The 72,089-nt window shown below is 47.0% G+C and overlaps 2 protein-coding genes across 2 annotated transcripts in view; both read left to right on the top strand.

Annotated features, from left to right (window-relative positions):
• The window catches only part of LOC149336022 (peroxidase-like), a 24,924-nt gene extending 19,447 nt beyond the window's left edge, over positions 1 to 5,477 (top strand). Inside the window, exons 11-12 of the mRNA XM_089554060.1 lie at positions 674 to 843; positions 5,368 to 5,477. Coding sequence (XP_089410186.1) covers positions 674 to 843; positions 5,368 to 5,477 — 280 coding nt within the window. The remainder of the gene's footprint in view (positions 1 to 673; positions 844 to 5,367) is intronic.
• A 24,804-nt stretch (positions 5,478 to 30,281) lies between these two features.
• LOC149336021 (salivary peroxidase/catechol oxidase-like) lies at positions 30,282 to 66,104 on the top strand. Its single transcript, XM_089552527.1, has 15 exons — positions 30,282 to 33,247; positions 39,974 to 40,140; positions 41,001 to 41,148; positions 42,568 to 42,800; positions 46,612 to 46,806; positions 47,547 to 47,681; positions 49,071 to 49,172; positions 50,525 to 50,635; positions 52,560 to 52,695; positions 53,497 to 53,706; positions 54,840 to 54,977; positions 56,310 to 56,534; positions 59,909 to 60,078; positions 62,000 to 62,105; positions 65,988 to 66,104. The coding sequence occupies exons 2-15, from the start codon at positions 39,999 to 40,001 to the stop codon at positions 66,061 to 66,063; spliced, it is 2,127 nt and encodes a 708-aa protein (XP_089408653.1). The 5' UTR covers positions 30,282 to 33,247; positions 39,974 to 39,998; the 3' UTR covers positions 66,064 to 66,104.
• Positions 66,105 to 72,089: the final 5,985 nt, after the last annotated feature.

The raw sequence follows: 72,089 nt of genomic DNA, 5'->3' as shown, positions 1-72,089 counted from the left end.
GATAAGGTTTGGGAATTACTTGCGCTTTCAATGATTTAAAAATATATACAGGGTGTCCCAGCTAAACGTAACCACGGTTGTAAAAAAGAGGATTTTTTCTAGCCCAGTGAGACCAATTGAAGGTTGTTGACAGTCGCGTGTCCTAGTCTGCGGTAGTTTTTCATTATACAAAAGTAATTAATTAGCAGAGATTAATTAGCTAACTTTTTAATTATTGCCTTCAGAAAGAAAGTGTTAATGCAGGAGTTGTAGATCCCTAGAAAAATAACCGCTTGGCGTGTTTGCGACCAAGTACACTACACCTTTTATTTGCCTGAAAAGAAAGCCCGCGAAATACAAAAAGAAGCACATGACAGGGAAGCAGTTTCAGCGGCCCCAGATGACCGGAATAATTATACAGTCAGCTAATTATTATCTGCTAATTAATTACTTTTGTATAATGAAAAACTACCGCAGACTAGGACACGCGACTGTCAACAACCCTCAGTTGATCTCACTGGGCTAGGAAACATCCTCTTTTTTAGAAGCTTGGTTACGTATAGCTGGGACACCCTGTATATACATGTGCAGGACCGAGTCTTAAACGCATATTCCTACGTTTCAAGGTAGTAAACAAGGTAAAATAATCAGTTAACAGTGTTCTCTTCATTTATTCACAACACACTTCACGAAGAGACGTCAACGACATCGACTTGTTCACGGGCGGCCTTTCTGAGAAACCCATTGAAAACGCCGAGATGGGAAAGACCTTCGCCTGCCTCATCAGTGACGTCTTCCACAGACTCAAATTCGGAGACAGATTCTACTACGAACACGCAAACCAATCCGGCAGCTTTACTCCAGGTACGCTTTTTTTCTGTAGAGCCGTGAAGATCGAATAGAGCATTCAAGCAGACAAATAACACTTGAATGCAGCAGATCAATGCCAAGGAAACTCTAAAGAGGCGTGATCTATACGTAGCACAGTAAAAGTTTGCTTTTTTACAAATTAAGTATACAGCAATTGTACGTTGCACCTCATATCTACTGGAAAAGGCTTCGCAAGCTACAACCAGTACACAGTACTTTGCAGGGTCCCGTGATCGCATTACCTTTATCTTTAGGACCTGTAGGTGCAATTTTTGTTACCATATTTTCTGAGATGTGCCGTATAGTAACACTGCAGTTCCTTAAAAATAGCGCTGTTAACTGAGAACATTTGGGATGCACTAGCAAGACATAGCCCTCATAGCCTGAGTCGCTTTGGGACGCTAAACACCCATAAACCTAAACTTAAACCTAAATCTTGCGCAAGATTCTGCATCATGAGTGGGTGTTTCAGAAAACTAGGTGCGTCATGTCCAATGTCCGCTCGCTTTACTTCGGCAGCTGCAAGAATTCCTAAACGAGAAAACTACTTAAGTCGTATGTGCAAGTATAAATCTGAAAGTGCAGGCCAACGCAAATACCTCTTGTTTCCATTCAGTTATTGCCATCGCTGAAGGTGTATTTTTTCATGCAGCTTAACATCGCAGGAGAAAGATTGACAAGTTGATGCTTGCCAAATATGGCGACAACGTCACACAAACTTCATCGCGCTCCCTACGCGTTACATCGTAGTTGTTTTTTTTTATATCTTCAATTTCTCACAGAAACGCACAAAAAATTTAGCGGGTCTCTGAGGAGCTTCGAACTGTTATGTGAGGATGTTCGTTTGAGCTGGTATTATATTAGCAGAGAAGCCCTTGCCATTGCAATGGCGGTGCATAAGAAGAGTGAATAACAAGTTAGAAATGGCAAAGGTCATCATCATGTGGGCTAATGACAGCATGAGAGTAGACGTGGAGGGCAGACAGCAGGCTGGCTCGAAACACAAAGCTTTCTTCCGCACAGAACGGCGTTCAGGCCCACACTGCTTGCGTCGGTCTCTATAACAGTTTCGGAGCTTTCGTCGAAATTAACAAGCAGAGTTGGGACTGTAAGCAATGTTCAAGATCTTTGAACGCTTCAAGAATGCGGAGCTTCCCATCTGAATGCCACACCAGACTTCGTTGGCAGCGTCAAGGGATAGATGATGTGCGATAAGTTGTTCAGCTCAACTCAGATCGCGGGTAATATGTGCACAACCCTTGAATTCTTCGCACAGTTCTTTCGTCGGGCGGGCGCGGAAAAAGTGATACCAGCTGTTTTCAGTGGGTACTTGCGTACTGCACCTTTTTTTTTTACAATGTAGACTAGAAACACCAGCTGTTTTTAAGGCGGAAGCCTTTAATGTCTCATCGTTGTAAGCAGCAGTTGTCGACAGAAAATGTCACGCTTTTCAATTGGTGGAAACTGTCGTGACGTCACAGTGCGCGAATTTCAAACGGGGCCAATTGCACTTTGGCTAGTAACCATACAACCAATTGAAGGGATCGTATAGTGATGCTCCAAGTAAGTGGGATTGAGCTTAGTTAATTGCTTAATTACCCAATTAGCCTAATTAGATTTACTAGTCCGGCCATATAAATACATAAAAGCGATTAAGAAATTGGTCGAGCTCAGGAATCGAACCCCGGTCTTCGGCGTGAGAGACGAGCACGCTATCCACTCCGCCATGCCAGCACGATGGTTTGGAATGAACAAAGGCGCGTCTAGTGAATACGGAGTCTTCACTCACTCTCATCCTCCTCCATTCCCTTCCGGCGAGGTTTAGGTGTCCACCGACAAATGAGAGACAGATACATTTCCTGTCCTCAAAAACCATTTTACCGACGAGCGAGGCGTAGAACCGAATGGGCGATGGCGTTCTATCGACTCCTTGGCAGCGTTGCAAGACGCTGTCGCGTTCCGCTCTTAGGGGCGAAGCTTAACATCTTAACCACACATCAGTGACCACAAATTAGGTCAAAAAAGTGCCCCCCTGAATTTTGACGGGAGTCCACCGAGATATGTGAGACAGTTACTGCGTAATTTCCTTTCCTCAAATACAATTTTCATTTTCTTCATAACGGCTCCTCTTTATCAATCTTCTTTCACTCCCACCTCCCTTCCTCTACGGTGCGGTTCAGGTGTCCACCGAGATGACAGAGAATTACTGCGCCATTTCCTTTCCTCAAAAAGCGTTGCGTTCAAAGGGCAAGGCATCGCGCCGAACGGGTGGTGGCGTTCCGTGGACTCCCTGGCAGCGCTATAGCGCTGTCGCGTTCCACTCCTAAAGGCGAAGCTTAAGCGTCATTAATTAGCGGTTAATTAGTATTAAGGCATTAATCAGTAATTACAATTAATTAGTGATTTGCCATCACTTAGTAATTAGTACTCAAATATATGTGACGCCACCAGTGCCACAGAAACAGCGAAGGTGGTGCGGAAAACGCTTCCGCCTCTACCCACTATAGACAGTCAAAGTGCCCCCTGAATTTTTAAGCGAGGTACGACTTCTCTGTCTTCGAGATTAGCCCTGATGATTTGAGCGGCCGAAGTTTGAAGCGCATAGAACGATATCAAATAAGTATACGAGACCGATCTGCCACAATAAACTTACCAATACCGCATTGAGCAGGAATGTCGCTGGCACAGAACAAAGTCGATTGAAGTTACACTTAACTGGAATATAATTTCCGGTACGCTGAATGCGATTTTCTCTCAATCTCTCTTATCGAATTGAGTTTTCCCGCAGTCGTGCTTGAGATACATAGAGAAGCACTTGGCTTCGCAGAATCGGTCAAGGATTTCGTCGATATGTGGTAGAGAGTAGTTGATCTATCTTCGTTACGCTGTTAAGTCCTTGGTAATCGACGCACAACCGAAGCGTACGGTCCTTCTACCTGACGAAGACAACAAGCGACACCCAGAGGCCCTTTGAAGGCTTAATGACATCATCACAAATAATTTTGTCCTGTTGTGTCCTGATGGCTTCACCTTCTCACGCCGATACTCGAGGGGGCTTTGGCGAGTTGGTCGCTCATATTCGTCAGTGATGATTCAATGCCTCGAGAATGTTTTTGGTTGCACCTTTGATGAGGATGAAAATCAGTAGTCGAAACATTTAAGTGAGCTCTGGATCAGGTATGCACTGTGCTGCAGTGCTGAATTAATTTCCAATGTTGGCACCAGGGTTTGGGTCAGGGGTATCGTTCATTTCGAGTCTAGGAGAGCGAATGTATTTCCTGTCTCGGCAATTCCTTCCCAGAAGGTGATGGCCATGCTCTTGTTGAGCTGTCGGCTTTCAATGTCTAAAGTTGGTCACCAGCACTTTGATTTGTCCAATATGTAGACTGGAAACGCCTCTTGCTATGGCGATACTTCACTTGAGTATCAATTCAGTGTTCCTTTCGTCAGTGTCTTCAGTGCCTCAGTCAAGATCAGCGCCTACGAAGAAGTTCCATGGTGCTTGAAAGCGGTAAGACACTAAATTTATCTTCAAGGACACTTAGACCGACGGGATAGGTGCGGCTGGTCTTGGAGGGTATGGCTTCGTCCGCTGAAACCATGATGAGTTTAAGTAGGTCAATGACCACTTGATGCTCAGTAAAAACATCCATGCCCAAGGTCAGGCTTCGCAGGAACACTGCCTTCTGCAGAGCTATGAAGCTAGTGGGGATAGTATGTCCGTTGGCAGCTACATTTTCGGCGCACCATACCAGCAACGTAATAAGGTGCGCATTTGCGGACTGTCCCTTTCTGGGGTCGCTTTCTTAACCTCAGTGGCGAACGGTACGCTGATGACTGAGCACTCGGCCCCATTGCCCACTATGGCAGTTACTGCGCGGCCGTCGACTGTGCATTCAAGGACGGTTTTTCATGTCAGGTTGCTCTTGGAGCCACGTCATGGCTTCATCGGGTGTTGTGATTGCGGTTAGGGTTTGTTGTCATTTTGCTTACAGGAGCGGTCTTCTTTAAGTTGCGTTGCATCATCGTTGACGTCATCATAGATTTGGGCCCTGTCTGCTTTCAAACTCTAGGCGAAAGGCATTCACTAGAACCCACACGTCGCTCTAATGTGTGTGCGGCGACATACACGCAAATACATCCCACACCCCTACAGAATTTTACCAAACATCCCGACTGACATCAGCATTTTGCATCACCGCACTTGTTGCTGAAGTTCGCATTAACACAACCGGTAAACGTCCGGGAATTTAATAATTTGCTGGCTACCGTTCTGACAGAAAAGTTCGATTTCTGTAAAAGTACGACCTCATATTTGGCTTCAGCTTAGCTGCTGCTTACGGACGATGTTCGCCACAGTACGCAGAAATTGGAGCTAATAAAATTTCACGTTAAAAGAAGCCGGAAACTTTTCACTTAGGACGTAGACTGTACGTATTATTGAACATAAACTGACAGGTAGAGCACCTCGCTTGCTTATCTTTGTAACTCTGTTTTTCTTTCTTTTCCATGCTATAGGTCAACTAGCATCGATTAGAACCAGCACACTGGCTTCAGTCTTCTGCAAGAACATTGGAGACCTGCAATGCATTCAAGAGAACGTTTTTCTTAGCCGACAGAACCCGTAAGTAAAGAGGTTCACTTTATGGCCGCTTTGAAAGCAGTTGGGCTTGTTGGGCTTATGATGAATATGAACTTACATTCTATAGAAGAGCAAAAGGTGTCTTCTTCATTCACAAATACAACTTTGAGGCTACGCACAACCCAACGCCTCTATGATTTCAGTGTCAGCCTGTCGAGCCGGCTTCGACGAATGGTGCCCTCCCTTTCTACCACTCTCCATTTCCTACGCCTTTGTACCTGTTCCGTACGTGCAGTTGGAGGGACCGAGCGCACAATACCTGGCAGTTGACCACATAAAATAGGCGAGCAAAAATGTTTACCGTTTCTTTTCGTGAGTCGGGGCTTGACAGAATCGCCCTGTAGTCATTCCAGCTGTTCGCGCTCTTACCTAAACGACCGCACCGCACCCAATTAGTGGCGGCATACAACTTCGAGTGAACCAACCGAGATGTTTAAAGGTATCCCATCGTGAAGGGAGTGGTGTGGCTGGCATTAAAATACAGGAAGCATTCAGCAGTCTACTCTCGAGGTGTCTCTCTGTTGCTCGCCTATAAGCGGTCGACGGCAGGCTTGAGCTGGGGATTCTCGACTGCAACCGGCACTTTACACAGTATGCGCTTTGTACGTTCGTGGTTATAGGGTGATCCTACAGATAACATTTATATTGCTGGTCGAATATCGCCAGCTCTTCTGTAGCTTCCCTCTTTAGCGCCGCTGGCTTTCAGTAACGCCTTGAGAGGTGTGTACGCTTCTGAGGTTGCCTTGGCATCAAACCAGCCCTCGACGCTGAACAGCTGTCGAGCGGCAGCCTGACAATCATACCGAGAGAAGACAACTTTTTTTAACCAAATGAGAGAATGGAAGCTCGGAATGAGGGGTTCCTGCTGCGCGTCCTACAAAATGGATCTCCCGATTACGACATTGTGTAATTCAGCTAACGGCTAAAAGGGTGCTCAACTGGAGCGCAACGAGCGTCATCGCTGAAAAACGGCACCGTCTTCGAAATTGTTCTGCGTACCTTGGGACTTTCTCTTGGACTTATAAACAAACCTTTCAAAGTTCTAGCGGCAGTCGATGAGATTTTTTTTTACACTTAGGCACGTTTCGGCGACAGTTTTCATCAGCCTGATTTTAGCATCTTATTCACAAAGCACACCTCTTGTTTCTTTTTATTTTTTTAGCCCTGCGTTATTCTGTGGCACGCTCAAGAGCTTGGTTGCAATGAAGCATAATCAGGGAAGTTCCAAACGATGCAGCCTCATGAACAGTTAAATTTTTATTGTCTGGTCGTTAAATTATTAGGCCCAAACACTTTTTTAGTAGCCAACAACGCTTGCAAATGACAGGAGAACGCGTTAATTCTCAAGAGACAAATTATGGCACCGACATTAGGTGCTTATTAATGTCTTTTAAGGCGGAAGCCTTTAATGTCTCATCGTTGTAAGCAGTAGTTGTCGACAGAAAATGTCACACGTTTCAATTGGTGGAAATGGTCGTGACGTCACAGTGCGCGAATTTCAAACGGGGCCAATTGTGCTTTGGCTAGTAACCATGCAACCAATTGAAGGGATCGTATAGTGATGCTCCAAGTAAGTGGGACTGAGCTTGGTTAATTGCTTAATTACTTAATTAACCTAATTAGATTTACTAGTCAGGCCATATAAATAAATAAAACCGATTAAGAAATTGGTCGAGCTCAGGAATCGAACCCCGGTCTTCGGCGTGGGAGACGATCATGCTATCCACTCCGCCATGCCAGCTCGATGGTTTGGAATGAACAAAGGCGCGTCTAGTGAATACGGTGTCTTCGCTCACTGCCATCCTCCTCCCTTCCCTTCTGGCGAGGTTTAGGTGTCCACCGAGATATGAGAGACAGATACATTTCCTTTCCTCAAAAACCAATTTACCGACGAGGGAGGCGTAGAACCGAATGGGCGATGGCGTTCTATGGACTCCCAGGCAGCGTTGCAAGACGCTGTCGCGTTCCACTCTTAGAGGCGAAGCTCAACATCTTAACCACACATCAGTGACCGCACTTTAGGTAAAAAAAGTTCACCCCCCCCCCTAAATTTTGACGGGTGTCCACCGAGATATGTGAGACAGTTACTGCGTAATTTCCTTTCCTCAATTACAATTTTAAGGCGGAAGCCTTTAATGTCTCATCGTTGTAAGCAGTAGTTGTCGACAGAAAATGTCACGCTTTTCAATTGGTGGAAATGGTCGTGACGTCACAGTGCGCGAATTTCAAACGGGGCCAATTGTGCTTTGGCTAGTAACCATGGAAGAAGAGGAAGAGGACGGAGCTGTGCTGACGTGTCTCGCATGGGCTCCCGCCTCGAAGCCACTTTTCGGCAGAAAGAGTCAGCCTTCGGGCTCGAATATTTTGGACGACATATCCGGGCCATTGTCCAGTGCCTGCTGAAGCCGGATTTTACCAATCTACGGACACCTAGGCATATTGCCGGCTGACTACCGGCCTAGCCATCGAGCTCGACCTAGCTCGTCACCTCTCCGCCGGGAACTGAGCTCCCAGGGACCTGCAAAGATGGAGTACGCCGTGGAAGGCGAGAAGATATCAGCGTCGGAGCTCGAGGACGGAAAATGGGAAACCATTCTTCGGTACCGCGACCGACAACGAGGTCTGAAGAATAAAGGGCCCGCATCAACCGACGACCAGCCTGCGCAGGGGCACGGCCAAGGCAAGTCTAATTCCAATTTTCCATCGCGAAAGAACGGGAAAAAGCTACTTGCACTCAGCAAGAAAGCACTTCTCCCGCGCTTACCGACCGATGATTACAAAATCGTCTGCCGACCACAAGGTTGGAATCTGAGGGACTTTGCGCCTGGACTACTACTCTTCTGCGCCTGCGAGGTGTCCAGGCTGCCGTATGATACGGTGAAGAATGAAGACATTATCAGAGTCAATACGGCCAACAACACCTTCACGCAATGCACGCCCGATCGTCAACGGGCGACTGCATACGCCAAGATTGAAAAACTGAACCTCCAAGGTCAAACCTACAACGTTACGTCGTACGTGGCGGCGCCCGAAGACTCGGTAAAAGGGGTCATTTACAACGCCTACGCGGGAGACTCGCCCGAAGCGGTTCGCCAAGGCTTCGGAAACAGAAACGAAGGAATAGAAGTTGTGGATGCCCGAAGGATCGGACAGTCCAGAACAATACAAATCACCTTTTTTGGAAAGAAGCTACCCAGCCAAGTAATCTATCAGTGCGGCGTCTTTCGGGTCCACCCCTTCAGGGAGCAACATGAAGTATGCTACAACTGCAGGAGGGTAGGACACCGGGCCGACGTCTGCTACAAACCTACAACGAACCTTTGCCGCCGCTGCGGAGAAAATCACTCGCCTCCACCTGAGGGAGAACAGCCAACCTGCCAACCCGTCTGCATCGTCTGCAACGGGGGCCACAACACAGGCAGCCGGAACTGCAAATTCCGGCTGATCAACAGGAACAAACAAGGAACGCCCCATGTCAACCAGGCACCCAAGCAAGGGGACAACGACTCATTACTACACGGACACCAGTCTAGGCCCAGGAAGAAGGAACAGGGTGCTACCGGAAAAGGAGGCAGCCACAGCCGGAACAACTCCAGCTCCTTCCCGCCCCTGGGGAACCCAGCAGGGAACGACAAGCGAAGCTCGAGCCGCGGGCGCAGCGATAGCCGCTCCAACAAAAAGGTGAGCTGGCCAGCAGAGGCCTCCCAATCTATTGACGCTCGAGAGAAGGAGTTTCAGATACAACTACAATCCCGAGACAGAGAAATTGCCAGCCTTAAAAAAGAGTTGGCTGACATTAAACGCCTGTTACAAGCGCATCAGGTACAGAATGCCACTGCGGCTAGAACGCCACCCACCGCGTCCCAGGCTTCGACCAATATTGCGATGGAAACAGACGCCATTTGCCACACTCCCTCCACCGCGTCCCAGTCTTCGGCCCATAACGCGACGGACACAGACGCCAGAATAGCAACTAAAAGACCGCTTCCTACAAAAGAAGGCGAGGAATCCAAACGAAAGGCCGAGGCTTCGGAAGCCGACACCCCGCAGCCATCGAAAGCGCCTACCAAACTCAGGGCAGACATCAATACTCTGTCAGAGAGAACTAGCGCTATATCAACAGAACAAGCAACCTTCCAAGGCCTCGTTACTACCAAATTTGCTGAGATAGATATTCGCTTTGCAACACTAGAGGGACAGGTATCCCAAATAGCCACGTGTATGCAGCAAATAATGGATAGGCTTACAACTATCGAGGCCCGCCTACCCCCCATCTTGGATCTGTCCACGACGCCACAACCATCTATAACCCAACATGGCACCACGCCAAAAATTTGAAATTTGGCAATGGAACTGCAGAGGCTTCCGCCGCAAGCGGGCCCACTTGCAGCTCCACATCCAACAAGCACTGTCTGTTACAACCCCAGACGTGATTGCATTGCAAGAAGCTAGCGGCAGGGCTACACTGCCAGGCTATAAAGCATATCTGCCACCTCATTATGATACTAGTAACGCAGCCGGCTCCTTCACAGCCACTCTGGTGCATAGAAATATCACCGCAATTCAACATTTTATAAATGATTCGGAAGAAGATTACACCCTACTTGAAATAGTACCAAGGCAAAAAGGAGACTCAAATCTCTTCATCCTTAATGTATACTACCCGCCCAGAAACAAAGGCAATGGACTCCCACACTTGTTGATAAACACAGTAAAGCTGGCTGCTAGGGCTCAACTAATAATTGTGGGAGACTTCAACGCTCAACACCCAGCATGGGGATATACCAAAGCAACTCCTAAAGGGAACCTGCTCTGGCAAATCATACAGTCACTAGGGCTCACAACGCTAAACAACCCGAGCGACCACACACGCATGGGTAACAGTGTATGTGTCGACACATCTCCAGACTTATCCCTCTCTAAAAACGTCAAGGACGCAAAGTGGGTCAACACCGGGCAAAACCTTGGTAGTGATCACTTCATCCTTAGCATCACCTTCCCCACGACAAAACTTAAAAACAAAGCAAAAGAAATACGAACCACAGATTGGGACAAGTTCAGGCAACTTCGCGACAAAACAGCTCCAAAGGAGATCTCTAACCTTAGCGACTGGGTTATCTCCCTGAATGAGGATGTCAGCTCCACTAGCGTTGTGGTGCCAGTTGAGAAGGAGGAGCAGATTGCAGACTCAAAACTGTTACACCTGTGGCAGGCACAAAAAGGCCTCCAAAAACGTTGGAAGAAGCAAAAACACAACAAGCGACTACGCAAAAAGATCGCTGAAATCGAGAGGCGAATCGAGGAACATACACTTACTCTCCAAACACAACAATGGAACCAAATATGTGAAAGCGTCAATGGACAGCTCGGAAATAAGAAGACATGGCATCTTCTAAGACACCTGCTCGACCCAGAACAAACACGTCCCGTGCAACAAAGTCAACTGTACAGACTCATACATAAATATGAGGGTACAACTGAAGACCTAATCAAAGAGCTAGCAGAACGTTATCTAAACACGGATGATGGTACTACACAACCAGACTACCGGGGGACTCCTAATCCAAATTTAGACGCAGACATCACAGACGCAGAGGTCTGGTACGCAATTGGAAAACTGCGGACAACATCTGCGGCAGGACCAGACAAAGTAACAAATAAGACTCTCAGGAACTTAGACGCAACGTCGATCGCGGCGGTTACAGACCTTATGAACAAATACTGGCATGCAGGCAACATACCACCAGAGTGGAAACACGCGAAAATCACTTTTATTCCTAAAGCGGGTAAGAAACTCAGCACTGAGAATCTACGCCCAATTTCATTAACATCATGCCTAGGCAAACTCATGGAACATGTCATCCTCAATAGGCTCCAAAACTATGCGGAGGACATGAACCTCCTACCTGAAACAATGTTAGGATTCAGGGCCCAACTATCTACCCAGGACATACTCTTGCAGCTTAACAAGGACATAATTGAAGCTGACCAGGGAACAGGAACGAAAGCAATATTGGGTTTAGACCTTGTTAAAGCTTTCGACAACGTCACCCACAAAGCCATTTTGACAAACTTGTCAGAAATCAACCCCGGAGAAAGGACGTACAACTACATCCGATCCTTCCTCACTAACAGAACAGCAGTGATAACGGTCGGAACAATAGAGTCCGCCCCAATCACACTAGGAAGTAAAGGAACGCCACAGGGCTCCGTCCTGTCCCCTTTCCTTTTTAACCTCTCCCTCATCAAAATTCCCCCCAAACTGGCACAAATACCAGACCTACATCACACGTTCTATGCAGATGACATCACACTTTGGGTAACCAAAGGATGCGAAGGCTACATAGAAGACACACTCCAAGCAGCAGTGGACATCATTGAGGCATGCGCATGGGAATCCGGCCTCACTTGTTCTGAGCAAAAATCTGAACTTTTAGTGATCCGTCGTAAACAAAGAGGTAGGCGTACCACGACAACCCCCCAGCAAATAAACGTCTATGTTAATGGACGATCTGTCAAAGAGGTACAGACCATGAGAATACTGGGGTTGTATTTACAAACAAATGGAAAGAATACTGACACACTCACTAAGCTAAAACGCACGGTAGAAGCGACGGCGCGATTAATCCGCCGCATAGCTAACCGCAGACAAGGGGTGAGGGAAAGAGATTTATGCCGACTAGTGCAGGCCTTTGCGCTAAGCAGGATACTCTATGCCACCCCTTATCTCAAATTTTCGAAAGCAGAAAAGGACAAATTGGATAGTATGATACGGCAGGCCTATAAGGCTGCGTTAGGACTCCCACTAAATGCCTCAACTGAAAGGCTTATGAGGTTAGGAATACATAACACCTACAATGAACTGAAAGAAGCCCATTTAATGGCTCAAACAGCGCGATTAGCCAATTCCAGAACTGGCAGGAGTATTCTTACCAGGCTCGGAATTAACTTTCAACCTACGAATAACGATGCTAAAGTAGACTTACCCCGCGACTATAGGACGGCCCTACTAATCAAACCACTCCCCAAAAACATGCACCCCTTACACCATGAGGGTAGAAGACAAGCAAGAGCCAAAGCCTTACATAACAAATACAGACAGTGCGCTGGAACACTTTATGTAGATGCAGCAGAATACAAAAATACCAATGCCTTTGCAATTGTGGTTGTGAACGAGAATGGTGACCACATCGTCTCGGCGACAATCAAAACGAAATCCTCTGAAACGGCAGAAGAGGCGGCTATAGCCCTCGCCCTAGCGCATACCCAAGGAAGCATCATCTTCAGCGATTCCAAACTGGGTATCAATAATTTCGCTAAAGGGCGAATTACAAACACCTCCCTTAGAATCCTTAACGCAACCAAATTCTCACCAAATTATTCCGAATTGATATGGGTCCCAGCCCATTCGGGGAATCCGGGGAACGAGGCAGCCCACAATAAAGCCCGAGGTTTCGTCGACCGGGCAGTGGATGAGTCTGGCTCCCTGAATTTCACGAAGGACTCCATGATCACATATCATGATCTCACCAATCATTTTAAACTAGAGAGGAGAATTTTCCCCCCTCCAGACAAAAGACTTAGTAAAGAACAAGAGGTTACGTGGCGTCGTCTACAGACGAGATCGATACGCACCCCATCACTCCTCGCGCGCATTTATCCAGATCTTTACAACCCAAACTGCAAACACTGTGGCCAACGTGCTACCTACGATCACATCCTGTGGGACTGCAAAATAGAGCCACCTCCGGGTGATCTAGTTACAGCTCCTTCTCTCGAGCGGTGGGAGACCGTGCTGGCTAGCTCTGACCCCAGAACGCAAGTTTTGGCGGTGGAGTGGGCTGACAAAGTCGTCGAGGGCTATGTACTCTCGACCACTTAACGCGACCTCTTGCCAAGCTCTTCCCGGCGAATAAAATGTTTTACAATCAATCAATAGTAACCATGCAACCAATTGAAGGGATCGTATAGTGATGCTCCAAGTAAGTGGGACTGAGCTTGGTTAATTGCTTAATTACTTAATTAACCTAATTAGATTTACTAGTCAGGCCATATAAATAAATAAAACCGATTAAGAAATTGGTCGAGCTCAGGAATCGAACCCCGGTCTTCGGCGTGGGAGACGATCATGCTATCCACTCCGCCATGCCAGCTCGATGGTTTGGAATGAACAAAGGCGCGTCTAGTGAATACGGTGTCTTCGCTCACTGCCATCCTCCTCCCTTCCCTTCTGGCGAGGTTTAGGTGTCCACCGAGATATGAGAGACAGATACATTTCCTTTCCTCAAAAACCAATTTACCGACGAGGGAGGCGTAGAACCGAATGGGCGATGGCGTTCTATGGACTCCCAGGCAGCGTTGCAAGACGCTGTCGCGTTCCACTCTTAGAGGCGAAGCTCAACATCTTAACCACACATCAGTGACCGCACTTTAGGTAAAAAAAGTTCACCCCCCCCCCCTAAATTTTGACGGGTGTCCACCGAGATATGTGAGACAGTTACTGCGTAATTTCCTTTCCTCAATTACAATTTTCATTTTCTTCATTACGGGCCATCTTTGTCTTTCTTCTTTCATTCCCATTTCCTCCCTTCCTCTACGGTGCGGTTCAGGTGTCCACCCAGATGACAGAATTACTGCGCCATTTCCTTTCCTCAAAAAGCGTTGCAAACGGCAAGGCATCGCGCCGAACGTGTGCTGGCGTTCCGTGGACTCCGTGGCAGTGCTACAACACGCTGTCGCGTTCCACTCCTAAAGGCGAAGCTTAAGCGTCATTAATTAGAATTTAATTAGTATTCAGGCATTAGTCAGTAATTAACCATTAATTAGTGATTTGTCATCACTAAGTAATTAGTACTCAATTACATGTGACGCCACCAGTGCCACAGAAGCAGTCAAAGTGGTGCGGAAAACGCTTTCGCCTCTACGCACTTTAGAGAGTCAAAGCGACCCTGAATTTTTTTTACTGTTGTGTCTTATTACATAGCTTACAGATATTTTCATAAGCTGAGATTTCTTCGTAAATGAACTGCATTAAAACCAGCGGAATCATCGCAATTTTTAAACTTATTTAGCGCAAAAATATGACGGAAGAAAGACCAATACAGAGATAATTCATAAAGTATAATGTTCCTCAAGGAAGCCTCTGTCGAAGTTCATTTCCGACAACACCAGGAACACTGTTCCTTATTCGAAGGACATTGTCTCGCACGGACTGTGTTGCCTTATCAAAGCTTTGTCCCTGCTTCTCCACGCAAGTGTTTAAGTTTTATAATTGAGATAACAAGGCTCAGTTTCTACAAAGGACGTAATCGTCGAAGGATATAAATTCCCCACAAATAACCTTTTTATCTTTTATCGCAATTTATCCTCCGGCATGCCACTTTTCCCACATGTAACCTGATGCCACGTCTCCGTATTCAATATTAGAAATGTTTAGCGATATGCGTTACTTCATGCCTCTGTCGTCACCGCTACCTTCGGGAGCTATCAGATAACACAGCATGCGCATTACGGCACTGAAAACCATAAAAATGTGAATCGCCTAATACTACTTTTGGTACTAAAATGGAGGCAGTGAAAGCCATTAATAGTCCGTAGAAAATTTGTGTAGCTGATTGGTTTGGTTTATGGGGTTTAACGTCCCAAAGCGACTAAGGCTATGAGAGACGCCGTAGTGGAGGGCTCCGGAAATTTCGACCACCTGGGGTTCTTTAACGTGCACTGACATCGCACAGTACACGGGCCTCTAGAATTTCTCCTCCAAAGAAATTCTAGCCGCCGCGGCCGGGATCGAACCCGCGTCTTTTGGGTCAGCAGCCGAGCACCATAACCGCTGAGCCACCGCGGCGGCTTTGTGTAGCTGAGTAACACGTTCTTATACCCAACATGAGTCCTCTGGAAAAGTGTTCAAATCATCTGTTAATTTGGAGTCTATGAAGTCGTAATGCGTATTGTTTGTCATGGGGTCGGTTTGTTAAGATTTCATTTACATTTTCGGAAACGGGATCTGCGTAATTGTACATAAGAAAAATTTACTTACAGGGACACAAAAATTGTGGAATGCTCGACAATAGAAGACGTCAACTTGACGCTTTGGAAGGAAGATCCACCAAAAAACAAAGAAGAACCGTCTTCTCAAGCGGCGACTTCCTAAATATGCACATACGTTTGAACCTTCTACTTAGATATAATAAAAAGAAATCAGCGATGAACGCACAAAAAAGGGTAAATGTATACTATTGACGTTACCAAATCTGGTACCAAACTTCCAGAAAGAAAAATTAGAGGACCCTTAAGCTCCGCTCTTAAGGCTATAGGACAGCATTAATCGGTCCCGTCAGCGGCCCCCCTTGACCACGCAGATTTGACAGTATTTCCTCCTTCACATTAAGTATGTTAAAAACCATGTGACATACGCAAAAAACCACGCCTTAACCAGGCCATACGAACACGCCTGTGTGGCATAGCGAATCTGATTCGCAACCCAAAGGTAAGAGGGTCCGATGCCCGACCCCAGTTTTCTTTTCAGCACACTTCATTTAAACTATACAGGGTGTTCCACCTAAATGTTACACAATTTTTAAAAATAGGATTTCTTAGTTAGAAGAGTGAGTTCTTCGACATAGCATTGTCAACAGTAAAATAACTCAGAATACAGCTAAGGTGTGTTCACCCGCAGGCTGGTTAACTAATACTGAATAGTTAACTTTCAAACTATTACCGCTGGGCTCCTTAATTAATGAGACGTAGGTAGCCCATCGTAACGCCCATATCAGTTTTTAGGATTTCGAAAACACTTTTATCCTCGGCGCTGTGACCCAACAAATTTTACCTACATCGCTCCAAAGTACATTTGGTTTGAGAAGCTCGCAGGCAAAGCAACTTCTCCAGTGCACCTTGCTCGTCAAGATAGCCAGAATTTCTTGGGCCGCCGCTCCAAGGGTAGTCGCGTTTTCGAAATTCTAAAAACAGATATGAACGTCACGTTGCGGTCGGCTACACGCCTCCTTTCTATCATTACGGAGCTTAACAGTGATAGTTAAAAAGTTAATTATTCAATATTTGATAAAGAACCTGCCAGTTAGCACGACTTAGCTGTATTCTGATGTAGCTCACCGCTAGCAATGCTATGACGAAAAAATCGCTCTTCTCTTTTAACTCAGAAAGCCTATTTTTAAAGATTGTGTAAAGTCTTAGGTAAAACACCCTGTATACCTACATGTTCTAATGAAATTTAAGTCGCGTTGCGACCTTGTAATAATCAGTTTTCTAATGTTTAATAACTATTAGCATCTGCCGCTGACCATGTGACGTATCTACCTTTTCGACCAATTCAAATTTTCGCTCACAACGCCAACAACTACTACAACAGCGAAGCGGGATTTTCAGGTGACCGTGACCCCACCGCTGTCGCGGTACTATTGACCTGTGGCACTTAAGCGTCTACCGAAAAACCGATGCCGAATCTGTGCCCTGCACCAGCTAAGATATTGCTAATGGTGCTAACGGTGCAGATGACGCACTCGTGACGTCACAGACGCCATGACTGCGACCAGCACACAGCTTCCAAAGGGCACGCCGGAAAAAGTCTCTATAATTGGATGGGATATACGCGAAACTTTTTGCCGCACCCTGGCTCGCCACCATAGAAGCAACTATGACCTCATTGCAAACTCGTGCTTCGGAAAGGGAAGCTCACCTCACACCACAACGGCCTCTGAAAAGTGTCATAATGCTCAAAGAAAGATATTTCTCATCTCCTAGAAAAATCCCTTTACACCAAGTCAATGGCTCAGATTTCCTTTGGGTGCGCTGAGCTTCGAATTGTTGGTGTGCTTGTGGAATAACGTGTTATAGTTTTTTCGAAAGAAGGCGTCTTTGCTTGGAGATTTTTTTTCGCCTCGATTTCTCTTTTTTGTTTACTCTTGTTTCGTTGCTGTACCGTCTGCCATTTAAAGGAGTATAGACGCCTAATTTTGGTGGCATGTTTTCTTCTCTGTAATGATGCGAAAAACACTGCTATGCATGAATCACCATCTGGTATTCGCCTACGGCCGCTGAATAATTTATGATCAAATTTTTCTGTCGTGATGTCAACAGTCCAACGATGGCTGTGACGTCAAAGAGTGGTTTTATCTCGCGTGAGGCATGGAAAAAAATCGATATAATCGCTGATTCATCGTTTTAATTCACTGCGGTGCTAAAGCCTGCCTTGCTCAAGAGCCCGAACGACAACGAATGTTTATAGAAGCAGTGACTATATTGCAGTTTTTTCATGCCTCATGTGACCTAAAACCCTTCTTTGACGCCACAGGCATCGTTCGGCTGTTGAAACCGAAACAGTACGAGTAAGAAACGCGATTATAGATTATAGTAATAGGAGAATACCACGTGGTAATCAATGTAAAATAATGCCTTACGCATCATTACAATAAAAAAACACGCACCAAAAAGTTAGGTGCCTATACTCCTTTAAAGAGGCACTACAAGGGAATATTAAATCAGGCTTTACTGATAGGTTAGGGTCACGTGATGGCAAATATAAGTAAACAATAGACCTTTCCACAAATCGCAGCGCCGCGCCATCCCCTAGCGGATCCGCGCAAAGCATGATGGGAGAAAGGAGCGATCGCCGCCCGCGTCGTCTGCTGTCAAGCGTGTTGCTGTGTTGTGCCGCCGTGTTCAGGCGTTGTGCGTCTTCTCGTGCACGTTGTTGGTGTCTCTTAGCAAAATGTTGCAGCGCACTGCTGTGGTGGTTATCTGTTAATCTTTCTGCAATTATGTGGGGATTTTTTTAGACATTCGACATGCAGAGGAGAATCGCGGTGGCGGTCAAAGGTGCTGTGTGCCCGGCTGTAGTAACAACACGAGAAAGGACATCAACGTTTCATACCACGTATTCCCCAAGGACAAGAAGCTGAAGCTAGAATGGGTGCGCAGGGTAAATCGGCAAGGTTCGCAAGGGCGATTTACCCTGTGGAAGCCTTCGAAACACCGCAAAATATGTGGTACGCATTTCAACACTACCGGGCGCAAGCGGTACATGGATCGTCTTCCCACGATCTTTCCACACCGAGTATATGCGGAACGGACGCCTGCTGTGATTACGGGTAAGACTATCGCTTCGAGAGAAGACGGTTGTCTGCTGCTAGTGCTTACCCAACTTTCCCCTTTCATCGTATATAACATGCATATGAGCGCGATCTTGCGCAACATCACATCACACGCCTAAGCGGCGTCTGAAGCGTTGGCGGCAAAACTTCGACCTCCTCTCGCGCGGACACTTATTCGCGTCGGAAAAGGCATACTATTGCATTCCGAATAAATGGCAGCAACGTTGCACGCACATACAGGTGATGCTAAAGTTGAAACAACACGAGCCCGAACGCTCAGTGCAAGACCAAGCTGCCTGATTCTTGCAAACAGCAGCAGCAAATAAAAACACATCTGGAAGCTATAACACGCCCCAAACGAAAAGAGCACACAAATTTCGGGCAGCTGGGGAGCAGCGGGACGCAGAGCAATGGGCATGCACATGCGAATCTCCAACTTCGGCTGGTGACCGGGGCAGAGGACGTCGCGACTAGGTACGGCCAGGACGCCACAACCGGCAGCCTGAAGGCCGCCTGCGATGCTGCTGCATAATTTTCGTCTTTTTTAGGCTTTTATGAATAAAGTTATTCACCACCACCATGGGCACATGAGCGGCGAGGGCCCTGCGTATACATCCATTGGGAGAACGCCGGTCTTTGCGTCTGCTGGTGCTCGGCTGGTGATCCGTGGCCGCGGAACGCAACATCCGACTGTGTAATGCTTACTGTGTCAACCAACTGTGTCATGTTTAGCAAATAGCTCTTGTTCTGTCTAAGGGAGTGTTTGAAGTTTATATATTACAGCAATGAACATTTACCGCGTCAGCATGAAATTTCCCCAGGAGTGCGCCGATGAGGACAACTGCACTCATATTGTTGTTTACATCGCTGCGTACGAACAGCTAGTGCTCGTTTTCATGAGATAAAACGCAATCGGCGCTTTAGTTCTATTAAACAGCCTGTTTTCTTTTTTACCGGCTGTAGCCGCGCTTGTTTACGCAGTGCGATAATGTGTGGGAAGCGATGATGCGATCGCACGCCTGAGAAACACTTGACAGCCAGGTTGTTGACATCGCGCGCAAGACCGGCGCTTCTCGTTTCTTGTTCCGGCTTCCTCCGACGTGACCAGTACTTTATTTTAAGCTACTTTATCCAGAAGTATGTTTGGCGACCGTTCGCTTTAACTGAAACGGACTAACTTGTTATACACAAGCTAGCGACGGCGACGACTGTTGCTGGCCGTAAAGCACGGCTCGGCAGTCTGGGTCACACCGGCGTTTCCCGTTGATCATATGCGTGCCCTGCGATGTATGCAATAGTTAATTTAAGGTCACTGTTGCCAAAACTACACTCGGTGACCATTTTCATTCGCTAAAGCTAGTGATTCGCTCATCGCAACCGCCGCAATCACAGACCATACCCTACGAAGGCCTAGTCGTCGCGGAAGGGAAGGGAGTCGTCGTCGACGGAAATTAATTTGGCAAGCGCTTATCGCTGGTGACTGTTCAGGTGTGCACATGTGAAATATGGCCGTTCGTTTCGCTCATTTAGAAGCGCGAACATATTTGCACCGCCGCCCCATCACCGTGCTTTCGATCAGCCGCCGACAAGGCTGACCGTCCGCCGATCGGATTTGTCGGTGTCGTTGGCCTGAAAAACGTATCCCACTGCAATCATATTATAGTAAACTAGATATTTCACCATAATCACATGCTGCTGTTGACCGTGATAGTGTCGTTGTCGGAGCAGTGTGACCACCGTCGTCGTCGTCGTTGTACGCTGAAAACGAGCTGAGGCTTTCCAATGCGTTTGGAAGGTTTCGTGTAGCACCGCGCGCGTCCGTCGAGTCCGAATGTCATTCCAGTTCTCGAATATCATTCGACTCATATGTCATTCGAACGTTCCCGTGTAGCACAGGTATAAGAAACAGCGACGGCGACGACATGGCAGAGAAAGGCTTTCCGGTGATCAGGCGCAGTCGGAGAGACGGACGAAAAGACGCGAGCGCGGCGCCGCGGGCGCCGCGGCGCTCCGTTTTCCCAGAGTGCTTTGCGCGCCCGCTTGGTGGCGCGGAGGAATTTGTGAAAAGGTCTATTTACGTAAGAGCGAAGTGCACATAGCGCCGCCACTCGGCCGATTTCTGCAACCGCGGTTGGTGGCGTCCCTACTTCGCTTTCTCATGGAACACTCTTTTGCCGTCAGTGGGAAGCTAGCGTCGAAATACAAGGAAAGAGGAGGGAGCGGAATGAGACAATGAGGAGGGAGCGAAGTAGGCGGTTGAGCTTGGCGAGAATGGCTCTACCAGTCGTTCTGCGGTGCGGCTTTCAAAGCCTAAATAATCGCACGCAGTTTTCTCGATTAAGCAATCTGAAAAAAAAAGGGCAGAGCCTTTACAAGGCAAGCCATGTGTACAACAAGCGCGAGTGTCATGGTGTGGTCGCGCACATATTCGGTAAGTGCGCATACCACAGAAAAAGTTGAATGCGCCAAGCTACGATGTGGACCTGGGAGTAAGTGCATCTTCATTCCTTCAAGTAACCGTTGTAATACACAAAACGGATTTTAAATGCCGTATTACTGCCTGCATGCAGTTGGAAGCATCAATTATAAATGCAGCAAAATGCTCCTGCAAAGCCGGCTTGGAGGGCCGATGCAAGCATGCTGCGGCGCTCGCATTCGTCGTTGATAAAGAAACGGCGTCGTGCATGAGTGCCAGTTGAAGTTGGAGGGCGCCTTCTATGAAGATGCCCGAAATGAAAGAGGCTGTACTCATGGGAAAAAGCGCAGCTGGCATTTTAATCAGTCAGCGTTTCGCAATCAAAAGTGATATGTTGTATTTAAGTGTGTATGCAAAATACGGCGCCAAACTGGGGAAAATATGAATCTGTTAGAAGTGTCCGAAGAGTTTGCGTAGCCGTTAGGGCAGCCAACAACCCAACACGTGTGTCTAGACTTCGTTTCAGCAGGCATAATCACGCACAACGCATCCCAAATTAAGAGCTCCGAAGCAAACTCCACAGAAACCAACAACAGACTGTGCACTCCAATGCGCCGTTTGGCGCTGGCCCATTCCGGCGACGAGGGAAGTGCCGAGAGGCGGCGCTACCGGTCCAGTTGAACACCTCATAATCAAATGTGATGGTATCCATCCGGATGTCGATGCAGGCACAGTCACTCTTTCTGAGGCCCTAGGGTTTAAAGATAACAATGGTCATGTAAATAAATCTGCAGTGGAAGTCAGCAAAAAGCGATTGGAAGATTGGTGGCTGAAAAGCAGAGATGTGGCATAAGGTTAGAATAGTAGGAAACCGTAGGCAAAGGTGATGGAGAATCTTAATGTGAATTGCCAACACAGTAAACAAAAAATATAATAAATAAAGAAAAGCTGAGCATGGTGGCAATTGCCACCACCCCGTTTCAAAGGGGGCGCTCCTATCCATCCATCCATCCATCCATCCGGTCCTTATAAAGAACAGCAGTGAAGCATCTACCTCTGAATGCAACCGCAGCGGCCGAAGCCGGCCTCAGATCTGGCACAAGGTGCATTAGCACCGTGGAAGCGCGAATGAAAACGAAAAAAAAGCCACTAAAAAAAATCGGAAGCATCACCTGCCTGCCACGCGTTTCAAACACTCTGGGGCAGCAGCGTGCCACTGCGCAGTCGTGGCAGCTGCTGAAGTTCTAAGTACGCAGGCTTTACGCGGCGCTCACGCGCCAACATCTGCTTATTTCGGAGCACTGTCGTTAAACAGCGCCACAGCGATTACGGGCGAATGCATGTGGTAGTGCGATAGGTCGGGCCTAGCTGCGGAAGGCTTGCCTATGTGCTCTGGGCATTTGTTTCCCAGGAGCGCAACTAGGTGGCTCTGAACGCGGTTTTCACGGTGGTTGCGTGCTGCGTTTTGTTATGCCCGCACCTGTCTCTCAGAGTTATTTTTTTTTTTGGCAAACCAAAGGAGAATCCAGGCACGCGTAAAGAATTGAAAAATAAACGGAAGAAGTGAAAACGAACCAGCAGGTAGCGAAAATTGAAACCAACAACCTAGAAAACGTATGCTGAACGTGTGCATAATAGCAAGTTTCGTCAAGCAATTCATATCTCCGAGCTGCTTGATATGAAGAGGCGTTAAAAGGGCACGTCGCTTCACTTGAGCTGTTCCCGCTGGTGTGAACTGCCGCATACAATGGAAACAATTTAGAGCGACACCACTGCTTCGTTAGGTCTAACCGGCTCATAGTTGTGTGAAGCTTGACCTTGAGGTACGTTGTCTTGGCCAAACCATAAATAAATATTTCCGCGACTGCGATTCGAACCCGCGGCGCGAACAGAACAGCTTCGCTAGCCAGCACAAGAGAACTAAGCTCTATCAACTCCCATCAACCAACCAAATTTCTGTACAGACTTAGCTGTGGTCTTTGCTTATTCACACGTGAAAATATATACACAGTCGATCGAACTGGCATAGTCTCGAAGGGTTGTGGAAATTTTCTCGCAGTATGCGGAATTCGAATTAACGGGTATCTTTCTAATATCCGTATGTCTTCTTCTTTTGCCCTCATAACCCGGGCCATTAGAAAAATAAAAGAATTTGATCAAAACAGGGAAAACAGAAGTACGGCCACACTATTGTCACTTTCACTGCGCTCATGGTAGAAACGAGGGGCGAACACAGCTCCCTGTTGCCAGGAGCTGCCTGCACCGTTTGAAGCCTCCGAAGCAGGTTATTTATTGCTTTGACTGTCGCCGCCCTCGTCAGCTCTGATTCGGGAATGTTGAAAAATTGGTTTTTGAGGAAAAGAAATCTCATTATCTGTCTCACATCTAGGTGGACATCTGAACCGCGCCGTAAGGAAAGGGATAAAGGAGAGAGTGAGAGAAGAAAGGAAGAAAGAGGTACCGTAGTGCAGGGCTCCGGAACAATTTCGACCACCAGGGGATCTTTAACGTTCACTAACTTCGCGCAGCACACGGGCGCCTTGTTGCGTTCCTCCTCCATCGAAAAGTGGCCGCCGCGGCCGGTTCGATCCAGAAAACTCTGGCTCAGTAGCCGAAAGCTCTAACTACTGAGCCACTGAGCCACCGCCGTGGTGGCTCAGTGGTTAGCGCTTTCGGCTACTGAGTCATCACGGCGGGTAAGGGAATGTTCGCCTGATGCGAGTGCTCGCCTCTCTCCCCGCGCCTCTTAGCAATGTGCGTAACCGGACACCGCAGTACCCTTGGTTGATTTAACCATAGAAGCGCCTCTGTGTGCTTTCCTGACTCGTCATAACTCCGAAGATTGCCTCTAACACTTCGGCGGCTCAAGTCGTCCGTCCTTGCATAAAGCGGCTTAAAAGATCTATCTGCACGTTCACTCATCAATACACGTATGTTCGCAGGCAGCGACCGAACAAGAGATGATCTCTTCTTTTTCACTGTCTTCTTTCACTCCCTCCTTCCTCTCTTCTCTCATGGCGCGGTTGAGGGCCCTCCGAGAAGTGAAAGTTACTGCGTTCTTCGTTTCCTGAAAAAACGATTTCATCATTGACTGCCTTTCTTTGACTGGTCCGTTACCTTCCTGCCCTCCTGCCCTTTGTGTGTGTCCAGTTCCAATTGTACAAAGTGAGGAGCTGCATTCTTTAACCTCACAGTAAGCTTTACTATGCGAGATTAGTCGGTCATTCTGTGGAACGTTGCATCTGGTTTGTGCAGCCCAACGTGATTATGAGAAACCAAGCGTAAAATAAATTAAAAATCCCCTCTGTCCCTTGGTTTCTGTGGCTGCTGGCTTCTCTCTCTCTCTCTCTCTCTCTCTCTCTATATATATATATATATATATATATATATATATATATATATATATATATATATATAGCACAATAAGATAAACGTACTTGGTTGCTAGTTTAAATAAGATGCGAAATTGAGAAACGCTTCTTTTAAGTAAACGTTTATTAGGAGTCGACGTTTCGGACAGAGCCTGTCCTTTTTCAAGACTGAAGTTACATGGTTCTTGCTTCTCTTCTTAAAGGGTCTTCATCTGTACAGGAACACCTGTACAGATGAAGACCCTTTAAGAAGAGAAGCAAGAACCATGTAACTTCAGTCTTGAAAAAGGACAGGCTCTGTCCGAAACGTCGACTCCTAATAAACGTTTACTTAAAAGAAGCGTTTCTCAATTTCGCATCTTATTTAAACTAGCAACCAAGTACGTTTATCTTATTGTGCTATATATATATATATATATATATATATATATATATATATATATATATATATATATATATATATCAAAAATTATTTCTTGGCAGCTGATTGATTAATATAAGATAAAGTCACCAGAAATCGAAAAACATAACAAGATTTAATTCACGACGTTTCGGCTGGAGGACCAGCCTTTTTCGAGTGTATTACAGTATTCGAAACAAGCAGCTTTTATAGCATCCGCGAGGTACAGGAAAAAGTGTAAAACACAAATACAAAACAATGATGAGGGGAGAGGTTTTAAAAAAAAAGTTGGTTACAACTTGAAAAGGCGGCAGGTGTTCGGAAGGGGGTGACGACAGAAAAGTCGATGACAAGCGTGAAGCTCTACAGGGCACAGCTGCCACAGGGTTGTGAAAAAAAAACCTTTACTGCACAAGACTTTACAAAATGGCACTCATCACGCATTGCGGCGACAAGCGCGAAGCGCCTGGCAGCCGCACAGCGAAAAGGCAACATTTAAGGCGAAAGTTCTAGGCATGGAGTTCCGCAGGAATGTCAAAAAAACACCTACGATAAAAAAAGAAGAAGAAAAAACGCTACTACACAAGAATATGAAAAATCCCACTCAGAGAAGGGTTGTGGCATCACAACACGATACAAGATAGCTCATTAGGAAAAACACAGGTTTCTAACGAATCCTTACACAACCACTCAATACACAACAAAAGAAAAAGACGCAAGGCTAACAACAAACACACACACACAACACCAGAAACGAACTGCAGTCAGTGGCAAGTACAATGTACCGTGGTAAGACAAATGTAATTCTTCACTGCGCGTGAGTGCGCGCAGAAGAGAAATGCGGGACAATGCAGTACAAGGCATGACAATACAATACAAAAATACTTAAAAACAAAAAAAAAATATAGAAAAGGGGAAAAAAACTAAATACGTGACAATGCATGTGACATGAAAAAAAGAAGAAAGCAATGCTTGCTGTGCTTTCTGACGCCCGTTCTGTCAGTCTCTGCCATCAACATATCATAGATAATTATTTGGTACTCTAGGGGTGTAAGCATGATAGCCGGCCTACTGTTCCGTTGATGCCGCTTGAGAATGTGTTAAATTTGTGAATCAGGTATGATTCACAGCTCTCGCGCTCATAATGCGTTTTGAACCCCGATTGAAGTACAATAGCTTTAAAGTTATCGAATGGATGCCCAAGGTTGTTTATGTGTTTTGAAAGTGGGAGATTTGGCTGCGTCCGCACATGTGATATATATATATATATATATATATATATATATATATATATATATATATATATATATATATATATATATATATATATATATATATATATCCAGGCCGCGAGTATCACGTAATTCCGACCGCAAACATCGCTAGAAGAGTCAAGACTAACCAACCGGAAAGCAGCCGGTCAGTCGCACGAACGGCAGGCATGCTCATTCACGAAGGCCTATCCACATTCTATGCAGTACTTCACCCTAGCCGAGCAGCTGAGTTCTGTGCCCATTTGATGCCACAAACTGGTCTGTTCACCATTGGGTGCCCTCATTACTGTGTAGGGACGAAGGTGGAAAACTGAGAAAAAGGCGGCTCTAACTATTCCATAGGACTAAATTGCTGAGTTTTCGAAAGATGCTGATGGCTTAAGGGAAACAAATGTGAAAACTTTCCGCAGGTATGGTCAGGTTGAATTCCTCATTATTAGCACGTGCATAAAGAGACCGGAAATGGTCGGAGTGGGTGGGGGAACAAACGCGGGTTAATGACATCCTAGTCGAAATCAAGAGGAAGAAGTGGGCTTGGGCAGAGCATGTAATGCGAAGGCAAGATAACCGCTGGTCATTAAGAGTAACGAAGTGGATTCCAAGAGAAGGCAAGCGTAGCAGGGGGCGGCAGAAAGTTAGGAGGGTGGATGAGATTAAGAAGTTTGCTGGGATACGGTGGCCGCAACTTGCAAAGGACAGGGTTAATTGGAGAAACATGGGAGCGGACTTTGCCCTGCAGTGAGCGTAGTCAGGCTGATGATGATGATGATGATGAAAGAGGAATATTACGGTAGCTGCTATTCGTGATGACAATGACACGAAGCAGCAAAACGCAACGTCAAAAAACTCATAACGATCCACTTAGACCTGTCAACGAGAGTGTGTTCGCGATAGGACAGTGCACAATACGAAGCCCGAAAAAAAAAAGACAGCTGCGAGAAAGGCAATGCTTCTAAAACTGTCCTTCAGCATGCTCCACTCTAAAGTATGTCAGAGGACTAATTCTGTTCGCAACCTTAGTCTAAATGCCCGCAAAATTAGAACAATGTTCATTTTTAGACTCGTACTTTCTGGTTGCTCCATCTTCGCCAATGTTTACAACACGTGCAACCAAAACAAGAAAAGGTAAAAGAGAGGTTGTCCGTGAACCTACAAACTGTGCGTCAGGAGACGACTTTGCGAAAGTTTTCTTTTTTCCTGCTCTACGTATGTGCACAGCAAGAGGCTGCGCTGGCATAAAGACTAGAAAGTGCACTGCCGCTCTCCTCGAAAATGCAATGAAGACAGGACAAAAGAAAAGTCATTAGGTTTTCGCTGAAGCTTTGGCGTACGTAGTCTGATGCCACTAAAGCGCTGTCTAGCAAGTATAATAAGTTTATAGCCATATTCAGAATGCTAATATTGATAGTGACGACCACTTTTCCTTTCAATTAATTTGATGGGCTCAAGTTTTGTCCAACAACAGCAGAGCTATAGAGGAAAATTTGCAAGTATGCATATTAGCAGTCAAAAGAATATGGGACGGAATATTAGTGTAAAAAGCGTAATTCCGTCGCCGTCTTTGCCCACACCCGAATAAATGAATGAAACTTAATTCCGATTTTTATAGTTACAGTGAATATTGAATCGTTTAGTATCAAGCCAAAAGAAACATGAGCTTAAGGGGGAGTGTGTACGGCTTGACACCACGCCGTCGTTGATGCAGTTGGAAGACGCGCCCCATAGTGGTTCTGAGCATAACGATACGAATTCCTTCACCACCACTTTTTATTCTCTAATCCTTTAGTTTCCGACAACGCAATGTCCTCAGTTAAACTTTCTGCGGATGAATGCATGATACGTACGAGATTGTAGACTGCGACATACCCTGAAACACTGCGATATACCTATTCTATTTACAAAAGAAGTGAAAAAACAACATAAAACACTTTAATGCCGTCGAGTTACTGTAAGCCGATAGTAAATGTGTAGCTCACTGATGCGCTACGTGCCAAATGGTCCGAAAAACATCTCTGTGCAGACCAATGGGTTTTCCAAGCAGCAAGGCCTCATTTCCAGCCACTTACATCAACAATGCTTCGTTACAGGAAGGGTCACATCCTACAAATGAGTCGGTGTTTTCCAGGCGAACTTATCCTAGAACCAGCATATCGCGCATATTGCTGGAGACGTTCTCGACTATCTAAAAAGAAACGCGTCTGATTCAGCCACGTTTGTCAAACTTCCTCTCCATAAACCACTAGTTTGCTCGAAACACAATATGCAATATGCATTGAGTGCTATGAAAGTGTTTATAATAAACAAATAAATAACCACGTACCACGAAATGCACGTTGTTTGACGAGTGACAAGAAGGAGACAGTGGTATGGCGTGCTCTTTCCAGTATATACACTATGCATTTTCCGGAAACACGCAGAACTGTCTACCACATTCACTTTTAACAGGAAATTAATTATTCCAACGGTTCTTGGCATGTAAAAACAATACCGCCGTTTATTTTGCGCGAATCTAAGGAACTCCTGACGTTTTCAATTCACACCTCTATCCTTTATTGCGTAACTTCCACAATAGCTCCCAAAGAATGAAGAATGTAGCTTTTTGATCACCTCATTGTCGCTTAAAGGTGCACTGAAGAGGAATCTGAACTCGTCTTTTTTCCGCGGGAACTCGATCTACACGTTCCTAGCACTCTTAGAAACTGCGACTTATTTCCCTGTGTGACATATTTTCCTAATTAAATCGAATTAACGTCCGGCTCCTGCCTTTTTTTTTAATTCTCCCTCGTACGGTGGGCAGAGTCGACCAACGCGTGGAGTGCCCTTCAGCCAGCTCCGTGGAGGCTTTGCTTTCGCTTCATTTTGTTTTTTAGGTTTCCGTGAATAAATAGTTTCATTTGCAGAAAATATAACCGCAAAATAAGCCCGCAGAAATAAAAATACGCGCGGACTATTTGCTTCTACGGATTACTACGTATTACTCCGCCGATGGCAGAGCGGCAAGCCGCCACGGGACTGGGGGAAAGGCACTCCCCGCGTTGGTCGACTCCGCCTACCGTACGAGGAAGAATTCAAAAAAAAAAAAAGGCGGGAGCCGGACGTTAATTCGATTTAGTTAGGGAAATCGGCCACACAGGGCAATAGATCGAAGTTTCTAAGAATGCTCGGAACGTGTAGATTGAGTTCCCGCGGCAAAAAGGCGAGTTCAGATTCCTCTTCAGTGCACCTTTAACTTTTTTTGCCCCTAACTTCCGCACTTTTCGACGCACTGAGCAGTGACGTGACGTCACGAAACAAAGAAGGATCCAGAGCCTAATTATCACGCACAATAGGCAAAACGTAAGCGTCTAACGCTTGAAATTCTTTAAAAGAAGGCATGGAGAAGGAAATGAGGGGAGGCTAACCAGAGGAAGGCGTTCTGATACCCTACACGGGAGGAAGGGGAAGAGGGTACTAAAAAGGAGGACGAAAAGACTTCATGGTTTAAAACTAATAGCGCCTACTAACAATGTAAGAACTTCGCACGTGACTAAGTCATTGTTCTGAAATTTATGGTTCCATCGCAAATTTCATTTGGCATATCTTGAGAGCACGTCTGAATACTGCTTAAAAGAATCCCGAGCAAATGTGTGGCAATCGCACCTCTCAGAAAGAACTGAAAGAACTCTTCACCGCATATCTGGAGAGCACATCTCAGTGTCATTTCTAACTCTCAGTATTATCTCAGAAAACAGTAATTCAAAATCATATATTAAAAGCATCTGCTAAGACTCAGCTGTAGTTGTTATTCTCAGAATACTGGGAATGGGGATCTGCAAACTCATTATGTTACATATTTAAGGAGTTCTTGCCGTCCGACCACGAAATACGTTCATGCATAGGTTGGGAGCGCCAGCATCTGCTGGTGGCGTTTGCTGCGCATGAGAAGGAGGTGTGCTTTATTCGTTAAACCATGCATGGTTATTAGGAGTAACCAGTGTCTGAAGTTTATTTCCACGAGATCCTGTCTTTAAAAAAATTCACACAAATTATCCTGGCTGCGGAACCCATTGCAGCAATTTTCTACATTACGAAAAGTACTCCTACTTAACATGGCGGTCGGGCATCGAGTAAAAATCATTGTATATGCTTGCTATGAATGTCTGTGAAGACTGAACATGAGCAGGAACCAACTGTCGGCCGTGTTTACGTGGACGTCGCGTAACAATTGTTTAGGAACAATATGAGCGCTTCAGATTTGGTTGCTTTAGGCGAGCGCATGGGCTTGTGCGGCGCGGAGTTACGAGCGTGGGTGGAGGACGAGCTTCGTAAGGCACGGGAAGAGAGAGCCGCTGAGCGTGAAGCTGCGAAGCAGAAATTGGAATTAGAGGCACGGAATTTAGAGGCTGAGCGTGAAGCTGCGAAGCAGAAATTGGAATTAGAGGCACGGAATTTAGAGGCTGAGCGTGAAGCTGCGAAGCAGAAATTGGATTTAGAGGCACGGAATTTAGAGACGGAGCGAGAGGCTGCGAAGGAACGCTTGGAGTTAGAGGCGCGGAACTTGCAGCTACAAATAAGGCTCATGGAGGGTGGCGCAAATCCTCCGAGTGACCGTGGAGAGCGTAGCGTCTCATCGACCAGCTCCATTAACCCGCACAGCCTCATACCACAGTTCAATGAAGCGCGGGATGACCTCGATGCCTACTTAAAGAGATTTGAGCATGTGGCCACGGGGCAGGGTTGGCCAAAAGAAAAGTGGGCAACGGCGTTGAGCTTGTGCCTTGGTGGCGAAGCACTTAGGGTCTTCGGTCGGCTCTCGCCTGAGGATTCCGTGGATTATGACAAAGCGAAGCTTGCCTTGCTTCAGAGGTTTAGGTTCACCGCGGAAGGTTACCGAGAGAAGTTTCGCCAGAGCAAGCCCCAGGATGGAGAAACGGCCTCGCAATATGCTGCCAGGTTGTTTAGCTTCTTTGATCGTTGGGTCGAGATGCGGGGTGAAGGCCGCACTTTTGAGGTGGTTCGCGAGATGGTCGTGAGCGAACAATTTCTGAACAACTGTCATTCTCGTTTAGCCCTTTTCTTACGTGAGCGGGAGGGCAAGACAGTTTCCAAGCTGGCGGAGCCTGCCGATCATTTTCTCGAAGCACAGCGGCAAAATAACTTGTTGTTCTTCAAAGAACAGGGGGAGCATACGATGAATAAAGCCAAGGACGAGGTTTCAGGTTCACAATCTCGCCTGCGGTGTTTTCTTTGCGAGAAGACTGGGCACAAGGCGGCGGATTGTCGGACGAAGCCAAAGCAATCGTATTGCACCTGGTGCCGCGAGGTAGGACATGATGCCCAGTCGTGCAAAGCTAAGAGGCCAGGAGACCGTGAGGAGTCCGCCTGTTGCATGACACCTCGTTATTCACATCCCGATAGCACTGCAGTGGTAACGCGCGTAGAGGGCCAGTTGGGGGAGATGGTCTGTCCTTCCAACCCGGTGGAAACTGCTATGCCCGTGGCGCACGGTGAGGTGTTCGGCCAGCATGGTTCGGTATTACGGGATACGGGCAGCACCGGTATTGTTGTGCGTGAGTCTCTTGTACCGCCAGCGGCACTAACAGGGAAAAAGGCTACATTATTCTTGGCCAATGGGACCCGTGTAGAAGTTCCGGAAGCGGAGGTGGTGATTTCTTCTCCATACTTCTCGGGTAAGGCCATCGCGCGCTGCTTGTCTACACCCTTATACGACATTATAATAGGCAATGTCCCCGGGGCTAAACCTCCATTCCCGGTTGACCCGCCAGTTCTCACTGATCAGGCAGTTTCCCTTGCCATGACGGGTGCGGTCGATGTTCCTTCCCTTATGGTGACAGCAAAGGTTTCAGAGAGTAGTAAAAGCCCCACTCTGAACACACTCCACTTGTCACGGCCGGAGTTTCGCCTCAAACAGGAAGAAGACCCGACCTTAGAGGTGTGTCGCAGGAAGTTGGGGCAAATATTTCATGGCAAGGGACAGACCGCCCACTCCTTTGATACTGATGACGGTGTTCTCTTCCGGACATACCAAGTGTGTCCCGGCCAGGTCGTTGAGCAAGCGGTGGTACCGAAGGGCTTACGCACGCAAGTTCTTAAGTTGGCGCATAAGAGTGCATTATCCGGCCATCATGGAATACGGCAAACAATAGCTAGGGTGCTCACTGAGTTTTACTGGCCCGGTGTACAGGCTGACATTAAGAGTTATGTCAGATCGTGTGACATGTGTCAGCAGACTGTGTCGAAGGCAAGGGAGAACAGAGTGAATAACATCATAGGACGGGAACATGTAAAATCATGGTGGAAACCGAGGTCGGTTTGGAGAAAACGGTTTCACAAAGGAAAACGGAAGTACTAGCCGAAAAAGTTATCGCGACGGTGATGTGATTTGATGTGAACAATGGAATACGGAAGAATGTAGCCCACACCTATTGTTGGAATTGTTTTTGTTTGTTCATGTTTGTCTTTGAGTGTCGGCTATCTACTTTTTATGCTTTCCGTGCTTCTTCGCCCTCTATGAACGCGTTACGTTGACTTTCCATGTACTCTCTGTGCGGTGTGTGCGAAAGTCTGTGAACGCTTCGAACATTGACGACCGTCGTATTGTGTGTGGTGTGTAGTGTGCGCGCTGTGGTGCGGTGTTCTGTGTTGCGATCGTCGAACGCGTCTGGTGTCGCTCTCCTGAAGTCGAGTTCTTTCCCTTGGAAAAAACTTCCGAAGAGGGGGCCTTCTGTAAGGAGATAGCGCCACCCAGCGGCGTTCGTGAGGAGAAGACAAAGCACGAGGAGCGCGTGCGGAGGGGAACGCGGGGCAGGTCGAAGAGGATTACGTGGCAGAGAAGAGAAGAGCGCGGTGGGCGACGGACGTGGACGAGTTCTGCTGGCTCCCCGAGTTCCGGGCTTGGGCCTTAGCCGCAGACGTCCGGGCCACCAGACCTGGACATCCATCGTCGAGAGCCTCAACCACCAGGCCCAGGCGCCACTCTTCTCCGTCCATCCGTCAGCTGCTCCACACAGGCCGCCTCTGGCGCCTACGTGACCTTTTTCCGGGATACCAGACCTGGGAACCGTGCCGGGAGCCCACGAACGCTGACGCTGCGGTAGCGTTTCATCGACGTTGGAACGCCAAGAGACTCCTTGACTGCCCGACACCCAGCCAGTCCTCCCCGCTCGTTGCTCGAATAAGACAAGTAGTGTGAACTTTCCTCTTTGACTCTTTTTCCTGCATTTATCATAAGCACTTTGTTCTGTTCCCCCGTGTGTTTTTCCCGTGTATTGTTGCGTTGTTCTCTTGTTCCTTTCCTTTCTTCTCTTTCTTTAGTTGAGTAACATCCTGTGCTCGAATCGTTATGAGCATGTGGATAGTTCAACGAAAGACGCATCGGCCCCACAGACTTGCGGGCCACGGCAGCTACGCAATGAATTACGTAGCAGCCAGCTCGTTTCCACATTCTATAAAATCCGCAACTCTTAGAAAAACCTTGGAATTAACAAAATACTCGTAGTCTGGCGGGGAGTCTATACATCAGGGCTCTCCCTGAGGTTCGTGACATTCTACTATTATCGCACGGAGGGCATTTGTAGTGTGCAAGCATCGAGACAAAACAGCGGGCACAGTGGTGTTTATTATACTGCCCTTTTTTTTTTTCACTCTGTCATGTTTGAGACGTATATGACGGTGCATGATACGTATATACGACATATAGCAGATGCGTTGACATGTATGAAAACCAACTAATTCGCATTCGCACCCTTAGTTTGCATGCACTCCGTTTACAAGAGGTGCTCGGTGTTCAGCGTTCGTTCACACCACGAACGCGAGCCCATGCGAACTGCCCACAGCCGTGTCCTCAAAAAGGCATAGCTTAGCCGTCTCATTTGAATGGTTCTTCTAGGCTTACGCACCTAACGGTATTTGCTCTCTACACTTTCGGTATCATTACGTGTGCACTAATCCTACGCCCCATCGTGGCCCATACAGAAAGTAGATTGAGGTTGAAAGTAACCTCGCCCGCTCCACTAAAGTACCGCGGGTAATACAATGGATCAACCCCAGCAATTAGCCTTTTTCGCCTTAGTTTTCTCTGTTTCCCTTTAATCACACGCTGCCCAACAAATAAACCTTCGCCTGTACTTCTGTGCACTCTAGGTGCGGACGGAAAGTTTTCGCTTTATTTGCAACCGCATGAATGTGAACCAGCCGAACTTTTTTGGAGCGAAACCTTCACTACGGGGCCTCGGGCTTTTTTCGCGGCGCTTGCGGTTTTCTCCTTCAAGCAATTTAGAGGTCAAAGCCCAGTAGAGCCAGGGTATGTTGCTATGATGCTACACCAAGGTGGCCCATAAGGTCATAGGTCAGGTCAAGGTCAAGTCAAGGTCAAACAAAAGTTGCTGGTGGTTTAGCTATATGGTTATATGAGTGAGAACTTTATGACCTTATGGGCCACCATGGGGACGCCTACACTTGCTTTGGCATTCTCTGTCAACCAAGTAGCCACCAAGTCTCACTACTCCGCCGACCATCGGTGTGTCTTCGTATGAATATCCAAAAGCAATGAATAAATGTGTCTCCCCTGAGCCAAACTATGAGTCTCGTCATTGCTTCAACCACAAGCAGCCCTGTTAGCGTAGCCGAATGAAGCTTTCGCTTACGCACCAGGTTTAACTCAATATAAACCACCAGCAATTTTTTTAAGTCCGCGCAACTGAAAATTTTAATGCCTCTGCTTTAATGAAGAGGCACCGTTTAGCTTCTGTAGCTTATCCTCGTTATTCATGTCAAGTAGAACGCATAGGCCGCCCATGACCCCACGCTGCATGGGCACGGTTCACGACGCAAGGCGACCAGCTGCGGCCGTCCTCGCCCATTATACGACTGGGGGCCATCTGAAATTGTATTTTCCTTCTGTTTTGCTTAATGATCGAATACCCGCAGCCCTCGGTCCAGCTGCCGCGCATTTATAAGCGCCAGCGCATCGGTTGCGTCGGAGCTTCCGTTTGTAACCCACCGCGGAGCGAGTCATGCAACCCCGGTGAGTGAACTGAGTTCGACTGAAACGCTGACAACCGCCGTCGTATTAAGAGAAAATTATCGCGTCCTCCCTTCAAATGAAAAGCGCGTGCGAATATAGTTCTTAGGTAAGCCAAGCGGATGGACATAGGCAAGACATGTAATGCGTAAATTATATGACCGATGTCCTTTTCGGGTAGAGCTGAACGGATTCCCAGAGAAGGGTATCATAGCAAGATAGTAGGAGGAGGCGGGAAGTCAGAAGAGAGGATTAGATTAGGACATTCACTAATGTGGGGTGCCGCCACAGTGGCTCAGTGGTTATGGCGCTCGGCTGCTGACCCGAAAGACGCGGTTTGGATCCCAGGCGCGGTGATCGAATTTCGATGGGGGCGAAATTCTAGAGGCCCGTGTACTGTGCGATGTCAGTGCACGTCAAAGAATCACAGGTGGTAGAAATTTCCGGAGCCCTTCACTACGGCGTCCCTCATAGCCTGAGCCGCTTTGGGACGTTAAACCTCTATAAACCAAACTAAACCAAATTAATGTGCGGTGGTCCGGGCTTACACAGACCAGGGATACATGGAAGTCAATGTGAGAGGTATTTGCCTTGCAAAGGACGTAGCCTGGCTGACGATGATGACCATGATTACAAGCAACCTTAATCTAAGACAAAGGTAACCGTGTGACATGAATGCGACTGGCTCCAAGGTACGTTTCTGCAGTGGGTGAGGTTCGTTTGCAGAGTTAGCGCAAACGATAATCGGAAAGTTGTCTGCTACCGCTACTTCTGGCTCCGACTTTCTCCCCCTGTTCGCTTGCTTAACGGCAGTCACGGTATTAATATGTCTTATTCTACTAATTTATTTGTACTGCAACATCGATGACTGCACTGCATCATCACAAAGCCAACGCCACGTTTAGAAACGGTGCGAGGCTTTCTATGCAGTGGGATGTGTTGAGACGTGCTGTGCGCGCACTGGTAAGTATGGGTCGTGTGCTAGCCCTTTGGCAGCCTTTACACACAGTCAGGAAAATACACGTATCGTCTGCTAAACTGGGCAGATTTCAGCTAATCGTAGGGAGGTGAAAAAGAAACATATATAATGAGCCAGTGTTAAACTAGTTCAAGCGCACGTGAAACCGATTGCCATGCATACGGAGAACAGGCAGGCTTCACTAGTAGATTTTAACTACTTTTCGTTATTGTCAATTTCTGCACTCAGGACAAGTTCATATGCAGCAGGCGCTGAACTTACGATGATAATGTACAATAAGCGATGTCGCAACGCAGATAAATGAATGTATAAATGTTGCACGCATACATGACGACTGCAAATGCAAAAGGCATTGCGTGGGAGAAAATTGGAACCGGAAGTATCTGGCAGACGATCTTTGTACTATTATTTGCGTTCACTTCGGAAACGCACCTCACCGATTACATGGTCTCTGATCTGAAGCGCAAAAGGGTCCATTAATTCTTGTCAGCGCGGTACTATGACCGATATTCACCAGCGGAAAGGAAGCAACACGCTTGGCGAATAATACGCAGAACCGTATGACGTTTTAGGATCTAGAGCTGGCCATCGGCTATGCCAAAACAAAGCCTATGTGATGACCAGGGGCTTACAGCAAGCAGCATGATATCCAGTGCCTGGGTCAGTCCGGAACCGCTCGGATCTGCAGAAAATTAGAAATTCAGCGCATGAATAAAGTATATCTCTTATGTAGATCCGACAAAAAGAACTGTTTATTTGAGATATGGTTTGGTTTCCAGCACCCAAATTGTAAGCGCGCACCTGTGAACTTCTTGTGCGATAGCATAGAACCTTCACCGCTGCAAAAAGCTTGCGCCGTCTAGAATAATCTTGAATCGTGAACTCTCCTCTCTCCCCTTTTCCTCTCTCTCTCTATTTCTCAGTGAATTTCCTATGACAGCACATGACCTTACCTTAGCAGAGAAGTACGAAAAAATGCACAGAGACGACAAATTAGTTACAACTCCTTTGATAACAACAGCCCTATTGCATTTTTTTCTTTGTTCCTTTTCGTCTCATGCCTGTAACCACTCCCCCTCTCTAATGCCGATGGCGATATAAATGGGCGAATTTTATGACTGACGGCAAATTTTTTTGGCACGATGTTTTTATGCTGTCAGGTTTAATAATAGCACAACGATAATTGCTAAAAGCAAAGAGGTACGTTCGAGCTCTTTGTAGCACTGCAAATATTGCGCCGGTTCACGAAAGCCACCTTTTTATTTTGAAAAGCACACCCTGAAAATTAGTGCTGGGCTTCGCTGTGACTTTATAAATAACGAAACAGTCACGTAGCGCTCGCGTCGACGGCAGTACTGGGTAGTCAAATAAGCAGAGAAAGTGCGCAAGAACTCAGCACTGCGGAGGACTGCTGCAAAGTGGTGCTCCTCCATTTGTAAACAATGCATCCATCGAAGTGTTCGAGTCCCCAGCTCACTGGACACTCGTGCTCTTTCCTTCCCACGGATGGAGCCACCAGTCGCGGGGTAAAGTTTGTTGTAGCAGCGAATCTCTTACATGGTTCTCTCTTTAAAGAAAGCCTGCAAAATGTGAAAAAAATGTTGTGATTGCGCTCTCACGCAACCGTATTTGCAACGATGCCTAACGCGTTCTGAATAAACAAAGCGTGCGCGTTTACCGTCTCCAAGTGAATATGCGTCAGCACATCCTTCCAGAAAGCGGGCGCAGTGATATGGGATATTTGATGACTGATAAGCAGGCCTCCGAGAGTCTTTCTCTCCTTAGCAGCCTTCTTTGCGTACGCTCACGTGGTTTCTTTTTTTTTTTTTGCAACAGTATAGTTAGGCTAGAAGAAAGTAATCTAGGTTATAATCTGTCGTACAGATTAGGCGGAAATGTAGTTGAGCAGCGACTCCCGGGTTTAATGTATGCGGACGATATTGTACTGTTAGCAGATAGCCAGGAAGATTTACAAACTTTGGTTAATTGCTGTGGAGACGAAGGAGACGTTCTAGGATTCAGTTTTAGCGCAACTAAATCAGGTGTGATGGTTTTTAACGATACAACTGACCAGGTGCTTACAATACAAGGCCACGAAATACCCAAAGTGTCCTCATACAAATACCTCGGGATATGGCTAAACGAAGGACAGATATACACGGAAAAGCACGAACAGGCTCTTAGGGCAAAAGGACGAAGAGACGCCGGGATAATGAAACATAGGGCATTATGGGGGTACAACAAATATGAAGTACTAAGAGGTATTTGGAAAGGAATAATGGTGCCGGGACTTACTTTCGGCAATGCGGTTCTGTGCTTAAGGGCAGAAGTTCAGTCGAGATTAGACGTAAATCAGAGAGCTGTTGGAAGATTAGCACTAGGTGCCCACGGCAAAACAACAAACGAGGCAGTACAAGGGGATATGGGCTGGGCATCGTTCGAAGCACGGGCAGCTAAGAGTAAAATACTATATGAAGAACGCTTGAGGAAATTGGACGATAACAGGTGGGCAGCTAAGGTATTTAAATATTTATACAGAAAGAGCGTTGACTCACAGTGGCGGAAAAGAACTAGAAAACTAACCAGTAAGTATGCAGGTCATGAGGACGGAGAAAGGAAGAGCATTAAACGACCGGTTAAAAACGCGGAAGTTAAAAATTGGATGAATTCAATGGAAAAGAAACATAGTGTAGAACTATATCGATGCTGGAAAAGGCAGATCAGGAAAGAATTTTTCTATGATATCTCAAGAGGCAGTGCCCTACTTTTTGAAGCTAGGTCAGGGTGTCTTAGAACGCGCAGCTACAAAAAGAAATTTAACGAAGAAGATGACACATGTGCAGTGTGTGGTAGATCTGTGGAAACAATTGAACACCTCATAATCAAATGTGACGGTATCCATCCGGATGTCGATGCAGGCGCAGTCACTCTTCCTGAGGCCCTAGGGTTTAAAGATAACAATGGTCATGTAAATAAATCTGCAGTGGAAGTTAGCAAAAAGCGATTGGAGGATTGGTGGCTGAAAAGCAGAGATGTGGCATAAGGTTAGAATTGTAGGAAACGGTAGGTAAAGATGGTGGCGATTCTTAATGAGAATGGCCAACACAGTAAACAAAAAAATAAAGAATAAAAGCTGAGCATGGTGGCATTTGCCACCACCCCGTTTCAAAGGGGGCGCTCCTATCCATCCATCCATCCATCCATCCAGTTATTCCTGAAGAGAACCCTCCTTGAATAAACAGGTTTCTCAGCCTTTGGCCCCTCATTTGCTCTTACAGGTCAATAACAAGGGCTCAGCAAGTTGCAAAACCTGTTATAGTATTTTTATTGCGTGAGCAATATTACGACAGGTTTCAGCCCGTCGCGTCGGGGCGGCCGCGAGGCACGTTTGACCTTGAAGGGCGGTGCGAGGCGAGGGGCACTACAGCTGTAGCCGCGCAGCTGCCCTCGCCGCGCTCTCGCCAGCTGCGGAGTGTGGAGAGGAGGGTGGAGAAAGGGGAGGGGTATAAAATGCGTTCGCTCGCTTGCCGACTCCGTCGTTATGCCACCTGATAAACAGAAAGGGAAGCTACATCGGCTTGACGAAGCCAGGAAACGACAACGTGCTTCGGAGACAGATGAAGAACGCGAACAGCGCCTTGCTCAGCGGCGCGCTCAAGACACTGCTAGACGGGCGCACCAAGCCTCTTTTGAAACCGAATCGTCTACAACCGGTGATGATCCCAAATGTAACGCTATGGATGCTTACGCAACCTACCAGGTTTAACCAAAGCTAAACCCCAGCAATTTTTTTTCAGGAGTTCACTTTGTTCGCTTTATTTTGTGTTGTCAAGAATCAAATCGTCCTGCCGCCTCTGTGCCGTGGCTAACACTGCTTCGTGACTCCTGGATGCTCGAAAACTTCGCAGGGTGTTCCTTCTTGGCCTGTTATACATGGCTTCCGTGTCCCGGGTCAGCCAAGGAGCCGGAATCTCAAGCGAGGCGCTCGACCGGCTGGTCGAAGACACCTTGGAATCTCTAGAGAGCAGAATGGCCACCCTGCGAGAAGATGAGTTGGTCGAGCGACAGGACAGCGGTATGTTCAAAAGAGAGGTCCATGGAAAAGCTGAATTTCTTTTATGAAATCGGCTTCTAGAGCGTGAACCGTTGTGGTTGTCCTCGCAGACGCAAACTCGACGAGGTGCCTCAGCAGCCGTGGTTAAGTAACCGCGGCGTTCTGCTTACAGAAAGGCGTTTAGTGGCGTAGAGTCGCACTCACCACTGCGGAATCTGTGTTTTGGTCGAGACAGATTGCCAAATGGACGGCAGATCAGATTTCAGAGAAGGTTGAAGCATGCCAGCAGTAAGGCAAACTGCGCAAACCGATGTCGTGCATTAAAAGATCATTCTTATCTCACATAACCAAGCTTCGGGACTTAAAATTTCATGAACTCATTCTTTCTGATCCAGATCATGTTGGTGAACCACAATTAAAATAGTTTAACCTCGTTATAAAGAAGCTGAAGGTGCCCGAGGATTACTTCGTTACCGCCGTAGCTTCATTATAGCCCGTGTTGACCGAGATTCTAAGGGGAACCATCATCTTTTCGTTATATCCATTATTTCGTTATAAACCGTTCCATTATAATGAGGTTGGACTCTGCGTTAATCGCACAAATTAATTTCTTTTTTACATTTTTACCATTTTTCTTCACTGCACACAATCTGATAACAAAGTTCTCCGGCGTTCCACGTATCTATGTGTCCTCGGGCAGTATGACTACGACAGTCTCATTACTTCATGGACCCACGACCCCTTTATTAGCTATATTCGAACGTACGCACAGGCTTCACCTCCAGCCGCAGGATTTAAACCCGAACGAACACAGCGTAGGAACACATAATGACGTACCACTGTATACTAATCAGAGTTTTGTCTGGCAACGCTCTCCCCAGCTCCACACCGCCGACATCGGTCAGCGGCTCCCTCGGGCTGCCCCTTCGCTTCACGACAGCGCCGCAGCCTTGACTCCCTGGAAGCCCAGGAGCGCAGCGCGAGGGTGGCGGCCGTCTACGAAGAGACAACGCGAGATTTACTCGCAAGGTGAGTAGAAGCTGCATTACATGGGTGAGAATGGCTGCATTACCCTCGAGCTAAACAATTTCCTTCATGTATTTCTTTATTTTTTTTTTTTTTTGCTGTTAATCTATGCTTGCGGAAGGTGACTAGGCGGTCCTAATCATATGCTTGTATTTCTCGTTAAAACAAGAGCTAGCTCTGAATTTTAAACAAATGTGAATACCTCTGCGTTGTCTTTATTCCGAGCCATCTTTTCTTTAATCTCGCCGTCCGCGTCTTATTGGATGAATTAATCCAGTTAACGCGAAGAGAAATATCACGAGCTGGAACACAACGACTTCGAGTCCGTCACTATTTCAGTGAACTGGTGGTAGCAGCGCGGTATTGGCACCTACGACCAAGAGTTTATCGGAAGGAGGGGGGGGGGGGGATTGATTTACAGTACAACGCTACACCAACCATACCATTATTACCCCCGAAGTGGATGCTACTTGGACGGCAGCAGCAGTGGGCGATGAAGTTATGAAGTACGCAGAGGTTTAACGTCCCAAAGCGACTAAGGCTATGAGGGACGCCGTAGTGAAGGGCTCGGAAAATTTCGACCACGTGGGGTTCTTTGACGTGGACAGACATCGCACAGTACGCGGGCCTCTAGCATTTCGCTTCCATCGAAATGCGACCGCACGCGGCCGAATACAAGGCGAACTTTTTACCTTCTTGAATTTCACGCCCTAAGCATTTAGACCTTGCCTGTCACGTCTGTGGCTGCATGTCTCTCGGATAAAGCGAATTGGGTTTGGAAACAAAATTCAAACATCGGCGAAAGCGAGTTTAATGGCAGGGCATAAAATTTGCATTTATTTTCACGCGCTTTCGCTTCAACGGGTTCTTTATTACGAAGTTTTACAAGCGAAGTGTGCAAATAAATTATTGCGCAGATTATCTTCCCCGTTTCACGGTCACAGACAAAAATAAAGTGTTGCGGTAGGCTTTCAAAGTTTTGCGTCAACAAATATGAACATTGAGTCTTAATGCCCAAAATAAGTGAGGGGCTGTCAATTGTCTCAATGTGCTCTTTTTTGACCGAGTACTTCACTAAATGCCCTTATTAACTAGAGGCGTTCGAGCATCTGAAAGGACAAAATTGGATGACTTGAGCTCCGAAGCGTTGTTTGCGTATAACGCAAACGGTGATATCTGTGGCAGCGCCTTTTCCGATAATGAAACGGATGGGAATTCAAACGAGAGGCACTGTCCTTTCATCATTATGCGCGTTCTACCGACGCATCATTGCCGCCCCTGTTTGGCTCAAAAACGTGAGGCGCTGAATAAATAGCAAATATGTAGAGACTAAATAAATAATCTCGCCTTGGGAATCCATGCCATCCGAGCCCTTTTTGTTTTTAAGTGCACCAAAACTTCTTTTCGTCTAACCGATTCCAGCCTAGGCGGAGATGCAAGGGCAAGTGAGGCGGCACTGGAGCTTGTCAACAGGAGGCTCCAGAAACGGCAGGCCAGTGCCCATTGCAGTGTCTGCCCCGTGCCGCTGCCAGCTTCGTGCGACCCGACCAAGCCGTACAGAGAGCTGGACGGGAGCTGCAACAACCTGGACCATCCGCAGTGGGGACAGGCGTACGCCTGCGAACGAAGGCTGCTGCCGGCCTCCTACAAAGACGGTACGTCGCAACTGCCGGCGTCTCGCTGCCTTTTGGAAAGAAACGCACAGCAAACAATGTGAAGTAGCGGGTACATAAATGATTGATCCTATAATGCAATCTCAGCTAAGAAATAGGCTATAAATTCGTTAGCGCATACAATCCAAATAGCCTAGTTTAACTGCACGTAGACCGTCTAAGAGGTACAAAAACCAAGCTTTGAAATTCAGGTAGACCGCCACCATCTACTGTGTTCGCAAGCGAACTGCGAAGACTCCTAGGCCGACCTTTTTTTTTTTTTCATGCAGATTTCTCAGGATAGGCTACAGCGCTATTCATTTCAAAACGGTGATCTCGGAGTCCTTCTCGATCTTTATGTCGCTAGTTCAAAACGAGTGGCGGAAAATAAATTCTTCCGATTTTAAAGTTGTTTTTTTTTCAGCAATTGCCGCCGAGCACTACCAAACAGAGCCAATCAACCTTTTTTTTTTTATGGGAGCAATTAGTCAACGCGTCCACCCAAATGCAGCCATAAGGCTACAAAGGAAAGCTGTGAAGTTTCCCTAGAAACTTTGTAGTTGAAGAATTAGTCCTGGTCCCGTGTTCAACTAGGAAATTTCTGTGGAAGCTGTGGAGCTGTTCTTTGTAGCCGTATGACTGCGCTTGGGTGGATGCTAACGAGTAATTACTTTGGTAAAAAAATATTGGTTGGCTTTTTTTTTAATGTCTCCCCTGCCTCCGCTCCCTGCCACGTCCCACCTTCCCCTGTTCTTCTGGTGACGCTTGATTCATTCCCCCGGAGGCTGGTCAGCGTTCCGACATCGTAGTTACAATGGCCCCTGCGCCAATGAAGATTTTCTTTTTAGAGCGAAAGTTCTACTCCTCCCGTGCAAAGCTGAAGGTCGTGTGGCTATGAAATTTGACCTTCAAATCAGGAGGAGTGGAGGCTTGGCTGTGACGTCATACGACGTGACTCGCCACGCCTCGCCACAGCTGCGCGCGTTGAGCCGACGGCGCTCGCTCGCCTCTCAATGAAAAGCAAAAATATAGTAAAAAGGAGAGAGTCGGTCCCCCGTGATAACGCCACGTGATAGCGTGCGGTGATATCTAGCCCTGCTGCGCACACGCATGCGCAGACGAGCTCGGCAAACTGACTTTAGATTAACCTCCTTGCTTTAGACGCCCGCGCCACGGGTCGCGCAGACGCGCGCACTGAAACATACCAACACCAAAACATAAGGGACTGACTGAGAGAGCGAAAAACGGGAGAGGGAGCGGCTTCAAGAGCACTTGGCTTGCGAAGGCTGGTCGCTTGGCGTCACGCTCCCTCCTCGGTTTTTTTTTTTTTCCTCCATGCTCGCAACTCTGAATCGCGTGACTCGCTGTGTCTCGCCACCCTGCGCATGCGGAGGCGACGGCACTCTCGCACGTCCCGGAAATCGCACGACGCGCCGTCCGCTATATACAAGCGTGGGACGTGTGCTTATCTTCGTGCGCTTACCTTAACAGAGCTTTCGCTCGTCTTACTAGGCTCAACCCTGTTTAGCCACAGCTAATTTTCTTTTTCGCCACGTTTTGCCCTCAAGTCCGGCCGTCAAGCTCTCCCGCACATGGCACCGTAGTGCGTACTCAAGCGACCGTTTCGTTCACACTGCGTGCCTTCCAACTTTATCCGCCACAGGAGATTCCCCTGGACTGGACCCAGCACTCGGCTTGGTCGCTCAGCCCATCACTGCCGATGCCGGCAACTCTGTAATCACACCGCTGCTCCATCTCCAACACTTACCCTTGCGATTTCTATCACGATTACTCCCCGATTAGCCACCATACCCGGACCACACCTGCCATTGAACCAATTTCAGGCCTCCTCCCCCCGCGATCGCGTCCTGCTGTGCGCCAGCCAAGGTCGCTGCGCAGCAACCAAGCCCGACCTACCGAGCTTCTCGCGCGCACTGTCCTTCCGCAGACCTTTACGAGGTCTGTTAGAAAAGTATCCGACCTTTGGCCGTAGAAAAAAAACTTGCATAACTGGAGCGTTCCAAACCTAGTCACCTTCAAAGTAGTCTACTTGGGACTCCACACACTTCTCCCAGCGGTGCTGCCATTTTGGGAAGTATTCCGAAAAGGCCCCTTTCGGAATAGAGTTTAGCTCAGCTGTCGTTGCAGCCATAATGTTCTTCCTTGTCTGAAATCGCGCTCCTTTCAATGGCCTTTTGATTTTGGGAACCAGCCAGAAATCGCAAGGGCCATATCAGGAGAGTAAGGAGTCTGTTGAACTACAGGAGTCTGGGTTTTCGCCAAAAAAGTCTGAATCAAGTGCGAGGCATGTGCAGGAGCATTGTCGTGATGGATGCGCCACTTTCCTGTTGACCTCTACTCCGGGTTCTTGCGCCGCACAGCATCACGTAGGCAACAAGGACATCCCTGTAGCACTCTTTGGTCATTGTTTGACCCTGCGGAGTGCGTACTCGTGGTCTGCCACACAGAGGGTGTCAAAGAAAGCAGTCAGCATCACTTTCACATTGCTGCGCACTTGGCGGGCCTTCTGAAGTCTTGGTGACGTGGAATGCTTCCACTGTGACGACTGGGATCTGGTTTCCGGGTCGTACCTGTACACCCAAGACTCGTCACCAGTTATTATGATGTTGACGAAGTCGGGGTCACTGTTTGCGGAATCCAGCATGTCCTGTGAGACTTCAACACGAAGCTGCTTTTGCTCCACCGTGAGCAGCTTCGGCACGAATTTCGCCGCAACTCTCTCCATGGCCAAATCTTAGGTGATAATGGAATGTGCGGAAAAATTGCTCATGTCCACCTCTTCCGTAATTTCTCGGATAGTCACGCGACGGTCCCGCATCACCACAGCGTTCAGTTCGGCAATGACCTGGTCATTTCGGCATGTTGATGGCCGATCGGAGCGTGGCTCGCTCTCCACCGATGTGCGGCCACCCTTAAATCAATTGTACCACTGCTTAATCTGTGTGCTGCTCATAGCATCGTCACCGAAAGCCGTCTGAATATTCCGAATGGTTTCCACTTGGCTGTCGCCCAGTTTATGGCAAAATTTGATGCAGTAGCGCTGCTCCTGTCACTCCGCCATTTTCCTTGCAATAAAAAACCGACGAGAGCACTGCGCACCGCCTCACTCAAATGCTGCGTCCCAGCGACTGACGCTGTCGGCAGGCGGGAAAAAATTCGTGCATGCGCACGAAGGTTCAAGGTCACGTGATGCAAGCGCGCTTGTTTCATATCCATCAGGTGTTCGCAAAAAAAAATAAAGTCGGATACTTTTCTAACAGACCTCGTACACACTTCCAGGCTGCCCAAGCTACATTCTGTACACGCTTTATTGTGTACATACTCTATTCATCGCAGAAAGCGCTGGAGAAGAACGGGTGGGGGGGGGGGGGGGGGAGGAAGCATATCTAGCAGTGCTATCTTCAGCACTGGACGAAAAAACTGCAGCCAGGGGAAACAGCGCGAACGTTCACGCAACACAGAATGTTTCAGCGACAGTCGAATGCAGCAGCTTCAATGGCCTGCTCCGTCAGCTCACAGCCGCAACTCCAGGCCTACCGCAATGAACGAAGGCGGTCTTCATCCACAGGTCACCTTAAATCGGCAAGCTTTGCTAAAGGATCATTCTGAAAGGAAAGTAAAATTTCATTTGGCAGTGCAGTGCTGCATCTGTCGCTCACGTGTCTCGTTCAACAACGTTTCTTTTACCCGGCTACTCCTTAGAGAACCTGTTAAAAATTCGTTCATCTTTACAGCTGCGTCAGAGTAGACCATATTAAGTGAGCGCTCACTCGTCGTCTCTATTCCTCCGCAGGCGTCAGTGAGCCCAGAGTGGGAAAAAGCGGCCATCTTTTGCCCAGCCCAAGGTTTGTCTCGTACATGCTGCACCCGGAGAAGAATGTGCCTGATCGGCGGCTCAGCCACATCACAATGGCATTCGGACAATTCCTAGACCACGACATCGCTTTTGTGCCCACGAACACGCTGCCTCCGCTGGAGACGTTTCTGGGTATGAAATAATAACGTCATTATCAACACCATCGCACTTACATTGACTGCAGGACAAAGTCCTCTCCCACAGATCTCCTATTATCCGTGCCGTGCGGGGGCTGCGGCCTTCCTGTTCCCGAAAACTCCCTAATTGGATCAAAATCACCCGCTGTTGCAGGCATATAACCGAGCTCTTTTTTGTTTTAAATCAGATACAGTCAATTTCCCTCGGGCAGGAAATATACATTTGCTCAGTTGCATTTGCTTTGTCCCCCCCCCCTTATGTAATGCCTCAACAGAGGCCTTTAAGGGTAAAATAAATGATGATGATGATGATGATACCCGGTCATACTATTTCAAAAGGGTTGTTTTAATTATATGTTTCAACCACGTACGCCCTTTGTCAAAAGTAACCAATCAACAGGTTTTTGCTGCTCAACCGCATTGCGGAGCCTTTACGGTATCCCTAAAGACCTAAAGGTCTTTAGGGTCATGAGGTCATGAGGTCAAGGGCTCACCTTATTTTACACAGAATCAGAGCTTAAGGGCTGCCATAAGTGCTTCGCTACGCGGCTAAAAAACAAACCACCTGTGCTGGGTTACTTTTGGCAAAGACTGTACATTCCGGTGTTCTAAATGCAGGGTGGAACAGGGCCACTAGTGTTTTTGACATGCATTAGTCGCACTCTACTTACTGATATATTATGAGAATGAAATCTGTCTACTATATATGAACGTTTCTTCCGCTCTCCGTCGTAGGCCGCCAGAACGGCTTCTCAAACGGCACCGTACCCTTCAACATAGAGGTACCCTCCGACGACCCATTCTATTCCAAGTTCAAGAACACGTCCTTGTTTTTCCTGCGCTCCCTAGCCTGCTGCCGCTGCTATCTGGGTGAGTTGAGTCTTTCCCGTCAGCCGATCATCACGAGCAAAGAGCGTATCTTTTTCCAGCACAGCCCGCAGAAACGTGCGTGTGCACAAAAATGTATATTTTAAACACTAAGGCAAACATTTACGTGCTTTGGCCCAGCCAACTCGTTTCTGAGAATTCTTTGCAAATTACCGGGGTGCTTTTGAGGACGTGTACTCATCAGGAACTCCGAATAGGCTTCACTCTACATAATGCAGTGATTTTATACCTATGATCAAAACCATTTTATGGACGCCTTAAAACAGCTAAATACTCACTATTGAGTGTCCCCGAAAAGAAGTAGAAACAGCGACCCCACGTAGAAAACTCATATCAGCTTTAAGATGAAGCAGATTGCAGGTCAGTAGAACCAACCTAACAGCAGTCAAGATAATGCTATATAAACAATAGCAAGAAACATGTTCCCAGTTCAAAGACAAAACAGGAGCAGCGCGTTCCCTGATATAATCCTCATCTGCGAAGAAAATCGTTAATCTACTAAGCGGATAGAATTTCACTCAACAAAATAATTGCGGGTTTTCGTAGCTTTCCTATCGTCAAAGCCATTCATTCGTTAGTGACAGGCAGCTTGGTTATCATCTCATTGGTGGTCGTAATCGACCAACTCAGAAGCACCAGCCAGTCGGAAACCAAGCATACGTACAACCATTTATCGATACAGCTGCCAATTCGATAAAGCTTTCATCTGCAAACTCCTCTCCCAGCAGCACAAAAACCTAGTTTTTCTCAACAGCCATGATTTGAGCAAGGAAGGGACAATCTATTACGAGCAGTTGCCCTTGTTAATTTTCTCCCCCTTTTTCGCACAAAAATGACGCATTCTCAATAACTCAGGCAACCGCATAGCCGCTACGCCGCTGGGTTAGCTATCTTTGGGATTGTTCACTGTGGTAGCGGTTCGTGCTAACTGGCGAGACATATTTAAGGTCGCACAGAACTCTACAGCGGTACCAGCATTTATCTCTTGTTCCTCGCAAGTCGGTCTTGCCTTGCATGCTAATTATGTTTTGCGCGGCAAGAATTCTTCAATACGTTCTGCACTGCAGTATAGCGTGACTTAAAAGCGATTAAAATAATGATTTTTCTTCATTTTTTATGCCAGCGGTAATTGAATAAACAGGGCTCGACGTTTTAACCACAACGTTCGGAGATCGCGATTTTTCGTCTCCTAATGTGGTACGTGCTCTTATTAGCTATATTATATTTAGACTTCTATTTAGTCAAGACGCCGTTCTAGATAGCAGTCGAAGTACGGTGCAAGTCGTTAATGGGGTTTATCATGGTAATAGTGACTGTCGACCATCTTACAGCTACGCTGATGACATATATGTCAGATCCGTGTTTTCACAGGTCCCAGGGAGCAATCGGATTCGAGGACGCCTTTCATCGACTCCTCACACATTTATGGCATTAAAAAAGACATCACGGACAGCCTGAGGACATTTACAGGAGGTACGTCCTATTACAGTAGACTTGGTGCTAAGTGCTTCTTGTCGGGTCATCTTAACTGTGGTGATGCTAACGCACATAGATAAATACAGTCGAGGCCACATATAAGGGCTGCAGTTATAACGAAAGGCGGAGGTGCTACTGTCGAAATATGCGTTGGCACAAGAGTACTGTATCTCAGATACAACGAAATGCGGTCGCATCTCTCGGTTCCATCGAACGAGGAGGCGCCGCCAACTCCTCCCGCCGTCCAAAAACTGATGCTTCCCGCGAGCGCGGAGACTGAGGAGTGTCTCTAGGCCCCCGTGAGAAGCTGTCCCCCGTCCAAGATGCAAGTTGGCGACATAAAGAGCCAAAAAAGGCGGTACTGCAACTATGCATAACAGCCGACCCCACCGCACGCCCATGGGCTACAGGCATACAAGGTCCATCGTCGATGCAGGCTAGGCAAAGTGTCCAAAGTGTACTAAGTGCGGTGGGCGCGAGAAAAGAAAACGCTGAACACGAATCTACTGACCACACTTGCTGATCAAACTATGGCAGATACACGAAAAGTTCGAATACCGTCCGCGTGGTATGCCCTATGGCTGTCCTCCTTCTACGCTGCTGCCGCCTGCAGGCAGCGCGGGCAGCGCGTTGACAGCACAGCGCAGCTGATGTATTCTATAGGCGCACGAGCGCTTCGCTAGCTTCACCACTGTGTGCGGCCAGTAGCAGCACGTGGCGCTGTAGTATACCCATGTGACGTGACGTACGTGCATTTGTGGACACGCGTTGGTGATTCACAGCTCGTAGGACTTGGTGCGGATGATGAGGCTTATACATCGGAGAGCCACGAAATGATGCGAGCACTGTAGATGACCAAAGAGCACTCGCGTACGTCTTGTCCGCCCGATACAAAGAGGACAGCCACAGGCCCCTATCATCATCAGATAGAGTGACTTTACAGCACGCTGTCACATTTAGTTCTTACTGGGGTTACTAATGTGTTCTCAAAATGTTTTGTGTTTGAGTAGCTGAGTGTGGGGTGACGTCGTTATTATGTTCATCATTTAATGAACCAGCTAGCGATTTTATTTAGCTGCTCTCCGCGAGTAAGCGGCTGTAAATTCAAAAGTTAACGAAGAAAAATCTAGAATCCTAACCCGTTACAGAAAATGAACAGCTTTTTTTCGTGAAAGACTTGCAAGAGACGCTATTAATCAAAAATGTGCTGTCAGAACTGTGGCATGGTGACAACGCCTAATCTCACCACGCAAATCATATGGTGAAGAAGTACGAGTCATAGGCATCAGGCCTAACCATCCATTCGTTGTCCGCATATATTTGTCAAACTTCAGTCAACCTTCACGCAGGCCAACTGAAGGTACAAGAAGTCGACGGATCCATGCTCCTGCCGCCCAGCCTCGACCCGGATAACGACACCTGCAGTAATCCAGTGAATGGCTTAATCTGCTTCAGAGCAGGTACACAGCAAATATAGTATGCTTCTACAAATAGGAGTAAGACCCATAATTGACGCTACGTTACCAAACAATCATTTCACTTCTACTCTAAATTCACAGTTGTCGTGGACTAATTGTTCTTATCTTCACCGCTTACACCCCTAAGCTGTACACAACACACGGCTTTTTGAGCATCCGTTACGGGGGCACTAAGACGTCTCACTGTGCACGTAAAAAAAGGCTAACCGCTTCAAAAAGATAACGAACGCTGAATCATGCAATTTATTAGAGAAAAGGCCATAACAATAGCTAATACCATGCCATGCAGCTTCCAAGCTCCTCACAGATCACTCACCGTGAGGAAGCACAGAAACCGCGCGTTATCAACCATGTCGACAGCTTAGTATAGAATATTTAGCTTGTACATTCTACAGTACGCCACCATCGCGTTATCAGAGACCTAGAGAGAGATAAGGTAAGATTAGGGAACGACTTTATTGGAGAAAAACATGCGCCGTCCCCCGATTGAAATTAGGACATCATAAATTGACAAGTGAGGTCATTGGTAGCTTGTGCTTGATCTAGTCTTTCCTCTTGGCTTCCTTAGCCACTGACATAGAGTGCCAGAGATTCGTGATGAAAGTGGTTGGGTCCTTGCTTCGTAGATCTGGAGCTGCAGATAGACTGTGCTCGTTAAAACGCCAAAAGAACAATCAATCTCGGACACGCCTAGAATGGCACGCTCCATGAGAAAACAAAGTAGACTATGCATCGTCCACATATCGTAGCACTGTTCATCATTTACGTAATGACAGAAAGAAGTAGTCACGATACTTAATCCAGAAAGCCTTATCAGAAAAACAAACAAACGCATGGCGGTTTAGCATTGCTAAGCACGGAATATTTTGCGAAAGCATAGTTTTTTGCGGGTTGACACCACCCCCACATACATGAAAACGCGAATGAGGTGTTCGCGTACCATGGAAGCCAGTTATGGGCGTATTCAACTTTTTCATCGTCAATGCCAATTTGCCCAATGTAAGCCGGCTACAACGTTGTCTACGCCAACGCATGCAGCGCACATCTCTTTCAGTACCGCCACAAAGTTAAAAGCCCGAATATTAGTTTGAAAGTAGTATTAGCCGATGAGGAAGACGATGTGCAGTACACGGCGTCAGAATGTGTTGCAGTTTAACACAAGGCGTGTTCGGCTGCGGAGATAGATTAATGCTTTAGCGCAGTGGGCACCGATGCAGATTTCGCGCCACGGTGGGTTTGAAACTCAGTCGCGGATAGTTATTTGACTGATTTTTATTTATGTATTTCACATGGCACAATCCCACAAACAGCGCAAGAAGCTTGTTCATGTTTTGTCATCGGAATAGTGCTTGCGCACGAGAACTGTCGCCTGCTACCTGATACAGATTTTTGGAATACTAATGGCAGTGCTACGAGGACATGCCAAATGAAAGAAGGCAGATAAGAAGGATGCTAGCTTCGTTCATCAGCTGGAAGTTTGCTCTTTAAGTCCCTGACTTTGCCTCAAGCGCCACACAAATGCTAAAATAAAAAGGGAAAAAACATTACGCCGTTTCTGCAACCTTTTATTGCAGTGTGACGTTTGTTTTCGGAACCGACACCGACATTCCCTGCGGTGTGCTGAGCATTACTGAAGACGTAACGCAGCACTGAGGCCGTGTATTTTTAATTGTCAACGCTTTTTGGTTGCTGCGTGGTAGGTGTCGCATTTCTAACTAGATCATTGTTCTGCAGATTACAGGTTACCTAGCCACTCAAATGCGGTTGAATGCTGTAGAACACTAGAAAGACCCGCTGCAGAAGGTGAAGGTGCCTGAACGCGATGCCTTGGGTTTATCTCAGGGATTGTTGACAGGATTATTCATCCGTGAGGGTTTTGTTTCCTACAAGTTCCTGCCTCTTTCAGGTGACTTCAGAGTAAACCAGAACGCAGGCCTGGTGTCCCTGCACACAGTCATTCTTCGCGAGCACAACAGCATCGCCTCCAAGTTGGCAAAGATCAATCCCAACTGGAATGACGAGACCCTGTTCCAAGTCACCAGGTAGGTTGTGTTTTCTGCCTGCTCCGCACATTTCCTCTATGTCCGTTAGAGTATCAAGATACGGACTGACAGAAAACAGGGAGACGATTGCATAGCTGACATACAACTGGGATCGTATTTTGTACAATTTCAATTTGTTTTCATTTCATTTGGTCGTGACGTCATTCGTGACGAGAGGTCGGGAAGCAAACGCCCAATCACAGGCACGGCTGGTCTGGCTGCGGCGCCGCGGCTAGCGACCCAGCCACCTCCGTATCCATTCCGGACGAGCCACTGGAATCATGCTGCGAAAACGCATCGCAAAACCTGGGCGCAGTTTTTTTTTTTTCTCGGGACGTGATAAGCAAAGATGAAGTTCGTCAGTCGTGTCAATCTCTTTGTCGTGCTTCGTTATTTTTGTACTACCTACACTTCTACTTTTGTTCAACCTGCACTTTTTCCACCTACACCGTTGTTCTACCTAGAATGTACCTACACTTTTACCGTTATGTGTACCGTTATTCTTGTACCTACCCTGCTCTCTCTGATATCTACCAGAGCCAAGACACAAATTACTCCGTAGGATGCCCCAGCACCCCCTCTGCAACCCGCAGCATTCTGTTTACCTGTCCGCGTATTTGTGCGATGCACCGAGAGTGGGCTCTGTGGGAAATTTTCCGCACTCCAACTAAAACTGTCGTTGAAAAAATGTTGCTGTCCCGAACCTCGCCTGATTGCATCAACAGAACAAAGCGTAATCAACATCTCAGCGAGTGTTCGATCTTGTCCCTTACTTCTCAGTGTTCGCCATTTTGTGTGCAGGAAGATCGTTGCTGCCCGATTCCAGCACGTTGTCTTCTTCGAATGGCTGCCCTGGATCGTGGGGCCTGAGGCCATGTCCGAGCACGGTCTCTGGCCACGAAAGAGCGGCTACACCGAGTACAACGCCAAAGTGGACCCCACCATGATCAACGAGTTCGCTGCGGCTGCTTTCCGCTTCGGCCATTCCGACGTCTTCGGACGCTTCGATCTGTGAGTGCTGAGCTCCAGTAAACGAAGCATCGTGATGAAAAGAGGGATGCCCCCAGATGGTTATCTGTATCAGCTCCGTTGAGTGCAATGTAGTGCTTCGTGCGGTAGTGCTCCATATGCCAACATTTTTCGAACACACGCCTCCAGCACAAGGTCCCCTGGACTGCGCGACTGCTGGCCTTTAAACGTTAGCGCTTTGAATAAATAAACAAATAGCATTATTTATAGTCGTATGCTGTTTAAAAAGTTTCAAACTTGCACTGTTACACCGCTATAGCCTTCCGCTAGCTATGGTCATAAAAATTTCTTTTAATGTTTTACAGTCGCATACTTTTTAAAAAGTTACAAACGAGTACTTTTACACCGCTAGAGAATCCCGCGCACTATGCACAAAACTTTCATTTAAAATTTTATAGTCGCATACTGTTTAAAAAGTCACGAACTAGCCTTTTACACTGCTAGAGCATACCGCTAACTATGTACAAAAATTTTCTTTGAAATGTTGTAATTTTGCTGCTTTACAATAACTTTTTTTTTCGCGGTGTTTTTTGTATTGCGCTCCCACCGGCTATTTCAACATTGTAAGCGTTTAGGGTTTGCATAGAGCAAGAAAACAGAATTCGCACTGATTACTTGAATAGTTTGTTGACAGTTTACATCGCAGGCAACGGGTACCCATCGATATTGCCCGTATTTCGTGCCGGTTCAGCCTCCTGGCGAACGAATTCTCCTCTATGTCATTGCCGTTTAAAGCATTGCTAGGCACTTCTTCGGCGCTGCGATAGTTTGTAATTTCACTTACAAGACACGTACAGTTATTCCATTACTGTTCATTAGCAGCGCTACACTGCTGATACTGATGAGAAATAAAAACAACAGAACAGGCTGTTACGCGGGCTATTTTAGTAATCGCGATGGGACAGCTTGGCTCGTTAAAGACAGCGCGTACGGAGTTTGTAATGTTGCAATCAGCCTGTAGATACGAACTTCCTGAGACATCCGCTTCTTCGCTTGGCGCACAAACTGGTACGGCGCAATAATTACAATTCTTGTTACTACTTCTTCGGAAAATTGTCTACATTTTTCTTATGCATATATTTCGTACTGATATCGAACTCAACTGACACACGCAGGATTGGACCGAGTGGTAGAAAGCAGGGAGCCATCATTCTCAAGGACACTTACTTCCAGAACTTCGAATTCTACAACAAGAGCGTCGAGGACGCCGCCCTCCGAGGATTCATGAAGCAGTCAATGCAGACGACGGACAGGTTGGCTTGATTCTTTTACTCTCGACACCCACTTGCAGGCACTTCATTTGAAGCGTGACGTCAGTCGCAGTCCAAAAACCTCGATATAAATACTTTTTTGAAGAAGAATAAGAAGAAAGGAATGATGTAGTAACCGTCTCACTTTTCCTTATACATCTCAAACCAAGACCCGAAGGAAGGGATAAATTCATGGTGAAAACAGCGCGGAAAAACGAACGGACGACGAAAGACACAACACAAGCGCTGACTCGCAACTGATTTTAATGGAAGAAAACGTCCTTTAAATGCTTTCCTAAAGGAAGCATTAGGAAAGCATTTAAAGGACGTTTTCTTCTATTAAAAATCAGTTGCGAGTCAGCGCTTGTGTTGTGTCTTTCGTCGTCCGTTCGTTTTTCCCGCGCTGTTTTCACCATGAATCATTACCAACTAGCCCAAATCGCAGCCTTAATTAACCTGAAGGGATAAAGGAGGGCGTGAAAATATAAACAGAGAAAGAGCCGCCACAGCGGACGCCTCCAGAATAATTTCAAGCACTTGAAGATATTTGTTGTTCATTGATATCCCACAGTGCAAGAGCACAAAATCGTTTGTAGTTAGTTATTGACGCTGCGCTTTGGTGTTGTGAGCTCATTTTTTGTTACCAACCGTATGGGCCTTTTTCGAAGCAAAAAAAAAATGGACAGCAAAAAAATTTTTGTATACCCTTTAAAAGGTTCACTTGCTGTTGTTCGGTGCCACTAAAAATTTTCGGACACGTTTCTTGGCTTATAAATTTATATATGTTTGGTACACAACAGACAACGCAGCTACTGCAATCGAGAACTAACAATGAACTGAACGGCTGAACATGCATGACTCAGCCAGGTTCACACTTGTTCAGGGTCATCACTCGGTCGTTCTCTCTCAGTCTGGCAGCCAGGTCCACACTTGTTCAGGGTCATCACTCAGTCGTTCTCTCTCAGTCTGGCAGCCAGGTCCACACTTGTTCAGGGTCATCACTCAGTCGTTCTCTCTCAGTCTGGCAGCCAGGTCCACACTTGTTCAGGGTCATCACTCAGTCGTTCTCTCTCAGTCTGGCAGCCAGGTCCACACTTGTTCAGGGTCATCACTCAGTCGTTCTCTCTCAGTCTGTACTGCTTTAAAAAGAACACAGCCTCTTTATTTGGTAGACACACCCTGTACACAAAAGCAGCCTCAAAGCTATGATTACCACAGTCATCTCTTTCATGGCCATCTATCAGAATAGCGTTCAATGTTGGCCCCATAGATTTCCCTCATTAAAATACAAATTTCCCTGCTGCCGCTTCTTCATAACAACGCCTGAATGCGCAGGTACGGTGACAGGGCGGTGACAAACTACCTCTTCCGAGGTCCCCAGTCCCCAAACGGCAACGACCTGTTTTCCGTGGACATGCAGAGGGGCCGAGACCACGGCATCCGGCCGTACGCGGACTACGTCAGACTTTGCCGGAACATCACGCTCTGCTCATTCGACGACCTCCACCGCTGCAAGCTGATGCCCAAGAACATCGCCAAGCTCTACTCGCAAATATACGAGTGCGTTCTCTCTTTCTTTCAAGGGCCAGTGCACTGACAGTGTGGGCGCTTGGAAGCTCGTGCAATATTCCAATGCTAAATATTCTTCCTCAAAACCACCGGGACTAGTCGTTACTTGGCACAGAGTGACTTTTAATAAGTCATACCAGAATAGTTCAAGCTGTTATCTTGAGCATAATCGCCAGAGTGCCGTTGGGCCTTGAAGACATAATTCAAATCATTTACCATGTCCTTCAAGGCACCTACAAGTACTTAACTTTTTGTTTCGATAGGTCCGTGAAAATAAGAGCGGCATTCATTGAATGTAACCTGCTGTACTGTCAGTTCTTATGTTGATGATGAGGGTACCAACAAAAATAATTTATCCTTTTTATGCACGTATCAAGTACCAATGAGGCGTGGTGTGATGGAGTTGAAAGATGGTGCGTTGAAGTGAAGGTTAACAAAGTCGAATTTCGATGGAGGCGAATTTCTAGAGGCCCGTGTACTGTGCGATGTCAGTGCACGTTAAAGATCCCCAGGTGGTTGATCCCCAGGCGTCTCTCATAGCCTCAGTCGCATTGGGACAATAAACCCCATAAACCGCCCGACCGACCGACCGACCGACCGACAAAAGTCGTCTTTTCCAGAAGCGGATTCCCTTTTTCATAGCCCGCCATTACAGAAATGCGCTTTCGCTAGCGGACCACCTGCGATCAGAGTACTGGCTTTTACATAAAAGAAAGCAACGTCGGGAGTGTAAACTCTTGGCGTTCGACGAAGAAGCCACCAACGAAATGTGCTGGCTTCAACAGCGGTTCTCACCCTTCTACAAAAACATGCAGAATCTAGTGCATCGATGGTGGCAGGGGACCATCGCTGCTGGGGATAGTCAAAAAGTGATGCGCTCTTGAGCATCACTTGAGCATCGCTATTGAGCAAATTGCAAACTTTTGTTTCAATACTGCATCATTTGATTCCACCCGTTCATAAAAAATTCTGCTTCCCTGCAGAGAAAAGGTTAAAAGGTTATCGACCTCCCCGGCAGCGGCTGCGAAAAAAAAATTGTAGGGAAAACTTAGGCTCCGCCTGCATGATGCGATAGCGTAATGAGTTGATTCCCATATATGCAGAATTGGTCACTCTCTACTTTACATTCATAGATCCCCGGGAGTCCCCTTACCCTTCCTGGCGCAGTGGTGCAGCGGTTAAGCGATGCGCCACTGCACTGAGATGGCAGGTGCTGCCACCGGTGGGGCTTTTGCGGCCCGAGCGACCAATCATTAATTTAGCTTCCACCTGCCACTGTGGTCAGTTTGTTCACAATCCGGTGGTCAGGTCATGCTGGGATGACGCCGCAAGGTCACGTGACCTATAAGTGGCTCACCTTGTTGCTTCTTGGGGGATTTTTCGCTCACAAAGCCAACGAAGACGCCGGATTCTGTGCACAGCGGAATCTTAAACGCTATCACGTTAAAACCGATCACTGGCTTTTCCCTCTCTATCGCTGGCGGCGATATATTTTTGTCGTGTCCATTCCTGCTACAAGGTGCGGTTCTGATGATGTTCCCAGAATAGTGTTCAAATCCTTCGGCTTGATACGCGAAGCAATGCTACGGCATCCCGCAGCACTGAGGCGCTGGTAAAATCCAAAAACAAATGCAGGTTGCCGACGCTTTATCACGGTGGCGGCATACGGCGGGGAACGCGCCAGTGTGTCGACTCATCTTGTGGGCTCATGCTCGAACCTAGCCCAAGGGGAGGGAGCAAGCAGACACTTAGAGACGGGCACCCCTTGACGCGAGAAATGGACGCACCTTCATCCGACCACTATATGACGCCGGTGAAGCCACTCAGCAAAGGAGGGAAGGGAAATGTTTTGGTTTGGTTTATAGGGTTCAACGTCCCATATCGGCTCAGGCTATGAAAGACGCCGTAGTGAAAGGCTGCGGAAATTTCGACCCCCTGGGGTTCTTTAAAGTGCACTGACGTCGCACAGTACGCGGGCCTCTAGAATTTCGCCTCCATCGAAATTCGACCGCTGCGGCCGGGATCTAACTCGCGCGCTTTTCGGGTCAGCAGCCGAACACCGTAACCACTGAGCCACCGCGGCGGACAGGGAAGTGAGGGGCTCGTTATGACACACATACGAAGGAAGCTGACAGTCACTGAAACTGTTGGCTTCCTTAGTACTGGCAATGCTGCTGACTTGCTATGCATTTGAGCCAACGGCTGCGTGTCCTGTGGGCACTTGCGCCTCTGACAGTACCTCAAACGCGCAACATACCTGTGCCAACAATGGCGTCTCACAGAAAGCTTTACAAACCTGTACAATAATAGGCCCCATTTCTTCGCAGGCACAACGCATGTTTGTCCATACATCAGAATTCTGGCAAAAGTGACCCGACCTTTGCGCAGTGCAGTTAACGAGGATTAAACGTATACTCAGTGACGAAGGTCGCAAAATAATGCAACGCCAGGACGTCGTCCCTAGAAATCATCATGACAGGGAGTAATGATCGCATATACTTAGGAGATATGCTACACGTGCATGGTTTCAAGACGTCGATTACAATGTTCAGAGACCTACACACAGGCCGGATTAAGCGGCTCTTGCTTTTTACTACGATGGCTCCATCAGGCCCCAATTAAGGCTGCGATTGAGCCTAGAGCTGTGCTCTGCTGGTCGACTCGATGGTAGACTGCGCCTGACCATAACACGATGCTGATCACGAGGCAGCGTTTTTCAACTCTTACTGCATTAGTTTATTTTACTTTCGATTTTAATAACCCACTGGTAGCACAGCTTTCCATATCACAGCCGGTGAGTGGCAGTGCTTCTGAGGCGCCAGCTGGGATCTCATAGGCGGTAGTCATGAAAACTGAAATGAAAATTGATTTTGAGGAAACAAAGGCGCAGTGGACGCTTCTCGGTGGGCACGTCAACTATGCCGTGAGGGAAGGGGTGAAGGTAGAAATGGCCGTAGCTACCAATAACTCGAGGGTGGGGGGGGGGGGGGATGCCATAAAAAAAGGAAAGACAGTAACTCTCCGTAACTAAAAAAAAAAAACAAAGAATTAATTGTGAGATGATCAAAATTAGAGAACAATCCTTCAGTCTTTTGTTCCAGACTCAACTGTTTCCTTTGGAATACTGTCAGCTGATATTAAGCAAGCCTGGTCGCTGCAAAGTCATAATCGTCCACACCTGAGTCTTATGCAGTTCCTTGCCTTTTACTGCGTGGTTTACCGGACCACAAAAAGCATCAGAAAAAGCATACTTGTAATTTGCCTGTATTGGTCTTCTTTCGCTGTCACGGGGAGAGCAAACGTAGCGAGCAGTGAAAAGACTAATGCAGTGATGAATCAGTGGGCGTGTTTCCAAACCGGTGCAGGGACGTGCGAGACATCGACCTGTTCTCTGCCGGACTCAACGAGCACCTCGTCCCCGGAGCGGCCATGGGGCCTACGTTCCTTTGCATTGTGGCTGACATGATGAGCAGACTCAAGTGGGGGGACCGCTTCTACTACGAGCATGGCGGACAGGCCGGGTCGTTCACTGAAGGTATGGGGAGGAGCATAGTCATATGCACCCACTGCTAGTGGTAGTAGTGGCTCGTTTTCTGTTTGCTTTTTTTTTGCAGGTCTTAGTCAGCTTTCTTACGCTTATACCTTCTCCTTGGTTCATTCGGAATTTGTAAGATCGAACATTTCAGTTGGTACATTTCCATGAATCCGACAGAAGTTGACTCTATAGTAGGATACAACTTAAAAATTTCAACAGTAGTTGTTTACACCGGGCCATGGTTCGCGGCGTCCTGTATTAGTCCGCTGGCGAGCCACAAGAGTGAACGAAGTGAGATTTTTAATGTTTGACTGTATTAAAAATGTAGCAGGTATCAAAATTCTAGATGCTACAATTTTTTCTCTAGTGATTAGCTTCTTGTTTAAGCAACAAGAAAACTTTTAACTACGGACTACTTTTTTGTCGTGGAGGAATCCCCTGCGGTGGCCCCGAATGTGGGCGGAGCTTCACTTCAGACTTAAGTTGTATCCGACTGTAGTCCCCTTTTTGAAGGAAAGAGAAGGAGAAGGAACGGCGTGACTCGTCCTCTACTCTCTTCCTTGTCGTTTTTCACTTTCCCTTAAAAAGTGCACTCCAGTTTACTTCTGTCGCATTCATATAAACATGGCTAGTGAAGAGGCATACGTCATGGCTTACTTGATTTTGAATGCAGTGGTCCCCGATACCAGGAGTTTTGTAGAGGTCCTAGCCAGTGCCGCTAAGCCTAGCGGCTTATCACGCTACGTTCTGCATTCATTCCGTCATTATCTTTCTTTCTTACGTCACGGATGATGTCAACGCGCTATATTTGAATGTCCACAGCCATGCACCACGTGGTGGCAGCCAGAGGAACTTGAAGTGCTTGTCTCGAATTCCATCTAACGAATACTAAAGCATTCAAATGCTGCAGTAGCAGCTAAATAACTGCTACTACCACAGAAAGTATTTAGTGTGCTGTAATTACAGGCGAAACATAGCTCCTTGTCTTGCAGAAAGGTTATAAACTCAAGTGGTAGGCAAAGTTGTGTAGCCTTTAATGGCACATGAGCAAGTAAGGCCATCATGAGCCAAGGTAAGTAAAGTGTATGCAGAATATAACCGGTATGAGCTGGATCTACACTCCGCATTTTTGAACTTACCTAGAGGAAATCCGATCTATAACATGAAGAACCATAAGCATACTTGGTATTCAAAAAAGGTTTGGTTTGGTTTGGTTTATAGGGTTTAACGTCCCAAAGCGACTAAGGCTATGAGAGACGCCGTAGTGGAGGGCTCCGGAAATTTCGACCACCTGGGGTTCTTTAACGTGCACTGACATCGCACAGTACACGGGCCTCTAGAATTTCTCCTCCAAAGAAATTCAACCGCCGCGGCCGGGATCGAACTCGCGTCTTTCGGGTCAGCAGCCGAGCACCATAACCACTGAGCTACCGCGGCGGCTATTCAAAAGTCTGCAAAAACGACTCCTGACCTTTAGCGTCCTAGAATATGGGAAATAGTTCTAATGCGTACCTTCTTAGCACATTAGCTCATATCACTGACCGTTGAAAATAAGCACGTGTCCTGTGTCTTCCTGCTAATTCATCGTACTTATCGCTGTACTTTTCTTGAGACGTACATAAAAAAATTGGTTGCCTGGCAACTGAAATCATTACACGAAATTTGTAAGGCGCTGAACGTGGACACTGCAGCCGCCTGCTAGAGGCGCTTCGGAACACTTCTCGCCATCCCGATGTTAACAATGCCAACCCAAGGTGGCAGGCAGGAAACACAAGCCACAGAGTAGCAGAATGAAGAGCTCGAATTTTATAACGCGTTCAAGAAGCACTCCCCAAGTTATTATTCCGAGTTGACGAAGCAGAACATCACGGTTTTCTGGTTCATTAACCTGTTCCTGAATTTTCATTTTCCACGCGTTCAGGGCAGCTGCGCACAATAAGACAGACAACCCTGGCCAAGATCATCTGCGAGAACACCGGCATCAAGTCGAAGATCAACCGAGACGTCTTCGATTTGAAGAGCGCAAAGTAAGCAATTAAGTCTCTTAAAGCTGAAGAGCGTGTGATCGGGCTCGGAAAATCAATCGACTATAGCTTTAGAGCGTAAGTTGCGTGTCATTTCTACTTAGTCACATATGTGTGGCTGAGTTTTTTTTTACCGACCACGTTCACACGACCAAAACGAATGCCATTTACAAATGACAGCTGGACAGACAAAGAAAACAGCATTCGAGCTGTCGATTATATTTATTCTACGCCGCACATTGAATACAGGGAAGGGCGCAGGGAGCGATGAAAAACCTGCAACCAATGACCTTTAGTCCATTCTTTCTACACAAAAAAGGGCTTTGTCGGGAGCGAGTTGGCTAAGGGCTTATTGTCACGTAAGCCCTGTCATCATCGCTGTCGCGGCATACCATAACCAAAAAACTTCGGGCATTCTTAACCGCATTCTTAAAGAAAATACGAAGGCATTAGGTTGCCTGCTATGCTGTCTACAATGAGTTTCTAATGTTCTTGCGATTTTCCCCGCGAAAACACTGGTTGGAACCGGTTCCACTGCCCTTATATGGCATGCATGATTCATCACCTTCTAGAATGTTCCAGTACCTTCATAGGACTGTCATATTGGATTATACTAATCCGACCCACTAATTCACCTTAAGCCGTTTTATGGGGTGGGCCTACTTCCAAAGTTTTGGGGGTCCTGTGGAATTTTTAGCGGTGAGCCAACTTGGGAATTCTGGGAGTCCTGATATTCTCAATTTTGGTCTCAATCATTTAGGATTGCTTCAATGGTGGTCCCGTGCTGCTGATGACGTCCCGGCCTTATTAATTGCATTCATAGAACGCGGGGAGTGTTCATACCACTACTGGCGCAGTGGTGCAGCGGTTGAACGATGCGCCATTGCCCCGGCAGGTAGCTGTTTCAAACACAGACACCGCTGGGTCTTGTGAAACCCAAGTTACTTTTCATGAGTTCCTGTAAGGCTGATGCGCAGCGCTATGGTGGGCAGACGCAGTTGCACTGAATTTATTTGATTTATTTTGACTGCTAAGGGCCAGGAGAGGTAGGTAGCTCACAACCAGGTGAGCAGTTTGCCAGGTGCCATGGTGGCTATGTTGTGACGACGTCGCAAGGTCACGTGACCCCTCTCGACCAATCATTAAGTTAACTGCCGCCTGCCACGGCGAGCAGTTTGCTTGCAACCCGGTGGGCAGGTAGTGATGACGCAACAATGTCACGTGACCTCTATCGACCAATGAGAGAATTTTGTGACAGATAAGTCGGAATTTTTTGCCAGAAGACAACCTAAACGCTACCGCATTAAAACTCACACGTTCATCTGCTTGTAGGATGGCGACGTTTCTTTGCTAGTGATGTGCCATTTTGTTTCTTCGGAGTTGCATATATCTGCACGTACCTGCGGTACCGACAAGAAGCCGGTAAATTTCTGCTTGAAAGAAGGCATGGAAGCTGTATTTAACGGTCTCTCGACTATGGAATTCGAAAGTGCGACTTTAAAAGTTTGGGAAATTTTCATTGTGACAAAGGTAGTAAATGCATATTGAAAATAAAGGAAGAAGTCCCAGAATCGAAGAGTTATGAGGGGCTCTTGTCAGTATTGTCTAATAGAGAGGAGGAGGAGGAGGAAAAACTTTATTTGTCACAACGGAGACCTGACCGAAGTCTGATAGGTGGTTTTCTCGTTCCAGGATCCCAGAGAACAACGAACAAAAAACTAAGAGACACAGCAAAAATGAGGGGGATGAATGAAGTGATAGCACCGGTTATTTACTGTGAAAAACAAACCGCATGTAAGGTGCCTAGATATATAAAAAGGGGGAAGGTATTCCACACTGATGTAGCGCAAACACTCGTGCCATGTTTCCCATAGCTGGATCTTGGTTTAAGTAATATGTAGTTCTCAGATTCGAACTCCGTCTGTTTGAGGAAAGGAAGTTTAGTGTTTCTAAGGAGAACTGGAATATCTTGGAGCAAAATATATACACTGATATCATAACAGAATATTTAATTAAAGCAGAAATTGACAATATTCTGTGTGTACATAATAACGGCGATACGTTGGACACGAAATTACTAAAGTTAATAATTATAAAAGCTTGTTTTGGATAGTTGTAGAGGTTCCAATTGCATAGTCTGCTGCCCCACCATGAGTTGCACTGTTAATGATGAGGTAGCAGAACGAAATTAGTCTATGTACGTTCAGGGAACTGCGGACTTTGGCTAGTATGTACATATAATGCGTAGCCGGAAAATTGTTCAACTGAAAGGAAATGTCGCAGTTGTCAGCCTCCTGAGCGCTGAAGCTGCCTGCAAACAAAAGCGCTCAGTCAGTCCGAAAGAGGGCGCTGTCAGGAATGCGCACTGCGAGGTCACGTCATCATTAGTTAGCCTGTTTAATGTGGTGTATATTGTGTAAGATGGGCACTGGGACGGTCAGAGGAGCAGGGCGCCGGTGGTAGACGCAGAGACACAGGCCTCGTAGACACACAGGTCGAGCACCGGGAGCTCACACACAAAGCGATGGCAATGCCGCTCAACACAACGGTATGAAGTTCGTCGTCGTCTTCGCTTGAACAGGAACTTCTTCGTCGTTACAACTGCCCCCCGGGGAGAAGAGGAGCCATCCTGGCGACTTACGGCGTAGGTGGGACGGCCGGGTCATAATACGGCTTGAGGCGCTGGACGTGAACAGTCTCGCGTCCGCGCCGGCGAAGATCAGGAGACGGCATCAGCGGTTCCACCACGTAATTAACAGGCGAGGTGCGCTCCACAACTCGGTAGGGGCCATGAAACTTCGCAAGAAGTTTCGAGGAGAGGCCTGGAGTACTGGATGGAACCCAGAGCCACACGAGGCTACCAGAAGAAAAGTGCGGGGACGTGTGTTGGCTGTCGTGGCGGGATTTCCGACGGTATTGGGCCTCAGTTGTGAGAGAACGGGCGATTTGGCGACACTCTTCTGCGTGTCGTGCAGCTTGCGAAATAGGAGTACACTCAGATGCGTCAGGCTGGTATGGGAGAATGGTATCGAGTGGAGCAGAAGGATGACGGCCGTAAAGAAGATAGAACGGGGAGAAGCCAGTAGTCGACTGCGTTGCGGTGTTGTAGGCGTACGTCACATACGGAAGGACGAGATCCCAGTTGGAATGGTCTGATGAGACGTATATAGAGAGCATATCGCCGAGGGTACGGTTAAATCTTTCTGTAAGGCCGTTAGTTTGCGGGTGATAGGCAGAGCTTGTTCGGTGAATGATGTTGCACTTGCGGAGCAAGGCTTGCACAACTTCCGATAAGAAAACGTTACAACTGTTCTAATGACATATCTGCGTATTTATTTTTTTTCCCTTCGCAACACTGCCACGTAACTGTTTCTTGGGCCCATCAAGCTGTTTACTCAACTTTTAGCCAGGAGGCCATCCATTTTTTCTGAAAAATGAATGAATGAATGAATGAATGAATGAATGAATGAATGAATGAATGAATGAATGAATGAATGAATGAATGAATGAATGAATGAATGAATGAATGAATGAATGAATGAATGAATGAATGAATGAATGCGGTCCTCGGAGTGGAAGTTGTCGTGAGGAGTGGAATCGCGTCCAAACAGTCCGAAAAGTGGGAGCTTGTTTGAGCTTGCGCTCTGACTTTAATTTTTTCTCATCAAGATATACTGTACTTATCCGTGTGCTAAGCAAGCTGTAAGTCGCCTTGTACAGTCAGCTTCTGTTAATTATACGAATACAAAGTAAGTGCTATCTGGAAGCCGTGAATCTGTCACTGCATCGAGCAGGCTTTGCAAATACACCTTTCTAAAAATCTGCTGTACAAAAAGAGAATAACTTTCACTGTCTGCTTTTTTTTTCGCCCTTTATATTAAATAGGAAAGTCGACTGCAAGGACTTGCCGGACATCGATCTGGAACAGTGGGCTGACAACCCGAAGCCGCAACGACGATAACCGGGAGGAAGACTTATCGATAAAGTTGGTTTTCAAGAATTGATGCTTGTTGGTAGAGTTGGTTGTAGTTCATAACTGCTAAACCAGGGCAGGACAAGGGCTCGTGTTGTGCCTCTTTCTTGTCCTGTTTTCGCTCTGTTTAGAACTTTGGTGTTCAAGCCATTAGACGGTAATGTGCGTTCTTGTTTTGTGATTGTTTTGCTGATCTCGGGGGCGACGCCATCCCGTGCGCGTCGGGAGAGAAAGAGCTAGTCTGTGCTATAGACAGCACCGCCGCCGAAGACGACGACGCCACAAAATTGAGGAACAAGCTAAGAAGAGCTAAAAAAAAACACGAGCTGAAGTTGACGAGTGCCTTTCTTCACCGGAACTTTTCTCCCGTTTGTTTTGGTTTTATTTTAAGCTGAATTTTAGCGCGTTATCAGTGTAGTCATCTTTCGGCGAAAAGATGAGCCGACGCTGTGGCAGCGAGCGAATATCGACCGTTAACACTCCTAATATAGACCGCTGGTTCGAATCTCTGCCGCGAGCTCGACTCTAACTTAACTAGTAAGTTTATGCTGCACGAAACGCGAAATCGTATATGCCACCACCCCGAACACTCTGCGATAAACGGTTGAGCCGCAATGTTCGTATGAATATTCGTAAAGACGTCGAAATGGTAGGTCACCGGTTCGAATCCCTGCAGAGAGTTAGGCTCTAACTTAACCAGTAAGTTTATGCTGCACGATACACTGAATCGTATGACATCATCCGGAACATTCTGCGGCAAACGGAATGTCGGGACTAAGTGGCCCGACTTTGACGCCTGCCAGACAGGGATATAGGTATATACCGGATAGACATAGTTCAGTTCCGAGTGGTGCTCGAGCATCACGCTGCCGCCTGTTAGTACTTTGTTTCATTATGTAACCATCTCGGTTACCATGACAACCACTAGGATACAATGTCGCTGCTATAGATGTCGTCATCTTGGATTATAACCGTGTAATCAGCATAACTTGCGGGCTCGAAGGGCGACCAGTAGAGCTAACGCTCTGAAAGCTAAGTCTGTTTTTCAGGCAGAAGCCGTTAATGCCTCATCGTTGTAAGCAGGAGTTGTCGACAGAAATTTCACGCTTTTCAATTGGTCGAAATGGTCGTGACGACACAGTGCGCGAATTTCAAACCGGGTCGATTGTACTTTGGCTAGTAACCATGAAACCAATTAAAGGGATCGTATAGTGATGCTGCAGGTAAGTGGGAATGAGTTTAGTTAATTGCTTACTTAACCTTTATAGTCAGACCAGATAAATAAATAAAACCGAGTAGGAAATTTGTCCAGTCGGGCAATCAAACCAGGGTCTCCGGAGTGCGAGACGGGCACGCTAACCACTCCGCTATGCCAGCTCGATGGGTTGGAATGAACACAGGCGCGTCTAGTGAATACGATGTCGTCGTTCACTCCCATCTTCCTCCCTTCCCTTACAGCGAAGTTAAGGTGTCCACCGAGATATGCGAGACAGATACATTTCCTTTCCTAAAAAACAATTTACCGACGAGCAAGGCGTAGAGACGAATGGGCGAAGGCGTTCTGTGGACTCCCTGGCAGCGTTGCAAGACGCTGTCGCGCTGCACTCTAAGAGGAGAAGCTTACCATCTTAACCACACATCAGCGACATAAGCAGCAACACCGCGCTTAAGGCTTTCGCCTCACCGCACTTTAGGTCAACAAAGTGCCCCCCTGAATTTTTCGATGTGCACATTAAACCACGCGTGTGTGTAGGTGCGTTTCGGCTTTGGCAGGCGAGAGATGGCGCCAGGAGGGCGCGCAGCTAGAGCAGCGCGCTGCCCCGGCTGCGAAGCTGGTTACGCGGGACAACGGCGACGCCGCGAAACGCAGGAACGGGCGCCAAAGAGCTGCGCTCTAACAAGTATCTCTCAAACATTTGAGAAATGCCTTAATGACGTTACCAGTAACTGAAGGCTGAGGCTACAGTTCTAGAATTTTGGCCTGTTAGGGGACGCAAGTCCAAGCAGAGGAGTGCGACCTCCAGACATACTCGTTGACTGTCAGAGTGAGCTTGGACAGTGGCAAAGTAGGCGCGGAAACGTTTCTACGCACCTACAGTGCTCATACGCTGGAGTGTTCGCAACCTCGTATAGATGTTAACAACGGTTTGTGAAAGCCACTCATAGCCACCAGCGACAACACAGTCATTGCATCTCAGTGGGAGAGGACACACGATAGGCTGAGTTGCACTTTTAGGGGTCGAGATTGTGAAGGGGCAGGCGGCGTCCAGAGTTTCCTGGCGTACTCCATAAAGGCTATGTCATGTTGAAGCAGGCGCATGAAGCTTCCAGGAAGCCGGATTTTAGAAAAATTGCTCTGTGCACACCACTGCCCTATTCCCGCCCACACATCACCCGCACAGTCGCATACTACGGTCTGCGTAGCCTGAGAAGTATTTTAGCATCGGCAGTTGCAGGATTTTCTGGAATTATCGGGAAACTGCCATCGACTTTGACTCCCGTTTGCGGTAGAGCGAGCAGAGTAGCGATTTCTAAAAGCGTCGTCAATTGTTGGGCCCTTGGTAAACTGTATACTCGGTGCTGCAGCTTATTATCAGCACCACATTGAGGACCTTGGTAAAACAGCTCCACGGAGAGTACAGTGTGTTCAACAGCAGCCGTCAAGTATGCCTTTTATTGAATGTTCTCTTTTGTTTTCTCTCCACAGCTAAACGTTCTAAAAGGAATAAAAGAATCCAGGTGCGCGTTGCATCAATTTTTCACAGAGGAGAACGACCACCACTGCGGTCGAAACTGAGACAGGCTTACAGGTCAGCGAAGACGAAGAAGCCCGCAGGGCCCGTCCTTTACTTAAGATAGCCACGTGCCAACAAATGTAGTCCAGCTAGACGGACGAGCTAGTACGGTAGTTAAGCGCACTGTAATATGCACATCCAAGCATACTTTATTGCACCAAAACATCAGGAGAAGTTTAAGAGCATGACGTCGTTGAAAAGTTGAAAATTGGTCTGACAGCTACGTATAGGGAATAAAGCACGCCGACGCATTCACTGTCTTGAAGGTCTTTACATGACACGAGGCTGAATACATGCGCATGCAGTTTTTTTTACCTTCTTTGCCATTTTCTCCATACGCCAGGAGGACGCAATAGACAGCTGCAAAGAAAGTACACATTTATTAAACGCGAGACAAATAAAGCCATGCTAACTCAAATGCTATAGTGAACGAACCTCATTTTCAGTCGAAATAAAAGCCACTAACAGCTGTAGTTCGTACTTTTTGCAAGGAAAGTAAGGGCTAGCGCTGACAACTTTACCGTACAGGAACTATGTATTATTTATTTTAATTAGCAACCTAAAGCCGGATTCCCAAAGTTTTTCGTTCATAGGATCGGTTTAGCGAGCAGCCGTTTTCACGTCCAGCGAGGCCCAGTGAGCGTACTTAAAAGTTTAGAGCCCAGGGGGTTCGCTTCTAAGCCCTATTGTGGCGCTCCTGTAGCACTAATGGAATTCCTACGCATCGGAGGGAGCAGGACCAAAAATCTTCTCACCTTCAGGAGATTTGGGACGCTGAGGACGCATTACGAGCAAAGCAATGTGGCCCAGAAGCAGACCCCCTGGGCTAAACTTTTGACAAAGGCTGTACGTACAACGCCCTGTGTTGATTGTATCGCCTCTTTTTGCGTCCCGTGTCGGCGCGTTGTTTCCTCATCATGTTCTAGAATGAACGCATGCTGTATCGTAAAGCGAATTTCCCTGCAAGCAGCTTTGCCGGCACATAACAAGCGAGCGGTGCTGACAATGGCCTCCAAGATGGGCGACTTGGCAGGTTCAACAAACCCTGTGTTCATGTCGTATATCGGAAGCCATCGCCTTACAACTCTCGTCTTATCCCTGAGACGTGGCGCTAGTTTGGTAATAGTCGTCGTCAGGAGCAATAATTTTCCTATGTGCAAGACATGGAGGTTACAGAGTAAATGTACTGATTTCGGATTGCATGTACCCTAGTAGAGATCAATGTTGCGTGTTTCGGCAGTTACAAGTTTAACTCCATGATTTATAGCGCCGCCTCCAGCGCTTCTCCCTTTCGGGTGAACATTCAATCATTTCCTACGAATTTTCGAATCGTACTCGCTTCGGTTCTTTCACTATTAGACTCGTATTTGATTCAATGTTGACAACACTATTCGTATTCAATTCGGCGGCAAAGCTACACTGTTCGTGTTCGATTCGGCTTAGAAAAAATGCTGTTCACTCATCCCTAACGTAGCATGCTAAAACTTACTCTTTTTCACCGTGCATAGACGAATAGTCAACACGTCTATATTATTCAGCGATTTAATGGTGATCCGTTAGCAGTGTAGCGTACGATTACTCGCTTCTCTGTTCGTATTTTCCTTAGCAATAAGATTCGAATGTGCAACTTTCAACTTGATGGAGAAGGTGTCAATGGTTCGGAAACTTACCTAACGATTTGTTTTGCATAAAATCGATGTGGAAACGCGGAATCAGGAATAGAGCTGGTCGTACGTGTGTTCTTCTTCTTCACCTCTTTATAATGGCACATACCCACGTGGGGGGATTGGCCACTCTTTGTCCGTCGTCTTCTTTTCGCGCTCCTTTTGTCAAGGATCATCGATGTGAGATCAAATGCTCAGTTATCCGAAAAGAAAAAAAGAGAAACGTCTGGCATTTATCTTGCATAGCTGATAAGAGTTTCTAATCCGAAATTATTGCGCATCAAGCTAATTAAGGCTCTCTCATGTCTTCAGGCAGTAAGAGAAAAAGAAATTATCTGCCAAGGAAGCAGTCGCCTTCGCTTATTTTTGGCAGCGCTAAAATAAGTAAAACTGCGATTAGTGCTGTCTGGTGTTTGTCGAGTAGGTAGTGCAGAAAAGACACAAACGAAGAAGTAGTGCACGACGACACAAGCGCTGACTTTCGATCGACGCCTTCAGTTACCTTACATAAGTTTTTCATCTGTCTTTTCTGCGCCGCTTCATCAACCATGAGCTAAAAACAAGGATGGCATGCATTTTAGCGAGCCGCGTATGCTCAGTGGTGAGTAATCTGAAGTCAAACTTAACACGTGTACACGGCGCCTGTGGGCATTCCGAAATAGGTGCGTGGCCCGTAGAGCGCATCTCAGTATAAATGTGTTCAATCTCTTTCACAAGTGTTTGGCCTGGGCTTGCTCTTGTTAAGGCATTCTCTACTTGTACTGTGAACAAAATGGCGCACATATGCAATGTGTATAAGCATGCACCTTCTAAGCATTTAAAAAAAAAGGAAGGATAAAATCGGGGGCTCTGGAAAAATAATATTTATGAGGAAGTTTCGGACATCCATAGCCGGAGAGCAATCAAATTTCAAACCGTAACCGTTCCAAAAATCAGTGGATGCAGGTTTGGTTTAGTTTGGTTTATGGGTGTTTAACGTCCCAAAGCGACTAGGCTATGAGGGACACCGTAGAGGAGGGCTCCGGAAGTTTCGGCCACCTGGGGTTCTTTAACGGGTACTGACATGGCACAACGTACACGGGCCTCTAGAATTTCTCCTCCAAAAAAATTCAACCGCCGCGGCCGGGATCGAACCCGCGTCTTTCGGGTCAGCAGCCGAGCACCATAACCACTGAGCGGCGGAGGATGCAGGGTTTTATATGAGCTTATATAACTAATTTCAAGTCAGGCCCCGTTGCAGTCTTCCATGAGCACGCAGTTTCTTTCGTAACACTTCGAGCTGTGCAGGCGGTCGCAAGCATGAATATTACTAAATCAAACACTTCGCACGAGTTCGATTTCACCTGCCAATAAGCGCAAAGTAACAGAAGCAAAAAGCTAGCTATTCTTTACGACATAGGAAGCTGTAGGTTTCTCTTGTGTGAACAATTTACTTTGGGCGGAAACTAACATCGCCGCCCATTATCATTAATAACAAATGTTTCAAATAATGCAAGTCCAGGGTTCTTGGACATCAATTCTAATTGTTATGCTTGTATGTATTCTGATGCGCAGT

Source organism: Amblyomma mixtum, chromosome 7 (assembly GCF_055824585.1).
Source record: "Amblyomma mixtum isolate Tamu chromosome 7, ASM5582458v1, whole genome shotgun sequence".
Taxonomy (NCBI): Eukaryota; Metazoa; Arthropoda; class Arachnida; order Ixodida; family Ixodidae; genus Amblyomma; species Amblyomma mixtum.
This window is presented reverse-complemented; position numbering and strand designations above follow the sequence as displayed.

Bases quoted from the DNA above. Each gene is read 5' to 3' on its own strand.
- LOC149336021 (XM_089552527.1), top strand. From the start codon at position 39,999: ATGGCTTCCGTGTCCCGGGTCAGCCAAGGAGCCGGAATCTCAAGCGAG. The intron at 41,149-42,567 runs GTGAGTAGAAGC...AACCGATTCCAG, and splicing joins ACGCGAGATTTACTCGCAAG to CCTAGGCGGAGATGCAAGGG. The intron at 50,636-52,559 runs GTACACAGCAAA...TGCCTCTTTCAG, and splicing joins CTTAATCTGCTTCAGAGCAG to GTGACTTCAGAGTAAACCAG.